General features: G+C 41.0%; 5 protein-coding genes across 8 annotated transcripts; 3 read left to right on the plus strand and 2 right to left on the minus strand.

The window, feature by feature from the left end:
* Positions 1–332: 332 nt before the first annotated feature.
* Positions 333–17299, minus strand: LOC144521176 (protein bicaudal D homolog 2). Its single transcript, XM_078255564.1, has 10 exons — positions 17110–17299; positions 14928–15260; positions 11734–11946; positions 11376–11528; positions 8679–9182; positions 6949–7824; positions 5391–5570; positions 4016–4167; positions 1663–2023; positions 333–521 (listed from the first exon to the last, which is right to left on the minus strand). The coding sequence occupies exons 2-10, from the start codon at positions 15177–15179 to the stop codon at positions 516–518; spliced, it is 2697 nt and encodes an 898-aa protein (XP_078111690.1). The 5' UTR covers positions 15180–15260; positions 17110–17299; the 3' UTR covers positions 333–515.
* A 218-nt stretch (positions 17300–17517) lies between these two features.
* On the plus strand, positions 17518–21241 carry apex2 (APEX nuclease (apurinic/apyrimidinic endonuclease) 2). Its single transcript, XM_078255565.1, has 6 exons — positions 17518–17715; positions 17814–17897; positions 18145–18325; positions 18624–18767; positions 19298–19367; positions 19931–21241. The coding sequence occupies exons 1-6, from the start codon at positions 17601–17603 to the stop codon at positions 21065–21067; spliced, it is 1731 nt and encodes a 576-aa protein (XP_078111691.1). The 5' UTR covers positions 17518–17600; the 3' UTR covers positions 21068–21241.
* Positions 21242–22603: 1362 nt separating this feature from the next.
* Positions 22604–33478, plus strand: LOC144521180 (sodium-coupled neutral amino acid transporter 3-like). Of its 2 annotated transcripts, none has more exons than XM_078255572.1 (16): positions 22604–22753; positions 26502–26613; positions 26789–26873; positions 27013–27128; positions 28363–28436; positions 28540–28632; positions 28724–28805; positions 28905–28987; positions 29152–29210; positions 29314–29451; positions 29644–29723; positions 29847–29947; positions 30111–30235; positions 31710–31854; positions 31961–32064; positions 32176–33478. In XM_078255572.1, exons 2-16 carry the CDS (start codon positions 26573–26575, stop codon positions 32278–32280), a joined length of 1431 nt encoding a protein of 476 aa, XP_078111698.1. In that variant the 5' UTR covers positions 22604–22753; positions 26502–26572; the 3' UTR covers positions 32281–33478. The 2 variants fall into 2 exon arrangements, with proteins under 2 accessions (XP_078111698.1, XP_078111697.1); XM_078255571.1 differs by lacking the exon at positions 22604–22753 and adding an exon at positions 24364–24533.
* A 190-nt stretch (positions 33479–33668) lies between these two features.
* wasb (WASP actin nucleation promoting factor b) lies at positions 33669–41831 on the plus strand. 2 transcript variants are annotated; one of them, XM_078255568.1, is made up of 11 exons: positions 33669–33934; positions 34742–34882; positions 36050–36136; positions 38865–38961; positions 39400–39429; positions 39531–39566; positions 39671–39869; positions 39970–40145; positions 40700–41280; positions 41445–41556; positions 41650–41831. In XM_078255568.1, the coding sequence occupies exons 1-11, from the start codon at positions 33833–33835 to the stop codon at positions 41706–41708; spliced, it is 1620 nt and encodes a 539-aa protein (XP_078111694.1). In that variant the 5' UTR covers positions 33669–33832; the 3' UTR covers positions 41709–41831. The 2 variants fall into 2 exon arrangements, with proteins under 2 accessions (XP_078111694.1, XP_078111696.1); XM_078255570.1 differs by lacking the exon at positions 33669–33934 and adding an exon at positions 34471–34573.
* LOC144521178 (semaphorin-3F-like) lies at positions 41296–53957 on the minus strand. 2 transcript variants are annotated; one of them, XM_078255567.1, is made up of 18 exons: positions 53488–53957; positions 51457–51593; positions 48202–48362; positions 48046–48108; positions 47816–47935; positions 47517–47610; positions 47281–47400; positions 47015–47160; positions 46545–46659; positions 46378–46447; positions 46060–46204; positions 45734–45956; positions 45557–45645; positions 45417–45458; positions 45171–45328; positions 44340–44407; positions 44103–44230; positions 41296–43568 (listed from the first exon to the last, which is right to left on the minus strand). In XM_078255567.1, exons 2-18 carry the CDS (start codon positions 51566–51568, stop codon positions 43185–43187), a joined length of 2238 nt encoding a protein of 745 aa, XP_078111693.1. In that variant the 5' UTR covers positions 51569–51593; positions 53488–53957; the 3' UTR covers positions 41296–43184. The 2 variants fall into 2 exon arrangements, with proteins under 2 accessions (XP_078111693.1, XP_078111692.1); XM_078255566.1 differs by having other exon boundaries at positions 41296–43598.
* Between the last annotated feature and the right edge of the window lie 4157 nt (positions 53958–58114).

Genomic DNA, 58114 nt, shown 5'->3' on the forward strand with positions numbered 1-58114 from the left:
GGAGAGTTATCACAGATGATCTAATGGCTTACAGACACTTAAAGACGCCAGACAGGCCTGACTAGGATGCCAGACTACAGGAAAGAGTGTAAAGACAGATCGTAGCCTTGAATGAAAGTCTGAGGACTGTAAATACGGGACATGAAAAGTCTCTCATTCTGGAATAAATACTGGCAATGGTTCACCACAACACACAGCAGCCTTGCACATGACCAGATGGAAGCTGGATCCACTTGGGACAAGATAGTCAATGACTTCACAGAGCAATGAGCAGCACATTAGTCCCTTCATCCTTCTCCGGGCTGCATGCAGGAGGGCAGGATGAGAGATTCTTTATTTTTTTTTATTTTTTTTAACTTAAAAATCCATGGTTCTGGTGGTTACACTGGGGAATGTTGCATCATATCTGGGATGGACAGGATGTCTTGAGTCAGGAAAGGAGGAGGGAGCCGGGAGTCAACATGAAGACAGGTCCTTATGGAGAAGATGGGGTTTGGAGTAATGGAAGGAGCGTTTCAGCGCTACAGAGACAGGGTGAGACAGAGACAAAAAAACATATTTAGTTGAAATAAAAAAAAAATTGAGTGAAAAAGGTGAGGGTAATTAATAAGGATAAATGGATCATTACAACACATATAGGATCAGCAAACTAGGGTATCCTAACAGCTACATGAGATGCACAAAACCAACTCATTCTTAACCCCAATATGCATTGGTTCTAAACTAAATCTGTGCAAAACACACAAATATTAAATATAGATTATTTCATAATTTCTAGCATAACATATGGCTTATTTATTTAATTGTTATAACATAATGTATAGCTATAGATAACATAGTTTAGTATAGAGCATAAATCTGGTGGCTAGCTACTTTATTTCAGTGCCTGCGAGATGATTTAGAGTGTGAGCTCCGGGGCCTGGCAGGTGTGCCCTGGGCTTTATTACCAGAGCTCCTACTGACATTAATGAGCGATTCCTCACTGGTTCTACTTGTGGAGGTGGATAATCTACGCCTAGACTCTCTACAGATCCCAGTCATCTTGGCCTTACCACGTTGACTGTGAACTAGGTGGGATGTGGTTGACAGGGCGCCTGAAAATGTAGCGTTCGACGGAGAGGAGACTGAGTCTGACTGAAATGTGTTACGGCATGCAGCTGCTGCTTGTACAGAATTAGACCTGTAACTCGACTGTTTTCTTCTAACCGAAGTATCCAAGTTTGGTTTTAGATTAGGCTTTTGTTTACTTTCACCCCATGCTTCAGATGTGTTAGGATACACACACAAAGCCTTAGAAGAAGAGGTTAGATCATCAATGGATGAAGAAAACAGAGAAGACTTTCGCCTGGTGGATGAGGCAGTTACAACGCAAGTTGTAATGAAGGTGTCCTGACGTACAGGGACTGAAGCTCTCCGACCTGACCTACCTTTTCTTGAATCACTGACTTGTGTATGTGCTTTCTTTAACATTATCTCGCTGTTCACAGAACTGGTGGAGCCTTTACGCGTCAGGGAGTAGCCAGGACTCAGCTCTGTGTTAAAAATATCACTGACACTATGACTTCTAATGAAGGTGGCGTCCCGTGGGAGACCCTTGCCTCTGCAAGACAAGCGGTTTGTTTGGATGGGGTTGTCAGGACAAAGAGAGAGAGAGGTTCTTACAGGGCTCGTGTGGAGACTTCGTGTTAAACCTCGCAGGTGGTGCGTGGCCATGGCAGAAACGCTGCCGCCGAGAACAGGGCTAGCTCGTGGACTGCTTCTCAGCGGGGGGCGTGCAGGACTGTTTCGGGGGCTCCGTGGAGCCCGGCCTGACTTGGTGGCCAGCTCTTTGGCCCTGGAGCGGCGGGGGCTGCTGTTCAAGCTGTGGGAAGACAGAGGGGCCTCCAGGTCCTCCAAACGCTGAGTAAGAGCCAGTTTCTGCTGTATGGCCATACGCAGCAGAGAATTCAGTGTCTTCTTCTCATCCTCGGCTGCTGCCAGCTGCCTCTGCATCTCATCCAACTGGGTGACATACTGATCACACCTGAGAGATTGTACACAGTGAAAAGATGCAACATGCACAAGCAGTCAAAAACAGATTAATGCACAAAGCCAGAGACGCACAACACGCATGCTAAACACGACTTATAGTGCACTAACACTAGGACTGCAACTTAAGATTATTTTCATTATTGATTAATCTAGCCGCTTTTTTGATTCAAGATAAACATCAAATGATCACAAGTTACTGAAGCACAAAGTGATGTCTTCACAATTGTTTTGTTTTTTGTACACACACACACAATTATTGAGTTTACATCTATTTAAAACAAAGAAAATCTGTGTCTTAGTCTTACTTGCGTATGAGCAATTCATTAATTTGATGTTGATCACCGCCTACTACTAATAATTAATAATAACTAAAATAAGGGGTGCATGCGAAGATGACAACAATAAGAATCTAATTTGACTGAAATAGGAGTTTGAATACTCCAGCTAGCCACATGATGGCACCAAAAAACTTATTATAAATAAGGAAATCTTTTAAGCTGTAATCTTTAGCCTGTTGCAACAGGTCCTTGACCACTAACTGTTCTCCAATCCTTCTTAAGGATAATCAAATGCCAGCTCATAAATGTCTGGAGAGGGCCAAGAAAGGTAATGCATGTTTAAGAAGCTTCTCTGGCAATTAACCCTCTGGGGTTTAAGCCATTTTTTCTAAGCCAATATTTGGGTCGCCTGGTTTCCTCCTGTAATAATGCTTGTATAGCCTCAACCCTGTAATGCACAATCAAGTTCTAGACATCATTTTCAGGACAACCTGGGCTGTCAGGATATGTATGCTGCAGAGATGTCACATGAATGTATAAATTGTTATAGGACTATAAAGACAAAAGAAAAAACAAAACGGAAATTGAATCTCACAGAAATGTATTGAAATCCCACAGTAATAAATAATCGGACAGCCTCTGATTGGTCGACACACTCACTCCACTGCATTCTGGGAGTCAAAATGGCGAAGAACAACAAAATTGATCAGTTTTCATGCCAAAAAATGGATAAATAACCGTTACGTTTATGATTTTTATAATTCTGAAAGGCCTACGATCATATGGGATCACTCTTTGGAACTGGGAAGCTTTCAGCTTGAAGGGCAGAAGAAAAAAACCTGCCATGAAGCAATGCAGAGATATCCAATTTTGCCTAGTATGATGTATCATTTCATTATTGTGGATATATTGTACAAATGCTGTAAAAAAAACACTATAGTTCCAGTTGAATTACAAAGCTTCTGAAAGTCCTACAATTGCAAGAGAGACCTCGTTAAAATGCCGCAGATCTTAGCTTCCTGATGCAAAAACAAGTAAGTCTCTACATTGCATTGATCTGGAGATATTGAATATGATATAAAAAGGTATAATTTGATGTTGTATACAAAATTGTCGTGCTCCATAGGGTTTATAACAAATAATGAAAAAAATGTCTGCTGTCCATTACAAAACCAGAAAATGCCAAGACAAAAACAACATTAGTTCAATCTTTCAACCCAATACAAAAACACTGCAAACAATTATCCATGCCAACGGATTTTCGAAAGAGGTTAGTGATTAATAAGTGTTGTGGTCTTTAAGTTTAACGCTTAACAGCATCTTTCCACCCTATCTAACGTGCCACCGACATTAGGCTTCTCCTTCCCTATAGTGACCTGGCGTGATGGGACAAATCTGCCCGTGTCTCCTCCCCCATCGGCACAGGTCAGAGCATGCGGTTCATAATCTTCACGTGAACCAGTGGATTGTCCACAGGCGTAATAAGCACGGTAAGCTTATTACATGAGTGGTAGCAGAGGCTGTACCACATCAAGAGCACCATTTCTAAGCACGAAAAACACTAGCTAATGTTTCAGCTAAAATACATTTGAAAGCAATCACAAATCTACTTTGTCACGGGACAAAATAAATAATGTTTTTTATATCCTAACACTGCTGAATAGAATTAATAATTTCTTTTCTCGTACATAAAAAGGAAAACTTACCGACTGGCAAACATGACTCGCAACGAAGAGAAGGTGGCGGCGTCCTCCTTCAAGGCTTTGAGCTCGTTCCGCAGTTTCATCATGGTCTCCGACACCATGCTCTTCTCCGTCTCGTACTTGGTTTTCAAATTGGACAGGGCCAACTCCGCAGTCTGCATTGGCAAAAAGACGATCGCGCCATTATATGCTAGTGTAGCACCATCATTCTCCTTTCAAGTGGGTGTTCAAATGGATATGATCGTGCATAATTTATATGGAATATTATGCACGATATTGGGGTGGGTGTGTGTGTGTGTGTGTGTGTGTGTAATAGAGTGAGAGAGTGACGGTGATTACCGGTAGCTTCAGACTGAGTAGCGACTCTAGAGTCATAATGAGAGAAACAAAGTGTCTCCCCTGTTCTGACCACGGTGGGAAATCTGGAGCAGGAAAAGTTAACCCTCTCCTTGATTTGATGTTGTTTATGGAGAAGGAGAACCAGGAAATGAATCGGGGGAAATGCAACGCTAGCAAGCCACGGCCGAGCGAGAGTTACATTTTGAAATGCGTGAAAAAGCCTTGAAAACAACAAACAACGTTTACAAGCAAACACACTTACAAAAAACAATGCCCATAACAGGTTTGAATATTAAGGGGTGCCTAATATTCATTCGAATATCAATATTTCTTTTAAATATTTGAATTACATTTGAATAGCGAAGTTCGGAGTCAAAGCCCTACACATTACATACTGACTCTGCTATTCTCTTAATACGGTGTAGGTCACGTACGTAGGCTCTGCGCCTACGTACTACTATAAATCAGCCTTAAGGGGATATGACAGAAGCAGGTCATGCAGTGCTTGAGCCACAGGAAAGGGGAGGGGGAAGAGAGTTCAACCACTGAGTAGTGCAACATCACACTGTACTCAAGGTACAGACCCACGTGAGCCCAACAAAATGTCTAGACAAGACACTGACGATACAGGTCAACCATACTGCTTATGTCAAGATAATGTAGTGAAGACCTGTTCTCCTTGGTTGGGTCCTTATACAGAATAGGTAAAAATATTGGCAACAGAAGAAAGACTACATTTCACGATAATCTATCTGTACCAAGAGGGCTGTTCTCACAATGTTTTGTACACGCAAGGAAACTGATGTGGGTTTTTTTTATTTATTATTTATTTATGTTTAATTACAGGCAACAGAAAATCCACTTATTAGTCTTGGACATTAGAGGATTACATTTTAGAGAAAGTCCCTGAAAGGTCAGGCTGATTAAGAGCAATGCCCGAAAGTGAAATACTAGCCTTACCATACTAAAACTGTTTTAAAACGGTCCAAAGAGATCAGAAGGGAACGTTGTAGCGTAGTCAGTGCTTGCTGGGACATACCTGTTTGTTAGCCTTGAGGACAGTCCTGAGGGTAGCAATCTGTTCTCTCTTGGTGCTGAGAAGGGACTTGAGTTTTAGTACTTCTTCCATGAGGCTTTCAGCATCCCGCTCCGACTCTCCGCTGCTGCTGAACCCTGAGTAAGGCATCGCGCCCCTCTGACGACAGAGGTCCACTGCCACCTGATAGAATAAAGACAGTTGTTTGTAAAAGCAAGTTAAATGGGTTTGTTTCACTGGCAAAATAAACCATTTGTCAAACTCTTACCATGGGTTTGTCTTATAGTATTGGAGTGTTTTAATATACAGTATAATCCAAATATAACATTATCAACAATGACCAAAACCAAACGTTTTTTTAAATGTATAAAATGAATTTCAGATTTCCTAACAACACAGGGTTTTCCCTGCCATTATATGGCTTAGTCTTTGCGTTTTTTTGCACAGTGCTTAAACATAAAAACAACTTGAAGAGCATCTGGACGGGGGGGTTAAAAAACAAATGTTTAAAAATAAAAAAGGTAAAGAGCAACTATGTGTTTCACTAGGTCAAAACACAAGTTCCCAGTGTTACACACACATACATACGCACGCACGCGCTGATCAAGTCGCAAACCAGGCCTTGGATTTGAACTGACATGAGAGCTTCTCAACTACATGTAACAGTCTGAGCCAGCGTCCAAAATTAACTTTTTTACTCACCGGCAAAGTTGGTCGGTAGATCCACTGGCCAAGCATATTTTTTACCAGCCAAAATATTAAATTGCAGTTTTTTCCTAACTTAGGTCAGCCGACAGTCAGTTAAACCAATATTAATTAAAAAATGTGCATGATACAAATGTAAATAGGCTATACAATCTATTTCTTAACTGCTAATTAACTTGCTAGTCCTAACTTTGAACCAGCAAGTTGCGTTTTAAGCTCCTCTTTTTTTTCTGCTTGTGTCAGAGCCTCCTGGATGGGTGATCTGATACTCCATTTCCTGCTTGTCAGTCAATGGTTAAAGGATCGGTTAACATTTAATTTCATTGTACTTTCTTTTGGAAGGCTGGCTGCCAAAAATCGGCACTTACTAGCTAATTATTTCGCCTGACGTAAACGCTACCTTTCAGTAAAGAGAAGTGACGTGGTAGCTGGCATCTGGTGTGTGTGTGTGTGCGCGTATGTGTCTGCCCGCCCCCGCGAAGCTCAGACATGCAGACAGCAGAGGAACAAAAGAAAGTAGCTGCAGCTTCCCCAAAATGAAGACCGAAAAACGGAACTATTTTTGATGTGGCGGATAGCCCTCTGAGATTTACTTGCCATACGGAAAATGTACCCGCATTTGGCGAGTGTTAATTTCGAACCCTGGTCTGAGCTGAGCTTTAAGTTCAGCAAGAAATTTGTGAGGGAGGAAAGGCTTGCACCCAGAACAAAAGCCTGGCTTTTAGTGATCGAGCAACAATGAAGGAGTTAGAGAATGTGCGCTGGCTATAACTTTCAGTTCACAAACAATCAAATAGTAGAGTAGCACTCTAAAAATTGTCTGACATACTGTATGTGATAAGCAGTGCTGTCTTACCCGGAGGTGTTTAATCTGGCAACGGATGACCGCTACCAAGTTGCGGACATTTGAAGGGTCCCTGAAATCCAGGGTGGGGGATCCAGGGCAATTGGGAGAGTCTCCGCTGGCTCCTGCACTGTCCACCTCCCCCATGAACTGCAATGCTGAAGCTTTGGAGCTAAACATGTCATTAGCTCGCGGCTTCTTCTGGGAGTTGTGCTGGGGGTGGACGTAGTGTGACCTTCGTGCACTACTTCCTCCAATACTTGCCCTGGCACCATCCCGGTAGTAGTCCAGGGTGACTCGTTTGGGTGTCAGGTTGTTGCACACACAGATGTGGTGATAGAGGTTGGACAGCTCCTCAGAGAAAGCCAGCAGCTCTTCCTGGGCGACGCTCAAGTGCCCTTCGGAATCAATGGCCACTTTCCGCGTAGCTCCAATCTCCTTCTCCAGCTCACCGATGCGCTCCTGGTCCTGCTTGCTGGACTTGATGCATTGACGGATCTTGTCAGCTAGCTCCTGGGCCTCTGCCCTCCAACGATCCTTCTCCTGCTTGTATCTGTGCTCCAGGGTGTTATAACGAGTTCCCGCCTGAGACAGTTCATCCCGCAGCTTCAGAAGCTCTTCGCTGGCCGAACGCATGCGTGCCTCCAGCACCTCTTTGCTCTTGGTGTCTACCTCATAGTCGAAGGCTGCATTGGTGCCGTCTCCATTCTCATCATCTCCCCTGCCGTCTGCCTCCTGGTTGTGCTGCTGGCTGCTGTGCACAGCTTCCAGCTGTTGAGTGAGAGAGCCAACCTTGTCTGCTTGCTGACTGAGTGCCTGTTTGGACATTACCAGCTGCATTTGCAGTTCCTCCACCTTGCTTACCAGACTGGACTTCTCTCGGTCTGCCTGGATACACACACACACACACACACACACACACACACACACACACGAAAACCTTGAGACGTATGAACATACGGTATACGTCGTAAATTTGCTAAAATGCCTTAAAGCTGCTCAAATTGAATAATGATCCATTTATGTTGTAAGCCAGTCAAATACTAATTGTTAATCATTTTTCATAAAACAAAAGGACAGTTTTCTGTAACACAAATTTCTTCCCCCACCACCTTTAATCTTAATACATTTTTTATGTAAGACACTGGCCGACCCCATTCAGCTCCACACCCAACATCTGGTGGGTAGGAGCTTGCTAACCCAACCCCCAATTTAAGTGCATCATTAATAATATATTTTCCTCACAGGGATGACAGATCAAGACATTCCTAATTTTCTCAAGTACCCTTTATATGCGAGGCACAAATGTATCAGGTGGGCGTTGGTGCAGGTGTTTTTTGTTTTAATATAGTCTCACTCCTTCACCAACAACCAGGGGATGTGGTTTGAGGCAGGAAGCAACCGATATCCCCGTCAACAGCTTAGACATACAAACCAACCTGTATGACATCCTCACTACTCAGCCTGATAAGAACAGATACTTTCATTGCAACATAAATGCAATTCCGTTAATCACAGAGGAATTTAAATTTACACTGTGTTCCGTGCATGGTGTTAGTGGTAGTGTACAGGCTATTATTAAGTTCTCACAAAATGGCATTCCTTATCTTGCCATTGTATTTCCTCTTGATTTATACAACATGTAAATACTGCCCCTTTATCTTTTTGTGGCAATAATTGACATCATAATTTAACCATATTAATACCTTTAAGAGAGGGACACATATTGTCCTGTTGCCTACCTGTAGGAGTTGCTGTTTTAGTTTCTGACTGTCTGAAAAGTGTAGCTCACTCAGCAGGTCTGACACCAGCCCAGACGCTGGAGCACGCAGGAATACGTCACTGTTGCGCGGAGTGGAGTAGCGATGGATGAGGCCATTACTTTTGGAGCCTCCCAAGTGAGGAGGGTGAGCAGAACTGGGAGCAGAACCAGGACCATTATTAATGCCGCTGTCCTGATCCTCTCCCTCTCCCTCTCCCCCCTGGCCCTCCTCCTGGCTGTCATCCAGCTGATCCAAGTGGAGCTCCAAGTTCCCTACAGAATCAAAGGGGTTAAGGGTCAGGGCAGAGAGCTCTCGCCGTAGACAGTTCTTCTGCTCCCTCTCCTCCTTCAGGGCTTCCAGGGCCTCATCCAGCTGCCTCTCTGCTATCTCCCTCAGCCTTTCTGCCTCCTCCATCTGAGCTCGCAGCTCCTCCTGCACCTCGTTCTTTTGGGTCAGCTCCAGCTTTATTGATTCAAATTCAACCTGAAATGTGATAAGGGGCACAACCAGAGGTCTTTTTATGTTGTTTTATGCAACACATATGGGTGCACACATTTTAGCCCAAACACGCAAACATACCTATCACTGCATTCAGAAGAATACGGTTATAGTCACACACCCAGATGGTCTAGGGATGATAACCACCAATTCCAGTTTCTCTTGAAAATGGATATGTACAGTTCCTTCCACTGGTGTAGTTTAAATCCTATATATTTTCTTTATGTAATATTTCCATCCAGTATACACACAGTATGCATACAATAATACATGTATGTATATATATATATATATATATATATATATATATATATACATATATATATATATATATATATATATATGTATATATATATATGTATATATATATATATATATATATTTATATTATTATTATTTTTTAAACTAACATGTAATATTTAAAACTGCTGCTGAATGAAAGAGTACTTAAGATAATTTAGGTATTTCATGTAAAACAACAAAAAGGGATTTCTGACAGTATTTTACAGACTGCAGAGGCAAGACTAGATGTTATCTAAAAGTCCACTAAAGGATCACGGACAGACTAACGAGTCTCGGCTACATTTAGAACTAGTCATGGACAGTTTGCCCTGGCAGAGCAGCAGTATACACAGAATCTACATCTGCATACGGAATCACTTGTCTCACACCCTCAGGAATCCAAACAATAACAGAAACATAACTACATAATGTAAAAACAAACAAGAATAGTGAACATACTTTTCAACATTTGTGCTGAGCATTGTATGCACAAAGAGTAAGACTTGAGATGTTAACGACAGAAAGCAGGAATAAAAAGTTTGCTTACATTTAGAAAATGTTGTATTTTTTTATGTTGCAATGATACAAAATTACAGTAAACACATATCCTACAAAAACAAAAGGATTACATTGAAAGCTTTCAGTATGCTATTGTCTTGAATTATACAAATCATACATGAGTTTAACAGTATGTGTATATTTACTTTTTTTTTTGGCTGAAACGTTGTGTTGTTAAATTGACTTGACCAATCACCCAGCCAATTAGAATTTCAGGCTAGGTTTTTTTCAAATTAGTCGACCCTTCATCTGTTATTTTGAGATAAGACCATCATCATTTAAATTGAATTACTGTAGATCTGAATACTTGCTTTACACGTCTACCTTAAAACATCACTCAACAACAAAAATGTTGAACCTGCTCTGTGGGTGCGGTGTTTCTGATAGCTTTAAGTTGTACCTGTACTCTGTTAGGTGCTGTTCTGCTGCATGGGTAAACTAACATAACATGCATGTGACTTGTATTCAGTAGATCACAACATTGTGTTAACTTCAGAGAATTTTCCAACTAAATGCTGCCCGCTCGAAATAATCTCACCCATTAACAAGCATTCAAAGCTTATCTGGTCTGTCAGTTGCTGGCTGACACAAATTCTGACATGAGTAATACATTTCCAGAACACATCATTTCTCAAAGCATTTAAAGTCATCCAGGGCATGAAATATATTTGGAAATTGAGTGTCCCACAATTACTTGTAAATCGGGAAATTGCTGAACTGGAACCTGGTTGCCATAGTGATACTTACAACTATAACTATCTCTTTATTTCCTGCTGCATATTGCCAGTGAATTGTTTCACTGGACATGATGACTGGCTCTCAGGAGAGGCAGCCAAACTGGGAATTCACTGACAAAATGAGCAGATAATCAAGAGCGGAACTGTTGTCCTTAGCTGTGGGAGCTACTTCTTCCCCCCCCGCCCCGGAATAACAGTATTAATCACCCAGCAACCGGCCTGTCCAGTCTCTTCAACCTTGGCCAATTTGTATCCCAGTTGTAAAGTTGTGTCAACAAACCTGTGACGGAGATTAGAAGTTCGTTTCATGCAAAGCTGTTTTGCTCTCATGCAGGTAACGACTTTACGATAGTGTGTTAACAGCCACCTACATGTACTCCATAAATACAAATAGTCTATTGTATAGTATAGTATGTTAAAACAAATTTAGTTTAAAAAAAAAATGTAGGAAAGTAAATAGGGAAAAAAACAATAAAGTGGCACAATGGTCATAAAAACTTCTTTTTTTTCACTCAATTTCATATTTTACAGACACGCTCAATATAACCATTCTGGATATTTACCGTTTTTAATCTTTATGTGTGAGCGAGTGATAACTGACCTGGTTTTCCTTGAGCACAGACACCTGTTTTTGCAGAGATATGTTCTCATCTTCTAGCTCGCCATTGTCCTGCAACTGGCGCAGCTCACGTATTTTATATTCCTTCATCTCCTCCCTCTGATGGCCCTTTTCGGCCTCCAGACACTCACACTCCTATAGAACACAATCCACTGTTAAATCAGTTCAAAGCACAACATTTAAACTGCTCAATTACCAATTTCATGTCATGCACAGTTCATTTTACTTTGGGAATGTGGCTCAGTGGATCAGGGTTCGAGCGCATGTATCATGACAAGACAGGAACTGGTAGTATACAGTATAACACCAGTATGCAGGTGCACTGAGTGAGCCACCATACCTTCTTTAGCTGGGTGGTGACCCCCCCCAGTCTATCGATCTCTGCATGGGCATTGCTCAGAGCAAGGCGTGCTTGCTTGAGCTCTGCCTGGACTTCCTCCAACCGGGTTGCCATGGCAGCCTCCTTAGTAGCAGTCTCCTGCAGCAGGTTCTCCTCCCGGCACTCTCCATCAGCAGCTGCACGCTTCTGGCTGCTCACAGAATCTGCAAATGCCTTTCCACAAACAAAAATGGTTAAGGAAAGGGCAAAACCAGCAGTATTTAGAAGGCTAAATGCATGCATATTACACATAGGAACAATATTTGCAGTGCTGAAAGACAAATTAATTCATGCTGTGCTATAGCAAATCAAGAAATGTAAACATCCTTAACAAAAGGTTAGAGAAATAGGACTTCACTGACAACTATCACGTTATGGTAAACCTGATTAGTGAGGAAATGGCTGTTATGGTTTGGTAACAAGACACCTTAGCAGCAGCTTTAACACTGTTTCACACTGTATTTGTATCTAGCCAATGTGATAGAATGTGCCGAAAGCATTAGTTAGCACTGTAATAGTTGGCAGGCATTTCTTCACAGCTTGCCATAATCAGTAGCCTTGACATATTATGCATCACTGACTGCAGATGAAAGAACTATCAAATAAGGTATTAAATGAAATGAACATGCTACTAAACACGCTCAACTGATCATGATGATGTGGTTATGTAATGATGCTAATTCACAACACATGAGTCCGCTCTGCTTTGCTAAAACCCTGCCAAAACCTAGGTAGGTAAACAGCCAAGACATGAGCTTTATGCAGATTATAAAATAGCTGAAATTCTGTACCACTACGTCCCTTAAAACGTAAAGAGCTTTGCTTGATTTGTGGTTATAAAACATCAGGATGGACCAGTTTTATTGTTATTCTGACACACATTTATTACTAAATTTCCAACTGCGTGTAAACTTCTCAATTTAAAAAGGTGGACGAAACAATTGCAGAAACAATAATTTGCCCACATGGCAGAATTACATTTTGTGGGATTACCTTATAAAAAAAAACTGTTTTAAAAAGCCTGTTTCAGCAATACTAAATACATTTATGGCCGATCTGGTGCATTTGTGACAAAGTTAAAAATCAGGAAACAATAATATAACCCTCACACATCAGTCATTTGCATGTCAACTAGAGCTGTCAATTTTTCTCTATAATACCGTTTAAATTTCATTTTCTTTTTTATATTCTAATAATATTTGAATATTTAATGCTCAAATGCAGCCTGTTAAATAATATGGACTACACTACTCAGGCTTATGCATTGTCAATGCCACTATAAGCATTTGGTTGTTGTTCCACGTTCTGTCCACTAGAGAGACTCCTAACATTACCCTGGCCTTGAAGGGGACCTACGTCATGGCGCATTGCATGCAACTTTGTTTACATTAATTTTTCACCATGAGCACACAGTGACAAACACAAATCAACAGAGAACTCTGTTGAACTCTGTTATCTAACATGTGCAGTGAAGCGGTTCTGTTGTAAAGGCTAACGGTGCTCGGTTAGCATAACAACATCATGTCAGAAAGCAGAAGAAACACACGATGCTAACGGCATTAATAACTAAGCCAAATGGTGCTGTCACTACTATTTTAGTGATTTATAAGCAACCTGTTTCTTGCAGATTGTCAAGTTACTGAGAATACAACTAGCTTGTAGAAGGTAATATATGAAGTCAAAGCTAACCGACAGCGGTAGGGCAGCTACCATAAACTTTTTCTGTCTCAATTAAGCTCCCAGCTAAGCTAACGTTACTATAACTCGCGACGCGGTTAGGAAACAAGAAGAATTTAACTAATGTTAACATAATCACTTTGGCTCGGTGGATGTCAATTTTAAAGTCATGTTAAAACTATTTCCCGTCCTTCCGATTTCCAGCCGCAGCCTGTCACTCTCCCCTGTACGTAACATCACTCTGTACCTAACGTTAGCTTAGCTAGACTTTTTGTTCATAAGACGTGACATGAATGACACATGTGGGTAGGCCAAGGCAAGAAGAGGGAGATTAGCTATAACGTTTGCCAACATATTTATAAAAAAGTCACATTCGAATAGTAATTTCAGCATTCGAATAGTATTGATTTTTTTTTTTTTACTTTTCAAATGATATTCGACTTTCGGTATTCGTTCCAACAGCCCTAATGTCAACACAACCACGGGCATAAGAATCTCATAAATATTTCCACAAAATGCAACTTTGAAAGAGAGAAATTAAGTACAACTGTACAAACTATACTTCACTTGTATAAACACAGATGAGGTTTTCAATATTACTGTGCAATGGTCAATTATTTAAAAAGAAAGTGACATAATTAAAAAAAAAATACTGGGAAGCACAATGATAAGCACATGTGGCAATTTCAATACATCTGTGAAAGTCATGTAAATCTGAGCTTTGACATATTGGTCAATCTTATTACCTTGAATATCTGGCACTAACCTAATTCAATCCTTAATGCTATGCAGTTAAGTATCAAAATTAGTTTAAGATGAAGAGAGAAAATGTAATACTTTAAAAGCACCGGATATGCTATGACTATGGCTGTTGAATTTCCAGTCCAGTGTTCTCACTCCGATGCCATCAGCATCAGATGACATACGAGAGCAAAACTGACTCTGCATCCAATCACAAGCCTCTTTATTGAAAGTATAACATGAGGTCACAGCTGTAAACAGAACTGTCATTGTGGTAGGAGAAAGACAGAGTTACCAAAATGCAATGAAGGGATGAGCAATCAAATTCATGTCATAGGTCGCTGGTTCGTATAAAAAGACAACAACGGTATCTTTATAGGACTACTAGGCACACTGCAAGCAGCTCCTTGGCTGTTAAATTTAAATGGGCAGATTAAATAGATAGCATTTCAATTTTGACTGCATTTACATTTTGCCAACATTGTCAGTGACAGTAGATAATTCTACAAACAATTTTTGTACAAACAGCACATTATCAAACTTATTAATTTAAACAAAAAAATTTTTACAAAGGCAAATAAATATAGGTTACTTTTAGTGTGCAAAAGCAATGTGTAGAGAAAGAGAGGTCATAAAGCAGTAGTTTGTTATTGGTGCCATGTGGAATGCTGGGGGTATGAGAACTTCACAAGCCTGATGTTGTCTAAATATAACTAGAAGGCCTTGGGTGTTCCTACCTCTTTGAGCTGCTGTAGCTCCCCTTTGAGGGTTTCATGCTCCTCTTCCAGCTGCCTGTATTTAATCTTGAGAGCACTACTTTCCTCCAGCACCACCAGGCCATAGCGGGCTGCCTGTAGCTTCTCCTCTGTGGCCTCCTGGAGCTCCAGAGTCAGCCGTACCACCTCAGTCTTCAAGTCTCTGCTCCCCATCTCGGCCTCCTCTTCGCTCTCTAGTGCTGCGCCGGCTGAGTCTGCATCTGCCTCCAGCATCCTTGCTTGACCTCCCACTTGTCTGTCAATGTTCTACTGGGACACCTGCCTCCTTCACCCGCCCACTCTCATCACTCCACACTACAAAGGAGAAAACACAAAGATGGTTATTATGTAAACTTCTTACAACAATGGCCAGGGTGGGAAAGAGGTTTTGTATAAGTCATATTGTGCCACCAATTGAGCTAATGCATAGGGCAAGATTAACTTGGGGATTGGTTGAATGGGAAACCCCACTCTTTTCATCTCAAAAAGCCAAATGACCACTAGAAAGAACTAAGTCATAAATGACCTACTGTTGCAGTTTGTATGTAGTTAGTTACCAACTATAACTAATAGAAGTGTAAAGATTCACCGAAACAAATTGGTATCCGGTTGTATTATCACACATACGGCTAGGGCTGGAAGATTAATCGAAAATGTATCGACATCGGAATTCTGAAGCTGTTATCGATGCATTTTTCCCATGATGATAATTTCGATAATTTATTCTTTTGATTTTAGGTCATATCGTGCAGCCCTAGATACGGCTACATCGACACACGGACCCCTGCATCGGTCTAAATGGACCAAGAGTCGGCCGATGGCCTGGTTCTAACGTTACGAATCGGTTGACTGAAGTTATGCTGTCAATTCAACAAAGCTGTGGCGGTGTGCGCAATGCTGTTGAAAGAGACGGGTGTGTGTTTATGTGTAACTAAGACAAAAGCTTCACCATTTGTGTGATGGCAGGGATCAACCAATCAGTGCCTTTGTTTGGGTTTGCAGAAAAAAATGTGCCAACTAGACTGCTAGGTTGTTGGTTTTTTTGAGTTAGCGGTGAAAGTGGCTAAGAGGAATACATCGTGGATATTGTAAATTGTACTAGTTGGAAGTCTGTGAGTCAGTCATATATATATATATATATATATATATATATATATATATATATATATATATGGGTGCATAAATCATATTAATGAAATTAAAAATGATTAAAAAATATATTGAATCATATCTCACCAAATAGTTTCAAATTAAAATGTATCGTCCCTGAACCATAGCCCATGTATCTAGATACCTATCAAATCGTCCTATAAGAGAGAGATGCACAGCCCTAGTAACTAATCATTTGGACCTACAATCAGCATATTAAAAGCCGATGTCAAAGTTAAAAGCCGTGTACAATTACACTGGGATGCAACATCTTTGGCCTTCAACATCAGCAACATTACATATCTTCAGTATCTGCTGATAGCTTAGCTAATGTTAGCTTCACAGTCATGACAGCTGGTTGAAGTGTCGTATCCTTTAGTGTCCTCCGCAAAGTAACGTTAGCCGTAGAAAGAGAATGGATTAAGGTTTCTTTGACCACCCGTATTGACTGGGTGGGGCGGACTTCCCCCACTGCCTCATGTCCTCTTCTTTGACCGAAGATGGAAACACCAGCCGCGTTGTCCGGTGCCAAGTGATGCATCCAATAAGCATCTGTTTCTCCTAGCCCTCAAACTAGTTATTTGTCGCATCAACTGAGAGTAAATTAAATGAGGTAAATATGTTGGTATTCTTCATGCTCCATCTAATTCCAAAGTAAGCTGGTATCCTAAATGATGAATAATATTTATGACAGTGATACGAAATCTAAGACGACACCAGACTGGGAACAGGATACGGCCAGACAGCTAACGTTAACGTTAGCAAGAGTGACGTTAGTTTCCAACAGCAAACGACACCACAATGCAACAAATAATGTCGAGTTGAAGAATTTAGCTAGTATTAACTTATTGGCTTTGTAATTAACGTTACTTAAATTTAAAATAGGCGTAACGGAATAGACATTACATTGCCCGGTTCACGGGGTTGTTCTCCGGTGGTAACGTCAGTCGGATCCTGTCAGACAAGCTAATTAGCTAACGCTAGATAGCGACTATTAGCCAAACTAGCTACTCACCCTCTGGTTTTATTTCAAAGATGGGGCTTGCAAGTTGCAAGCAAACGTCCCCTGTGTACTTAATCCGGGAACTGTCAGCAGCAACGGTTGCTAATCACAATAGTAGCCAGAGGTACCAGCCCAGGTTACTGAACAGCCGCTTCCCTTCCTCCCACCCGGCTCTCTGGTTTCACGGTGGTGTCAAAAGCGCGCCGAAAACGTGAAAGCACGCAGTTGCCCCCTAGCTAGGCAACTGCGCAATGCAATTACACCAAAATGTCTTTATTTTTAGAGTTTGTGTGGATAGTTATCCATATATCGAAATATAACATCATAGCAAAAAATACAACTATTTTATGTTATGAGCAAACACGAAAAAAAGGAAAAACAATGAAAGATTAGTGGTGAAATACACTTCCGCTCGTACTTTTCTTTGCTTCCTTTTTACTTCCGGATGTTCACATTCTGGCTGCAGTCAAACAACGTTAGTTTACCCTCCATGGTTTTACACAATGAAGATCGTTACCTGGAACATAAATGGCATAAGGACTTTCAGAGGCGCCATTAAAAATGCCCTTGATTCACTGGACGCAGATATTATCTGTGTTCAAGAGACAAAAGTGACAAGTAAGTGGTTTTCGCAAAACATGGCGGCGGCTGTCATTTAACACTCCCAAGTCTGTGTATTAGAAATACAAGTTAAACCCCAAATGTGTCCCCCACAGGAGACTTGCTTGATGAAAGAACTGCCATTGTTGACGGCTACAACTCCTATTTCAGCTTCTGTCGAGGACGCAGCGGCTATTCAGGTTCATTACAATGTCATAATTCATTTTGTGTCTTTGAATCATAACAGTAGCCTACTGTTTTCTCTTCCCAATTATATTTAGTTTGCCAAGACAATAAGACACAATTCCCATAATTAACTAAATCGAATGGGCACTTAGTTATTATAGTAACAGAAGATTCCTGCCCATTGTTACACACGCTTTAGTTGCTGCTGACACACTACACCTCACAAACTAACAATTCACCTCCCATTCCTGACATGCACAGGGGTTGCCACTTACTGTAAAGACAGTGCCACTCCATTTGCTGCTGAGGAGGGTCTCACGGGTCTGCTGACCAACCATGAAGGGGCTGTTGGGTGCTATGGTGACCAGACAGAGTTCTGTAGCGAGGAGCTGCAGCTTTTGGACAACGAAGGACGAGCTGTTATCACACAGCACAGAATCATGTAAGAGAAAAACATTCTACTTTGCTAGATGCATGTTATATGTAGGCTACTGTATTGGGTATTTCTCTCTGTTCATATACTCACTTAGAAATAGCAACTATAAATGCAATAAATACCCCTTGCAATCTTTACTAGCAGCCAGATTTTGATCAATTTGGAGTTTCCTCTTACAATAATAATTGTTGATCAAAACGTAACTGTTGATACCACAAGGGAGATTCCAATGTGTGTGTACTTTTATTTTGTAAAGTAGCTGTAGATTACTGTGCCTCTTTTTGACTCTGTATTCCCCCCACAGGTGTCAGGACAAAGAGCAAACTGTTACTGTAATCAATGTATACTGTCCACGGGCTGACCCTGAAAAGTCGGAGCGAAAGCAGTTCAAACTGCAGTTCTACAAGTTGCTTCAGAGTCGGGCTGAAGCTATACTGAAAGATGGGAGGTGAGAGTTTCCACAGACTATAAATAAAGTGTGTTGTTACAATAAGGGCACAGGTGCATCCTGCCTTTTCCACAGACATTTTAACTGTGTTTTAAAGATGAACTGGAATTTCAGTAAAGGTGATATAACAGATGTATTTTATTTCTTCTCATTATTAATAGTAATTACATTTTTTAGTGCAGTTCATTTTTATTTGTCATGACCAACACGTTATCAACGTTGATTCTTTCAGTTCAGTTCATCTTTAATTTCTAACAATGCAGCCTTTTACCAGTTTACGGCTGTTGCAAATTTGAGCTCAAGCAACGGCACACATGCTGTCTGTGCACTTTGATATACATATGTTTCATGTCATGAGTCAGTAAAACCTTAAAGCAGTTAACAATGTGGTAAAAGAAGCATTACATAGTTAATGCTTGCATTTACAGTGTTGTTTTGGACAGTGTGTATCATGAGAGTTTTTGCTTACTCTGTTATCCCCTCTCCTCTTTAAATTCAGAGTTAATGTTCTTTTCTCTTCTATTTTTCAGCCATGTGATTGTTTTAGGAGATGTAAATACATCTCACCGGCAAATAGACCACTGTGACCCCAGTGATATTGTAAGTAAGTTTAGAATACTGTCATACGAATGTTTTTGAATTTGTCTCTTTTGCTTATTCGATATCTTGAGAGTTAAATGAAAAGATTGATTCCACTCTCTTGTCTGTATGGGAAATAGGAAGTTAAAGCCAGCAGCTGGTTAGTTTAGCTCAGCATTAAAGACTGGAAACGGGGGGAAACGGTAAGCATGGCTCTGTTCAAAAGGTATACGAATATTTTTATCTTATATTATTTCTTATAATATTTCATCTGTGTAATCGTATCAAAAACAGAAGTGAAAAAACAAGTTTCAGTGGAAACAACCCAGCTGTTTCCCCCTGCTTCCGATCGCTAAGCTAAGCTAACAGTCTCCTGGCTGTAGCTTCATAATTAACAGAGCAGTATCAATCTCAGCAAGGAAGCAAACTAGTGTGCTTTTTTAATCAATTACCCTTTAATATGAGGGAATAATATAATATTGCATAAAACTGGCAGTGTTACGTTTCTGCCAAATGTGCACAGTGCACTGCATGCGTATTCATAATAATGAAACTCCACCTGCTTTGTTTTTCTCATTACTTAGGATGATTTTGGTGAAAACCCCGGGAGGAAATGGCTGAATGGCTTTTTGCACAGTGGCAGGCGAGAGGCAGAGGAAATGAATGAGCAGGAACCTGGTGAAGAATCTGAGGTATCCTCAACAGATCCCATCCACAGTGGAAAATTTGTGGATACCTTCCGCTATTTCCACCCAACTCGCACCAGCGCCTTCACATGCTGGTCCACTCTCACTGGAGCGCGGCAGACCAACTATGGCACACGCATTGACTACATATTCGCTGATTGCCAGCTAGCCAAGGAGCAGTTTGTGGCAGCAGACATCAGGCCAGAGGTGGAGGGGTCGGACCACTGCCCTGTGTGGGGGCAACTGAGCTGCTCTCTCCTGCCCAGCTCCAAGCCTCCCCCCCTCTGTACACGCTACCTGCCAGAGTTCGCTGGCAAGCAGCAGAAACTCTCCCGCTTCCTTGTTAAGGTGGACCAAAAATCTATTCAGCAGAGGGATGCATTACCTGGATCTCAAGAAGAGGAGGAAAGGAGGGAGAATTTAAACCCTTCCAGAGCTGGGATTGTCTTTGGTAAAAAACGGTTATTAACATCAGACTGTGTTGTCCCAAGGGGGAAAAAGACTAAGACAGTCAAGACCTCTTCAAAGCCGCAGGGCAGCCTCCTTTCCTTTTTCAAACCCAAACTCACAAATGTCGTTCCCTCTCCTGAAGCCTCTGTCAGGCAGTGTGAAAAAACCCTCAGCGTGGATATAGTTACCTCATCACAGAACTCTCAAAAAGCGCCCACAACTAGCGAGATCAGAAGCAGTGTACCTTTAGATACTCAGCCGGTCTATGGTTCACAACAGCAGTGCAGCAGCACCACAGAGGAAAGTGACAAACCTACACACACAACACATTTAACCATACAGCCCTCTGTGGGATGCTCAGATACCAAGAAAGGGGCATCGTTAGTGTTTTGGAAGTCATTGCTTCATGGACCTCCCCCACCCCCCCCCTGTAAGGTCCACGGGGAACCCTGTGTGCTTCGTACTGTGAAAAAGGAGGGTCCAAACATGGGCAAACAGTTCTTTGTGTGTGGCCGTCCTCAGGGACATGCCTCCAACCCCGAAGCTCGGTGTAATTTCTTTGCGTGGGTCGACAAGGGGAAGTGACGTGTTCACTGTCTGGACCACAAGTTGTTTTTTCCTGACTTTTCATTAAAACCTCTAGTTCAAACAAGTATTGTAAGACTACTACAGAGATCAGATCATTTCACAGATTTTAATTGTTGACTATGTGTTTTTTTTCTCTAACATTTAATATTAAAAGACAGTAGTTTTCTAATACTTTGAGTTTGGTTTTATTTGTTCTTGGATCTGAAATGATTAGGCAATCAATAGATTAGTTGATTGACAGAAATTCATCATCTTTGTGCGAGCAAAAATGCTTAATATCAGGTTCCATCTCCTCAAATGTGAGGATTTTCAACATGTCTTTGTTTTATATCATTGTAAATTGAATACCTTAGAGTTTTGGAATGTTGGTTGCACAAAACAAGCAATTTGAAAACGTCACTTTGGGAACTGTGGAATTGTATTGTGCATTTCCCACCATCCCCTGACATTTTCAGACTAAAAATCAGTTAATTGAAGATGACTCAATTATGAAAATAATACTTAGTTGCAGTCCTAGTTGTTCTCATGATATAAAACTGATATATAAAGTTGGCCTGTGTAGTAGGAATGGATGAGTTCAATTCTGATGGTCTATTTTGATAGCATTGAATATTGAATCATCACATCTGGATGCCGTTGTGAGTCATTGTATTTGTATAATTTACTGATCAGGGATTTTCTCCTGTTACCTCAGTGTTTCTGCCCACTAGATGGCGGTGGTAGTGAGCTGATGACAAAGCTGAAGCTCGGAGAAGAAATGAAAAGTAACTTTCCACAGCACAACCACATTACCACTTCCACTGTAATGTAGGCCAGTAAGCAGTTTTGAAATTAGAATTTAGTTTTTATTGGCAGCTTTTAGACATTTATATTTCATCAGAAACACTCCTTGAGTATTCCAAGATGCTCCTGGGGTAAATCACTAGGATAAATGCTTACAGTGTCCAAATAAACTTAGCAAGGAAATTTGTGTTTGTTAGATTATTTCTCTGTGGTAACAATGCTTTTGAGAAGGAGGTGCCAGGCTGTTGTGGCTGTGTATGGTTCTTCCACACGCTACCGAGGCTCCTGTTTGTGAAATGAATGAATTGCCAATATGTCTTGTTTCTTCAAACTTCAATCATCCAATCCACCAAACACCAAACGAGTCAATGGCAGAATAAGCTGTTTGGCATCGGCAGAGAAGATTTGGCAAATTTTTCAATGTGGCAACCCACATACTGAACACTGCTGCTCATCCCACAAATACATGTTCCTTACAAATGGAGCACCATTTGAAAGGGAACTAAACAGGCTTTCCAACGGTATAAGATGTATTGCCAAAAAGTACTGTTACCACAGATAACCTACCAAACACAAATGTCCTTACTTTTTGTGCTAAGTTTATATACAGTTCGTTTACGGTATTTCATAAAGTGACAGAGAACAACATGTGGCCTGATCAGTCTACAGGAACAGGGAAGGGCTTATCTTGTGACAGTCCTGTGGGGCAGGAAACTTCTTGGCGCGCGAAGTTACTACCTCCCTCCTTTCCCCCATTTTTTTCTCTCCTCTTACAGCTGCAGGGAGCTTTACGGCTCTATGAGAAGCAGATTTTGGACGTGAACCAACCAACAATTTTTTAATTTTTACCCTGTTACTTCTGTCTAGACTGAAGACATCCATCAGACTGTTACTAGAGAGGTGGGTACCAGAGGAAGGCCTGCAGGCCAGCACTCCACAGCTGCTCCAGCATTTGGGCCACGACACAATTTCCCATTCATACATGCAGGGAGATACTTCAATTCCTATCACTAAATCCACTGATTAAGTGCTGTATATTGAAAGTAGAAGTACAGATACAATTCTTCTCAGCTGTTTTCTGCTTTAACCTTTCAGTTGAGGATATAATGCTGACCATTTTTTTGACATGCTGGCAGTTCTGTTCAGCACAGAGGTGAGATTTTAAATGACTTACTGAAATGGGAGATTGTCTTGGCTGCAAATACTGGCCTCACTGTTTGGTACAAAAATAACATTTGAAGTGGTTTTATCAAGTCAAAATGTCTCCTGATTAGCTAAAGTTTACACCCACACAAATATTTAATTGTATATGTTAGTTGCTTTGTCCTGGATTTTCCCAAATCACTTGTTTAACTGAGGGTCATTTAAGGTGACGAAGGTAGCCATGCTCTGTTTCTTTATATAAATTCAGCCAATCTGTACAGACCATGATCTTAATACTGTATATTGCTTACAAACTGCACCGAATGGCCTGAACATGACACAATTATTGAAATAGTTTAGTGGTGTTGTGTTTGTCTTTGACTTCATGTCCAGATTTCTGAATTCTAAACTAAAAATTCTTTAAGAGGAATATAAAAACAATTCTGACATCTGTGTACACTGCCACTAGATGAGAACAGAAAAACACATTTTCCAGTAAAGGATTTGTGTCATGCCGAGATAAAGAAAACGTGGGTGTGTCTTGGGCGTTAAACTTTATCAGCCAACTGAAATGTCGTCCCCAAGAAGTGGATGACAATTTAATTCTAACGAGTAAGAGGTTGAGCACGTGTTATTGCTTTATTCAGGAAGTATGCTCTGCTGCACACCGTCTCCTTATATAGATAGATAGATACATTTTTATTGATCCCAAAAAAATGGGAAATTCCAGTGTTATATGATGTAGATGTGTGGAGATGTCTTATAACACTTCAGTTTGCTGAGATGCTGAAACTACGGAAGAACATATAAAGAATCTTTTTATGTGTTGTTTATTTCCACTGGTGCCTGTCGGTTCAGGCCCTACGGTTTGTTTTGGATCAAGCGTATGCTAACTTGTAAGCATGCACAATGTTTCCACTCTTAAGCACTATCACATGTGGGCAATCTTAAAAAAGCACTTATCTCCTAAGCTAATTACCATCACTGTGACTTCCAGCAGGATGCAAACTGTCAGTGAATATCCGCCCATGCTCTGACAAAGCCCCTCTCAGGTGACATCCATTTTTGCCCTCCTTTCCACTTGCATAGTCTGTAATGACATGGTGAATTGTCCCCAGTATCAACACCAGAAGCCCTGTTGATTGGATGGGTTCCTGGGATTACCTGTGGCGTTGAACTGCAGACTGTCTTTGAAAACTAACAGGCAATTCATTTACTTTGTTTAAACACTAGTGTGGACACCTTTTCAAAGTAGACACCTGTTGAGAGAACCCTCACCGTCCCATTGCAACTGGCTCTACCTGTGACGGGTTTAACAAAGGGTTAAGTATGGGTGTTCCCATTTCCCGCTCACTCCTCCCAGCCTCTAATCCATCTCACTCTCTCCTCTCTTTACTACCAAGGAGCTTTGGAGAGACTCATAAGAACCAAGCTATACACAAAACATTGGAAGAGTCTCAAAATTGAGTGAACTTGCACATGGATTTATTGGGTCAATAATCAGAAAAGAAAACTGGCCTTGTTCTTGACGACCAGGGTAAGTTAATAGAAAATGTGTTTTCAGATGTTGAGGAAGAAGGGGAAGGGCTAACTGTCAATAGTGAGCTGGTCTTGCGTCAGAAAAGAGCCATGTGGTATGAACTGCTGGATAGTAAGGCTGCAGTAATATCTACTGCGTTTAACTTAAATGTAATTGTCAAGATTAACATATAGATTATTTGTCATATTAAGATATATTTTCTAATTGTAAAGGGCATGTGGATAGGTTGTTTAGGGAAAAATGTTGTATAGATGAATGGTAAGGGCAGGAGCACTTTTTAGTTTTTATTACTTTTTTCCACTATGTAAGGCTGCCATTGTGGCCAATGAAATGTCTGACTTGGAACAAGTTTGTAGTTATAAAGGTTCGTCTAGTTTCTAAATGCAGAGCATGGTAAAACCTGCAGAAGCAGAGTTGAGGTTTCTGGCCAAACTTCAAATACTTCCAAGGTGTATGGAGAGGGGAGATAAGTCTAAAGAGACCAAAACTCCGGCAACATTTGTAGTAGGCCTATATATAACAACTTTATTGTTAGATTGACGCGTTTCAGCAATGACCCTGATGAAGGCCACAAGCCGAGGTCTTATAATAAAGTTGTTACTTGCTACAAGTGTTGCTTGAGTTTTGCACAATTGTAAACTCTGCCCTTCACACTGTGAGAGAGTGGTAAATAATCTATTAAAAGTGGGTTTTTGTGAAAGTTAAGGACAAAATATTTTGGTCTATACTTTGTTGGTTGTCTGTTTTGGCCGGTAGCCATGGGAAAGTAGCTAAAAGAAAGTTACTCAAACCAAACTTGATCTGAGGCCAGTATGAAGGGAAAAGGCTACTCTGTATTTAGGCTAAATAGCACGGTTTAAACAGGAACCCTTTGTTTATCTCTGTGGCCCACTGCTATCAACCACCAAGCTGTATGGATTATTGGACATCCAGAGGCTTGTTCATTGATGAGCGTAGGAATATAACAAATTTGGGGTTTGTGTGGAAACTCTTAAGGAATGGCACAATGTAGTGGGAGTGTGTCCTTAGGGGTCAGATGTGAAAATCCTGAGGGCTCTGACCCACAGAGAAGTGAAGTATCCCATGACCCCGTGGCAGCAGCACAGACCTACGCTCATTCCCAGTGCCCCTCCATGCCAGCTTTGTGTGGCCCACAACAAATTAGACATTTGTTATTGAAAGCCTTTCATGTCACACAAGCTTTAAATGGACTTACAGCCCAAGTGTCTCTTTTTGCTGGGATTTTATTTTCTGAACAATCACAGTAATATTGGAGTTTTTTTATCATCATATCTGAAATAGGGAGCTAAACTCCAAAAAATAAAGCAGTGTCAAAGGATTTTTGTATTCCCCAAAAGAAAAAAAGCAACAGTCTTGTTGTCCTTGGCAAGCAGAAACAAATTTCAGTGGTGTGTGTCTCAAGACTTTATAAATAGGTCTGCCCTTTTGAAGCCACATAGCATTTTCTGTTTGTATTACATTCACCATATTCAGTGTTTGTCGAGTGATGTGGCTTTCTTCTGTTCCAAGTACAAACAACCAGTATGTTTACATTTAAAAGGCTGAGGTTATATTAAGGACATTTGCCAGTCTGCCTCTGTAATATGACTTTATTGTATTGTAGACCAGAGTCCAGAGACCAACAATTCCCATCTATCTCATAAAAGTATATATACTGTATACTGTAAATACATCGCAATTCTCCCTCAGCTTTTTGGAAGATTCTGAAATCTTGTCTTAACTTGGTAAAGTGATGCATACATACACAATGAAAGGTAAAGACACATGCTGAAGTCAAGACTGCTTGCAGTTTTCTTCACGTCATTAAAAGTTGGTGTTTGAATGTTACGCATGTTATGTAAAAACAATCCAAGCTGACGTTAAATCTTTGTGCAAAAAATAATGGCCAAATTTGTAGGTGATTACCATACATTGAACAATGGATTTCTCTTTACCTCCATCCAGGTGACAGTTTGAAGAGGATTCTTTTAGTCCAGCCAAAGTAGATCTCTCAAGTCACAACCCCAGGAACCAGAATGGAGCTTCAGAAGATGAATGGACACAACAGGGAAGATGGGTAAGACTCACAAATGAACAGTAATTACTGGTACAGGAACAACATATCACAGCAAAAGGTGTTAGAAGTTCAAAGGAATTAAAATGTTTTAAATGTGTCTTTAAATGTGGTGTCATTGAAAAAGCGACAGTATTTCTGTGGCTCCTTCAAACCAGTGATTTTGATTCCATTGTAGGTTTGATGGGCTGGATGCTTTGGCTGAACAAGAGGAGTTTCTCCCACATAAAACTGGCATCAAGAAAGAAAACCTCTTTACAGATGTGAGTGCTTTTTGTCATATGTTGAAAAACACAGAAGTCAGATTGATTTGATGTATCTAAATGAGAGACAGTAAATCGTATGCTGTTGATGTGATTTTTGTTTGTGAATTGATCTGTCTGTGTTGTCCTCCTCCTGCAGTTCGAGGGAAAGACTTCATTTGGTATGTCCATTTTTAACCTCAGTAACGCCATAATGGGCAGTGGAATTCTGGGCTTGGCTTTCGCGATGTCCAACACCGGAATCATTCTTTTTCTGTGAGTATGCAAGCCAAACCTCCCTACTTTGGCTAAACTTTGTGCCGTGCTGCATTTGTCAGTGTGTTTGTGTATGTGTCTACCCATGTAGGCGCATGCTATTTTCTCACAGCACAGTATTTTAATTTGTAATATTGTCCCATCTTGTCCAAAGAGGACAGTAGTATACTGATTTTAGCTTCCTGTAAATAAAATATATTTAGTATTACGGTCAAGTCAAATGTGCACACTCATTGAGGTTATAAGAACAGAGCAAGGCTGTTTGACATGTATGTGTGTTTGACTTGTAGACTGACACAGGAAGATTTTTTAAAGAATTTTAGGTAATTTTCTCCTCACTTTTTGAAAAGAGGCTATTTCTTAATGGCTTCTCTTAAAAACTAATATTTTTATATTGAGATAGCTTTAACATAGCACATTTTTGTATTTGTGCATGGTTGTTACTCATTTTATATATTTGACTATGTCCTCAGTCTTTTGCTTCCTAATGCTGTAAAGTCCTTTGGGCCTCTTGCTTGAAAAGTGCTCCATAAATAAATTATAAATAATCATTATTTTGGGTTAAAATTTAGGGTTAACACATTAGAATCAGGATTAAGTTCATGTTGGTGGACACGGATTGGATATAGTCAACAGAGGGTCCTTATAAGGCTAAAAGTAGGGCCACATGGGTGTGTGTGTATCATCTGTGTATTAGTGTTTGGGCATGAATGTGTGGTGGCAGGGGAGTGGGCTCTGTGCTTGTGTTTCTGTCCCTCTACCTGTGTGAGTTGTTGGTGTAATACTGTATACACAATGGCTCCCATACAAAGCCTGATCTGTCAGAATCTACATTAGAGCTCATACACACGCAGCTTCCCTAAATCAGATTTGAGTGGTTAAAAATAGCTCATAGTGATCACATCCAAGACACGCCTGCCTGGAAAAGTCCTGTGCTATGTGGCAGGGGGAGGTGGAGGATGGCTGGAGAGGCGGTCTCTCAAAGCCAAACTCACTTGTGTGCGTGGAAACAGACGAAAATCACAAGAATTGCTTGTTACAATGTAGTTTCTGAAGAACTTTATGAAAAATAGTTTTATTTCTCTCTTTCTTTCGGTCTTTATTTATTTTGATTATGAGCATAGCTTTAACTCTAATACGAATAATGTCCAGGTTTGTGAGGCCGTTGATACATACAAAAAGAAAGAAAAAAGTATTACATTTACCAACAGATCTTTGCTCTTGTGTGTTTCAGAATCCTCTTGTTGTCCATTGCCATTCTGTCTGCATATTCAATTCATCTCCTACTGAAAAGTGCTGGAGTTGTTGGTAAGCCAGACTCAACACACATAATATAGCATATGTAGTAGCGGCATAGTCAATCCTGCATTCATAAGTTATCACACTCATATATGTATATTGTTTTTTTCAGGCATCCGGGCTTATGAGCAGCTTGGGAATCGGGCTTTTGGTGCCCCAGGAAAAATGCTGGCCGCAATCATCATTACAATACACAACATTGGAGGTATTGTCATGCCATTGTCTTCCTTTGATGTTTATGTCTGATATCTGTAAATGAAAGCATAATCAGATTGACTGTTTTCATTTACTTTTAGCAATGTCCAGCTACCTCTTCATCGTCAAGTCTGAGCTCCCACTGGTTATTCAATCTTTCCTGGGTAAATATGAAAACACAGGGTGAGTGTCAAAGTGCTATTCTGACAACGATTCATGTGTAATTTCAGTTTTTTGTTTTGTGATGTGCTGATTTTATTTATTTTTACATCTGTCTCTTAGAGAGTGGTTCTTGAATGGAAACTACTTGATCATGATTGTTAGCGTTCTCATCATCCTTCCTCTATCAGTGATGAAACAACTTGGTATGTTTTCCATTCTTTTGTCACATTTTATTTCTTTCTTTTTTTAATTCCCCATACTCTCTCATGTCTCCACTACCTGTTTTTTTTGTTGTGCTTACATTCATATGCTGTACTTCCAGAATCCATAAATCATTCTGCAACATGTTATTATCATTGCAACACAGGTTACTTGGGCTATACAAGCGGGTTCTCCCTCTCCTGCATGGTGTTTTTTCTGATTTCGGTGAGTCTCAACTGTTGAGCCAACAAAGATATACAGACAATTACACCAGCTGTTACTCCGTTAAATATTTATCTTTGATTAACCAATGGGTGTGTCTCTCCAGGTTATCTACAAGAAATTCAACATCCCATGTCCACTGGTTGATGTAAATCATAACATGACTCATACTGCCCATTACAACACTGCCACTAATGGGACAGATGACTTCTGTAAGGCCAAACTATTTACCACAAACTCACAGGTAAAACATTTTCACATGAATCATCTGCTGTATATATTTTTTTTGGTCAACACGGCAGATTGACTGCAACATATTCTGCATGAGAGTGTGTTATGTCAACAGTGGTGTCTGGTATAAAACAAGCATTAGATTGTGTTCCTCAAGCCATATTTTGTGGGTTACTCACTGACCTTTGGCATGTTTGGCTTTTAGACAGCGTACACCATCCCAATTCTGGCCTTCGCTTTCGTCTGCCACCCAGAGGTGCTACCAATCTACACTGAGCTACGAGAGTAAGTCTGAATAACGTCATCCATTTCACCAAATCCAAATGGGGTTTCTTAATAGGCACACAGAGAGCTGTGCTGAAAAGGTTTGGTAAAATTAACGCATTTTTATGCTTGGCTTTACCCCAGTGCCACCAAGAAACGTATGCAGGCCGTTGCCAACATCTCCATCCTTGCCATGTTTGTCATGTACCTGCTAACGGCTCTTTTTGGTTACCTCACTTTTTATGGTAAGATACTCTTTACTCCTGAGATTCAAAGGTCACCCTTTTCTTAAGTTGTGAATGGAACAAAATTTCAAATGAATGAGCCACTTGTACCCATAGCATTTATCAGTGTTGTGAATTAGGGAATATACCATGTGAGATATGTAAATGGCTTCTCTGTGGGTAGGTGCTGTGGAGTCAGAGCTGTTACACACCTACAGTCAAGTGGACCCCCTGGATGTCCTGGTTCTCTGTGTGCGTCTAGCTGTGCTGGTGGCCGTCACTCTCACCGTCCCCGTGGTTCTTTTCCCGGTAAAACATCTATCAACAAGAATAATATTTGTTTTGATTTCCTGACACTTTCCACACATTCAAATTCATCACACTTTACATGATAAAAGTGGATTCAGATACAAATCAACAGTCACAAAAGGGGAGATTATAAGAATATAGAGCTAAAACAATTAGTTGAATAATTTATTTGTTAAAATGTATCATCGGTTAATTCATACATCAGTTCAAGAAAAATGGTTACAGCCTCTCAAATCTAAATATTTTCTCTAAAGAAAAGTTCTAAAAGATAAAATGTATTTTTTTTAAAGAGATAAACATACGTATATGTGTAAAATTCAATGCGTACCCCATTGTGGAAGATATCATCTTTGAAACAATTAAAATCAACATTACGAAAGATGACCACTAGTGGTAGAGACTTAAGAGTAGTGGGCCCAGAATAGAGCCATGTGGCACTCCACATGCTATGTTTATTCTTTTTTTGAGACAAAAGTCTTAATTGGTCAATAGGCTAGAGACTAATTTATAACATTTTACTTTTTCCTTCCATTAACCCTTCCTAACAATGTTGTCTAGGCAGATCCTGAACCTACAAACTGCAAATCATAAGTCCTTCAATACTGCCGATGTAGCCTCTACACCAAATAACTGATGCTGCCAAAGGATGCATGTTGGATATATCAAGCCACTGAAAGTGTCTTACTGTTTCAGTGCTGTGCCTGTCATGGGTGTAACTTCTGAAACCAGTTTGTTTTAATGTGTTGACTGTATGGAGCTTGTTCTTTTTTTTTTAAACATTCCCTCTTAAATGGGTTGAAAACATCCATATTACAAGGAATTATTAAGCAGCAAACACATGCTGTAGTCGTAAACCTTTAACCGTTAGATTAAAGAAATAGTTTGACATTTTGGGACATAAGCTTTTTCAGTTTCATACAGAGAGTTAGATGCGATTGTTAGCTTAGTTTAGCATAAAGAGGGGGGAAACAACTAGCCTGGCTCTGTACAAAAACTCCTCTAAGCTCACTAATTTATATGTTGTCTCTCACGATCTCATTTGTTTTAATTTCTATAATAAAATAAATTTCAAGCGTCGAGTTGTGGTTTTACAAGGGGGTTATTTACTTGGAGTCTCTACTGGTTGCCTGTGGTGAGTTTAAGAGGCACTGGTAGGCTTTGAACAGAACCAGGCTATCCATTTCCTGTCTTAATGCTAAGCCAACGAGCTGCTAGCTCCAGGTTCATATTGAACTGATGGATATGAGAGTAACTCTCAACAAGAGAGCAAATGAGCGTATTTCACATATAGGATGGAAAATACCTAAAAATGTCAGCTAGTTGGGATGGAATTGACGCCTATAGGAGCTTATCTTATATATAGCTTGTTACAACAGCATTTCCATAACACTAATGTTACCTGTGGTGATAAAACAAGACCATAGACCAACATTTCTCACTCTTTCCTTCGTTCCTTCCTTCCTTACCTCTGTAGATCCGCAGGGCCTTGCTCCAGATCTTGTTCCCTGCCAAGCCTTTCAACTGGTTGGTACACATCGCCATTGCATGTTGTCTAATTTTTGTGGTCAACCTCCTGGTTATCTTCGTGCCCTCCATCCGCGACATCTTTGGCCTCATCGGTATGTTTGCACAAGAAGACCTATATAATCTGTAAACTGTGTAATCACTTACTGTGTACAACATTAAATCAACTCACTTCCTCTTTCTGTTCTTCTTCATCTTCAGGAGCCACATCTGCCCCTAGCCTTATCTTCATCCTGCCTGGAACCTTCTACGTCCGTATTGTTCCTGAAGACAAGGAGCCTTTTCTGTCCAGACCCAAGATTCAGGTACAACTCAGTTCCTCCAGCTATCAAGGACACTTTGAATTTAACTTGGTCATTTAAATGTCTATGGCATTGTTGATACAGCTATCCTTTTATTTCCTTCCACTCCTGTAGGCTGCATGCTTTGCTGCACTGGGATTCATCTTCATGATCATGAGTTTGTCATTTATCATCATTGACTGGGTGACTGGCGAGTCTCGAAGTGGAGGCGGGCACTAGCAGTCGTGACTGAACAGAGATACTACCAACAGAAGGCCAACCAAAGCTCTCCCTGTCATTAAATTACCCCATAATCTGCAGAGTACTCATCTAAAGCCTAACAAGAAAGGTTGGCTGCACAAGACGAAGGATAAGTGAAGAACCTTTGCCTACAACAAAAAATAAAAAAGTGTTTGATATGATGGGGCAGACAAAAGGCCCTGTACTGAAGGAGATGCATGATAATACAAATACATTTGCTTTCTGACGGAATAAAATCTATGTCACGCCTCGCAGTAAGGATGTTGTTTGGAGGCGTGTGTAGAAATGCAAAAGACAGCAAAAGGTTTAATGGGAACAGCATGACTCAAACGGAAATCCCATTTTAGAGTATGGATGTGTACAGTTCCGTGGAATAGCTCAGTCACTGCCAAAATCCTTCCAGTCCACTTCCTTACCGTCTCAGATCTTATAGGACAGAAATTTGTATTGTAAGGCAGTTTGCGTACAAAAAACATCTCCGTTTTTTCCTCCATCAGTTGCAGACTGTGAAATCTACTAGTGCTGTATTGTCCAAATTTCCCTGAACTTCAGATAAATATGACCAGAGAGGATTAGTCTGCAGTTTCACACTAACCATTCCAATCTACCAAAGTACAAGTTTGATGACTTTTACATGAAGTTGTATTCATGTTTTTAAGGTGATATTTTTTTGTTAATCTATTTTGACACTTAACATGACTGTTGTAGAGGGGATCATCTTCAAAGCTGAGCCTGAGCTGAGGTGATCTTTTATAAATAATCCAACAGATATGGTGCAATTTGTGGTGTTCGGCTGCTATCCATGAAGGTCAAACAGACAATCACGTGTGAATCCATGGCCACAGAGAGGTGCTTTGTGTACACGTTTTAATGAATTCCTAAAAAAGCCCTTATTGCAAACCAAAGAATATATTGTGTCACATTGAAATTTTTATATGTTCAACAAAGGCCAATTAAAAGTGTTAACAATAAGTGTCTGTTGTAGCAGTCCTAGAAACTGTTCCTAATGGTTGAATAATGACCTAAAGGGTTTAAGTTAAAATTAAATGTTTTGTTTTTGTGTCTTTAAAATTGGACTAAAAAAACGTTTTCACTTTGTTATTCATCCTGTACATGTTTTAAATTAATTTGAATGTCTTTAATCTGTCAATAAAATATGTCTTTAATTTGTACCAAAGTTTCAAGTTGCTTTTTAATCCAAATAAATAAAAAAAAACGTTAGGTGCACAATTTGTGTGGCTGCAAAGTGAGCATACTCACAGCAGGAAAAGACCAACAGTGCACTCACTCCCTCCCTCTGAAAATGGAAGTTAGACATTCATTTGTGCTCTGTGTCTGAGAGAAAGAAGAAAAGTGGGGGTAGAGAAGTGTAGTTGTCTGTTTCCTGCTTTCAGTTGATGTGTGCGCAGAACAGAGAAGAGAAACTTCCTTGAATGGAGAGCTTAGCATTCTGACAGCATAGAAAGGACGCATTTCAACAAGTGCTGTACACATGACTTTAAGATAAACTGGGAGATTTATTACAAGGACCATGAGCCGTGGATCTAAAACTAAAACGGAGAGCGTTTGGAGCTCTCTGCTGAGCCCACAGGAGACTGAGAAGTTGGAGGAGCTGCTGGGAAGAAGGTGTATTGTAAGTTCTGAGCTGACGAGGGGGGGTGGGGATTGCCCACTGTGGGGGATGATAACCTGCTGTATTTATCCTGACTTGTATCTCTTCTAAAGAGGAGGTTGTTGTAGAAGTGAAAAGAGAAGGCGTCCAAGAGAATACAGGTTATTCTGGTTGCTACAGAAAAAAATCATCTCAGCCCTGATGACTTCAGTCTCTTGCCTGTGGTGGTTAAACAGCATATCCTGAATTTGAATGAGCACAGTCGATTGTTGACTGCTTAGCTAAGACAATGTTGTAGTTTGACTCGTTCTGAGATGCTTTTTCTTAGTTTATTTACTTACTTTTCTATATTCAGGTACATTTAAATTCCAGACTTTATTTTGACATGTACTTTCTTGGAAGGAATGTACTGTGCATTCATGCCAGTGCAGTATGAATTGCTGACATTAGGTCATCCAAAAAAGGAGGTAGCTGTAACAGGAAACGGTGGCTGAACCATTTCCTCCTCTTGTGTCAGAATTAGACTTGTTTTGTGTGTTTAGTTTGACAGTAAAGAGCAGAAGTTGCTTTGTTCCTGACGAGTAGGGGGTTAGCGGTATAAGCAGCGGGACAGGGACGGATGGCTGGGAGCTGAGAGGCTGAACAGCCTCAGGGACAAAGGTTGCCCTTCTCATGTGTCCTTTGTTATCTCAACAAATGAAAGCAGACGAGGAAGTAAATCCTCACCACAGAACTGCCAATTTGCATGTTGACTGCAATAAAATGCCCTCCGGTGTCCTATCAGCGCTAAACAGTTTTCCATGTTTTCTTGTCTGTGTGTGTGTTTAGTCCATGGCCACGGGGATAGCACAGCTGTTTATGGCTCTGCCTCACAGCCCCTCCACGTGGAGCTTGCAGCACACTGGAGTGGTGTGCTTCATCAAGGACAACCCTCAGCGCTCCTACTTCATACGCATGTTTGATTTGAAGGTAACCTGTCAGGACAATGCTGCCATTAGGCTAGGAACCAAGAGTAATTACAGCTGCATGCATAAGAATCAGAGGTGGAAAGTAACCAATTACAATTACTCACGTTACTGTAGTTAAGTGTTTGTTTTTTTTAAATCTGTAATTTTACTTTTCCTTAAGTGTGTTTTGTTTAAAGTATTGTGCTTTGCTACATTTTAAATCACATCTGTTACTGGCAAAGTATCTTTTAACAAACTGAAATCGAAAAGTGGCTTTGTGTCCTTCACAAAAGACTGCAATTTAATTAAATAAGTATAATAACATATGAATTAAGTATAAATATATAAATATATATATATATATATATATGTTAAAAAGTAACTAAGTAACTTTTACTCTGAGACTGAGTACATTTTAAATGAGCTACTTTTTACTTTTACTTGAGTAGATTTTTATACCGGTAACTTTACTTGTACTTAAATAAAAGTTCATCAGAGTAATAGGCTAGTAGCCTACTTTTAGTAGAATATTTTTGTACTCTTTCCACCTCTGATAAGAATATTCAGGCCCTCTTTTTTTACACTGATGACCAGGGTTCAAAATTAACTTTTTTCGTCCACCAGCCAAATGGCTAGTAGGGCTGGGCAATATATCGATATTATATCGATATCGTGATAGGAGACTAGATATCGTCTTAGATTTTGGATATCGTGGCATAAGGTGTTGTCTTTTTATGTTTTTAAAGGCTGCATTGTACATAAGTAATGTCCTTACCTGAATGTTCTAGCTGTTCTATTATTAGCCTCTTAGTTATTAAATACACAATGTTGATGATTATTTATCACAAATCTCTTTGTTAAAGCACCAAATGTCAACCCTACAATATCGCCGCAATATCGATATCGAGGTATTAGGACAAAAAAATCGTCATATTTGATTTTCTCCATATCGCCCAGCCCTAATGGCTAGTGAATGTTCAAATGTCACCAGCCACTTATTACATTACAATTGGGTTTTGTTTTGGCTGGTGAGTGAAGCAAATCTAACAGCCATTGCAGAATTTACCAGCATTTGGCTAGCAGATAGTAAGCTAATGTGCGTCTGAAACTATGGCACAAGATTAGTGACATCTTAACATGAGTGTTATTGAGTGAAAGACTGAAATATTTACCGTGTGTTTTTTCACAGACAGGGAGGCAGGTTTGGGAGCAGGAGCTCTACAACCAGATAGTTTACTCCTCGCCTCAGCCCTACTTCCATACCTTTGCTGCGGATGTAAGCATGGCCTCATATTTTTATTTTTTTATTTTTTTTTTAACTTTATTGAAGAATGTGGACATACAGTAGGAAGGAACGTCTTCTGTACATATTAACAGTCTATGTTCTAGACGAGCCAGGGGGTTACTAAAGGAAAACGAAACCAAAACAAAGCAAAACAATTCATACAAATATTTTGTAAAGCTTACAAAGGTCATATGATCTAACAGCTTTTTTGTTTGTATAGGTGGAAATGGAAAACATGTATTGTTTAATATTGGCAGTCAGCTCCAAAAAGCTTGGCTTCTTTTTCAAAAACTTTGACTTATGTAAATAAAATTTGGTTAAAATAATTATCAAATTTATCACATAATACTCAGAATAAAGCTTTCTATCATATTGAGTGAATCCAAACAATACATTTTCCCAAAGTAATGTGAATTGAGGGTAAATGTGAACAGCAATGAAATGTGATAATCTGCTCCAAAGTGTCTTGGTATATTGGCAAGACCAAAATAGATGTACCAGTGTTTCATTTAGTTCTCCACAAAAGGTACAGCTGATATCAATGTCTTTTTTCATTTTCTGCAGATAATGGTTAGTTGGGTAAAATCGGTGGAGCATTTTGAAAGAGATCTCTTTAACTTTGTTGATTAAGAAGAACTTGTGTGGCAATAGCCAAACCTTTTCCCAACAAATCTGAACATATGAAGACCAGTACGATAAAGCAGCAGGTGTACTCTTAACGTCTTGCTGAAAGAGTTGACGAGTTGCCTTATTCTTACTTTTAGCTTATAGTGAAAAACAAATATTACCAACAATTGTTTCTTTCACATTTAACAGTACAGGGTGATCGCCAACTCCATTAAAACCTTTAAAGAGTGCTGAAGGTATTGCATCAAAAACAATAGAGAACTCCTTCGGAGAGACAGGGATGCCGTAGTGATGAATAAACTCAACGTAATTATAAAGCTGACCATGCCGGTTGAGTAATTGGCTTAGAAGCAATATGTTGTTGTCAACCCACTGTTGAAAGAAAATGGATTTGTTTTTATACGAAATATATCTGTTGTTCCAAATATAAAACCTATGAGGAGAGAAATTATGCTTGTAGATCAAAGACCAAGCCAGCAGCATTTGTTTATGAAATGACAAAAGTTTAAGAGGAATTTTGTCAATATTATAGGTACATACCAATAAAAACTGGAGTCCACCAACTGAGGAAAAAACATAATGGGGAATAAAATTCCACAAGGAAGTTGGACATTTTAAGTAACGTTTAATCCAATTAATTTTGAAAGTGTTATTTAAGGTATTAAAGTCCAGGAAATTGAGGCCACCTTTACTGTACTCATTCATTAAAACAGACTTTCTCAGATAGTGAGTGCGGTTTTTCCACACAAAATCATATAGAACTTTGTCTATAGTTTTACACATTTGTTGATCTACATATAAAGACTATTAATCTTGATATTCCTTCAGCCTTCGAGAGGAGAATCCTGCCTTTTAATGATAAGTCACGTAAAAGCCAAAGGTTGAATTTCTTCCTTGTTTTTTCAACAATGGGAATGAAATTATTCTTGCATCTTTGCAGTTCATTTTTATCAATAACAAGCCCTAAATAATTAATACTATTCTTCACAGGAATATTAGAGATCATATCAATATCACAATCCTTAAGTGCTAGTAATTCACATTTTTTAAGATTTAAACGGAGACCAGAAGCTTTACTGAAAACTTCTATTATAGAAATTGCTGGAGGAACCTGGGAGCTGTCTTTTAAAAACAGTGTTGTGTCATCTGCCAGTTGACTTAAAATAATTGTCTTATCAGCGATGGAAATACCCTGCAATTGACTACATTTAATATGTGTTCACATAAAAGTTGGGCTGCAAGCAAAAAAAGGTAGGGAGATATAGGGCATCCCTGCCGAATTCCACGTTTGATTTCAAATCTGGGCGAGGATCCATTTTTAAGTTTAAGGGAGCAATTTGCATTATTGTAGAGAGTTTTGATCGCATTACAAAAGAAATCCCCAAAGCCAAACTTCTTAAGTGAATGATAGAGAAAATGATGCTCGACGGTATCAAAAGCCTTACACACGTACACAAAGCTGTCATCTGAAATTAAATATGAATAGTCAACTAGATCTAAGACTAGTCTAATGCTGTTGGAGATATGCCTATTGGGCATAAATCCTGATTGTGTTTCATCAATTATAGAGTTTAACACTTTTTTAATTCTTCTAGCAAAGATCAAGGCCAACATTTTATAATCATTATTTAAAAGACAAATTGGAAGCCAGTTATCAATATAAAGTAAATCCTTGCGTGGTTTAGGGATTAAAGTGATCAGACCTTGAGTCATACTCCAAGGTAAGGTATTGGTTGACATGCTTTCATTAAATACCTGCAATAAGAAGGGCACCATCTGCTGTGAAAACAATTTATAAAATTCTGACGATAAACCGTCGGTCCCTGGGGACTTGTTATCTTTTAAATGTTCCAAACACTCACTGACCTCTGCCAGGGTTAAAGGGAGAGCACAGAGATCTCTTTCCGAGTTGTTGAGTTGAGGGGTGTTATGTAAAGCATAGCCTCATTTGACCACTTCCGACAAGTACCTACACGTGGAGTCATGATGAGATGCACTGCAATATTTCCCGTTTAAACTAGAAGTAGGTCACACATCATACTGTTCTCACACGTTCATTGTGATTCCTTGTTCGTTCCTTTACTCGACCCAGGACTGCCAAGTCGGACTGAACTTTGCTGAGCAACAGGAAGCAGAAGCCTTCCAAAATGCTGTCGAAGAAAAAATCAACCAGAGAAACAACCGTACAGGTCAGTGACGTTTTTTTTGTGTGTGTTTTCTTTTAGCATCAAATTAATACAATCATTCATTGCCATTGTCGCAACTACAATACGTTTTATGGTACTGGACAATTATTTTGTTTGAAATATATAAACCTGGATTATTAATATTGTTAAACTACTTTTTTAAACAATTTTTTGCCAAAGTTGGACATATTTTATACAAGTAAGTCCTTATCAAGAAGTTGATAAACAGAAATTGTAGTAGACATTTTCTCAGATTATGCTTGGAAAAAGGCTGATGGATCGATAGGCCTATGATACATGATAATTGACAATTACTTATATTTATGTTTCAACAATAGGTTTATTGTTTTTAAGGGTATTCTAGCTGAATAAATATTGTATTGTGATTACGGTGTGGTAATGTGTCGCAAAATGGTTTCTCTCACCTGTTGTTATTGACAGATAGGAAACAGCGCCCCCCGCCGCCGAGTGGTAAGATAGCAACTCAACTTCATGACTGCAAAATTGCATTTTTATATATGTAGCAAACGATAAGAGTAAAAATATTTATTTCCTGTTTCCTGTCGCTGTAGACAGAGGTTCCCTGCCTCCAGCCCCACATGAGAAAGGTGCACAACATGTCTCTAGTGTAACTTTTACTACCACCAATGATGCATGAAATGAAATAATAATTACATACTATGCTGCGTGTCCTCTGTATCTCAACCAAAAGCTTCAACTGGCAGCCCTGGTTCTCTTCACATTGCCACAGTGGATATCCAAAACCCAGATATCCATGCTTCACGCTACCGCTCCATCCCTTCACCGGCTGCTTCCTCACTTCTGATCGGCAAAGGAAAGAAGGACAAGAAGAAAGGGAAAAAGGGCCCTAAACTCTCCAAAGCAGACATAGGGGCACCCAGTGGATTTAAGTGAGTGTTGACTTGATGTCAGTTTGGTTTATATATAGAGAGGATGTGGTTTTACAATATGTGTAAAACTTCTGTCTCCTTATTGTTTCCTTCCTGTCAGGCATGTTGGTCATGTGGGCTTTGATCTCAACAACCTGGACCCTGATCTGTGGAACCTGCTCTCCCAAGCCGGGATCAGTGAAGATGAGCTGAAGGATGAAAAGACCTCCCAGCTCATCTATAATGTCATCGAGCAGTCCGGAGGCATGGAGGCAGTCAAAAGGGAGGCGCACAGAGGTTAGCCTCGCGCTTCATCAGTATTAATCTCACTGCTCCCCACTGGCTAATGTGATTTCCTGAAGCAGACTGACTTGTGATACATGAATGAATGAAATCTTTATTTGTAACGATTAAAAGAAGGAGGGAAAAAAAAGAAAAGAAAAAAAATATATATATAATATATATATATATATATATATATATATATATATATATATATATATATATATATATATTTATTTATAAAATAAAATAATTGAATAACAAAAAAAAAATGAAAATGTTTAGGAAAAAACAAAACAAAACTAAATTTCAACATAGCACTAGACCCGTTCAAAAAGGGGTAGGTAGAAGCCCTAGGCTTATCACATTACCCTCAGTCTTTACCACAACTAAATAAAAAGTCATACATCAAGCAGACCATTAATAAAAAAAATAAATACTATTCCAATTTACGTACTACTTAATCTAGCTATTAAGATAAGAAAGAGAAAACAAGAATGAAAACAGCATGCAGCATTAACATCAGTGTGATCTTCACATTATGCTTATTTTCTTCCATTGCATCCTAGCTGGTGGAGCTCCACCCCCTCCACCTGGCAGACAAGTGCCTCTGCCCGCTCTGCCAGGCTCCAGTCCCTCTGCTCCAGCCCCTCCACCTCCGAGAGGCCGCTCTGGCCCCCTGCCTCCAATCCCAGGCCAGTCCCCGCGAGGAATCTCGTCCCCGCAATCGCCTTCTACACGCGGAGGTCCGCCACCCCCACCTCCCCCGGCAAGCAGAGGTGGTCCTCCCCCGCCCCCAGCACACTCTGCACCTTCTCACTTCCCCTCAGTGCCGTCCTCAAAGCCCTCTCCCGTCTCACCCTCCATCTCCTCCCACAACCTGCCTCCTCCCCTGCCGCCGTCCAGCCCACAGCGCTCCGTGGGTTTCCCGCCTCCGGTCCCATCTACACCCAGCAGAGGAGGAGGAGGAGGCCCTCCACCTCCCCCTCCTCCGCCCCCTCCACCTTCCCAAACCATGTCTTCAAATATCCCAGCTCCTCCTCGTGTTTCTGGTGGCCCATCCTCACCGCGTGCCCCTGCATCTGAAGGAATGGGAGAAAGCAGAGGAGCTCTGCTGGATCAGATCCGACTGGGGAAGAAGCTCAGAAATGTAAAGCAAACTTCCTTTTTCTCCGAAAAACATTTAATACATGCTATTTAAGTACACAAGTCTGGATTGACATGCTGTAATGCGTGATAAGTCCAATTTAGTTTTGGACATTTGTAGCCGATGTTCATGTTCAAACGCTGCCCTCTTGTCCTGGTGTGTTTTAGGTGATAGACAGTCCTGATGCAGCTCCACCCACACCACCAGAGTCAGGCGAGGGCATCGTGGGTGCCCTCATGATGGTCATGCAGAAAAGGAGTAAAGCCATCCATTCCTCTGGTAAATATTAGAACATTCATTACACCCTACATAACCGAAGAGTTGAACCAAAAAAGCCTCATACTGTATCTTTATATCTGTCCTCTCTCTCAGATGAAAGTGAAGATGAGGGTGGAGATGAAGACGACGATGACGATGAATGGGATGACTGATGACAGAAGTTCTTGTTTGCGTGGATTTACTTCAACTGTGATTTTGGTTATAAACCTATGAGTTGCAATACTGGTACATGTTTGATTTCAGGTTCAATAATTGATAATAAAACTGGAATATGACTTGAGGTGATTAACTGAATAACTACATAGAAAAGGACCTTAAAGTAAAAAAAAAAAAAGTTTAAGAGAATTCTGAAATGTTTATATATTATATGCTTGAACATTTCCAGTGTAGGATTCATCAGCATGGCAGCACATGGCACTGTGTCACTCACAATAACAGTGAATGGTGGCTCTGATTGGAAAACAAATCTGGTTCCTTACACTTCCACTATAAAGAGCCTTTTTTTAAATCTGTAAATACAGCATACGACATAACACCAACTATCAGTACTAAATCTGGGCCAGTTCCATTCCCAGTTTTATAATAACATACTGTACATAAAAAAAAAAGATTATGTTCCTGTTATATTTTCTCATACATCTGTGCAAAGATCCCAAATTCCCTCGAATACCACCACCGACAAAGTGCATAACTGGAAGAACACTGTATGCTATGCATATCTTCAACACTTACATACTGTAGGTCACTAGAGCACAGGACAGTAAGGGAGTCATTATATTACAATATCCAATGGAATTAGCTTAACAGAAAACATTACACCGTACAAACATCATTACACACCGAGTAAAATGTACAACTTGCAACAAACAACATATGATGCATGCAACATATGCATTTATATCATTAGCTTCATACAATACAAGAGTAATCCAATGACCATATATATTATATTCACAATCAATATATTACATTTCTGTTTCAAGATACTTGACAGTAACATACCTGTGGTTCTGCATGTTGAAGCCTGTTAACTACACGCTGCATATACTTCCACATCAGTTTAACAGTTTCCTAAACGACAAACTTGTGTTAAATATATGATCCATGATGAGCAGTCTTGTTTACAAAACTCTTTGTTGCATTCAAGGACAATCGTAAATAAATCCGTGGCCAAAAATCTGTGCTCTCACTGGTTGTGCTGTTGGAAAATGAAATCTAAAAGACACATAATAAGCAAACATGGATGTTGTGAAAAATTACATCTTTTTTTTTTAGTTTCTTGCACTACAAACGTTGACCTTCCAGAGTGATTCTCAAGTCACAGATGCTGGGGTTTCCCGCAAGGACCTGAACATACCAACGTATCCCTATGATAGGTGATCAGTCTTGAACAAGTTGATTTAAACTGTACGGTATTCTTTGAGAAGTGGTGACAGATAATGTGAAATACACACAATTTGTATTCTCGAGACTGACACTTGCAAAACCACAAATATAGTACTTTAACAACAGCATGACAGCATCACCTGCCTAATGAAGGGAGGTGACACACAAAGATGCATGTCAAACATAAAAGTCCACCCTAAAAGTCCACACAGGCCAGTGTTGGACAGCGTCTGTCCTGTCCTCTAGCCGAGGCCTTGGTCCTGGCCCTCTGTGTGCCTGCGGCTGGTGCGCTTGCGCTGCTGCTGCTGTTGCTGTTTGGGACTGAGTTGTTCCCAGTATGATTGGCAGTACTGGTTAATCAGTCTAATCTCAGGTGGGAAGGGTGTGGAGACGAGAGATGACTGCGTGTAAGGTCCAGCTTGGTGGGTTTTGGGATCTTCATCCTCATCTTGAGCCGTGAGCGCTAAAACGATGTCTCGATCCAGGATGCGCAGCGCCACGCGAGCCACTGTGTGCTTAAAGTTGTTCTCAGTGGCGAGGCAGTGGTAGAGCCCCGCGTCTGATTGGTTGAGAGACTTCAGGAGGATACCATGATTGGTCTTCAGAATCCCTCCCACACGGTTGAGCTGCAGAAAAGGGAATGAAACAGCAGGAGTCTAAGAGAGGAAACAACACATTATAATTTGTATACAGATTTGGGCAAGTGGTTGATGCTCATATAAAACAATTTTTTTTTGGGAAATACGTTTATTCGCTTTCTTGCTGATAATTAAATGAGAAAATTGAAAACTCTCATATCTGTCCTGTAAATGTGAAGCTAAAGCCAGTAGCTAGTTAGCTTAGCATCATAATTAGAATCAGGGGGACACAGCCAGCCTGGCTCTGTCAGAAGGAAACAAATTCACCTCCCAGCACGTCGAAATCTCAATTATTATCATGGTACATCTCGTTTGTTTAATCCATACAAAAACCAAAGTGTAATAACAATATGTTGGGGTTTTACAGGGGATATCTGACGATTTTATATTTATATTTGCTGGACAGGCAAGAGTGATATCGATATTCTCATCTAACCTTCTGCAAGAAACCAATAGTCATATTTCCCAAAATGTCAAAGTGTTCCTTTAACATTTCCTAAAAATGTAACTGTTCTTCCTCACCACTTTCCTCTTTCCTTCCCGCTGGAAAAGCCACTTGACGGTGGCCTGAGGAGAGCGAGGCTGACACTCCAAGAAGGTACTGCTGCCCTCCACCCCGAACTGCACGGTTTCTCTCAGACGTTTCTCCACTGCGCAGATAGACAGAGAAGAAATGGTGACAACTGCTCAAAACAAAAACAAAAAACTAAAAAATGTCAAGGGTGCATGATCTTTAAACACACAAAAATGATGCTACACCTTTGGCATTGAAACCCCTGCACTGCCTCAGTGGGTCACCGTGTTTAACATCCTGTCTTCTGCTCCTCCTGAGACAAAGATCAGAGTTAAGGTGACACACACACACACACACACATCACTTTATTATTTAGAAATAAAGCATTTAACTTCATGTCCTACGGTCCTGTGATAAGGTCCAGGAATTTTGAACCGGGATACATGATAACCTATGTCGGATTGCAGGGAGCCAGGTTCCATTCAGCCCAAGACTATTTGTTCTGGGAGATGGGTCAGTCCTAAGCGGGATGGATAAGCACATAAGAAGCTGGGTCCAGACTAGTTTGATGATAGCCAGACAGATTATTTTAAGAGGACGGAAGAATGAAGGGGTGCCGTCAATCCAGGAGTGGGCTTGTGACATGGCTAGGGTGGCGGCGTCATGTCAAAAAATGGCATATAAACGGTTTGCCAGATTGGATGTCTAAACTAGAAAATGGGGGAAGTACCTGAGCTTTCTGGGGGGCTCCAAAGAAGCTTTGTGCTGGGGAGAGACGTGTATGATGGGTTTATGGTGTTGTCATTTCTACATATGTTTATGGTTTATTGTCTATTTTGTTCCTATTTTAACGAATGGATATTCTTTATTTATTATTGAATATTATAGTTACTGTTTCATCTTTTCTTGATTTTTGTCTGGGTGGATGGTGATGACAAAAGGTGTGTGTGGGGGGGGGGGGGGTTCATGTTGCAAATTGTACATTTTGTATGTTGTAAAAAGAAAAAAGAAATTGTTAATCACAAAAAAATAAATAAATTGAAATAGAGCATGTAGAGATATGAGACGGCCCTGACCTCTTGGTGGACGGGGTGAAGGCAGAGCAGCTCTCTCCATCCCAGGCACAGTAGGGGTCTCGAGCCAGACAGCAGTCAGAGCAGGCCCTGCCGTACACGCCGCAGCGGTGCAGCGACACCTGGGTCAGCCCTGCGTCTGATGACACGTACAGCTGTTGCTGTGGTGACACAAGAAAAATGCATTTAACTCTCGCCCTGAAATGTGAATCACCAAGTCAGATTTGTCTTTAAGAAGAATTTGCTTACTCTTTTAGAGGATATCTTCATTGTTTTGACTGCAGCTCTGGACTGTCAATAATAAATAAGAAAAAGATAAATCAGTAAAACCTCTTAATCCTTTAGATTAGAGCATTTTTGTCTTTTCAGGAGCACGTGTTTAGACATACCCGGAAAACCTCCACTTCCTCTAGTGTCAGTTCCTCCATGCTTGTCGGGTCCTTCGGCAAAACGATGACCTTTTGGACAGTGCCTCGATCTAGAAGTGAGAGAAATTAAATTTACAACCTACATTTTCTTGCCAAACTAATCCTCCAGCGGGACAAGTGCCATCAGCCCTGTCTCACCTGTCCCCAGGAAGAGCACCTCGTAGCGTCCATCCACAGCATCTACCTGATCCACCACCATGGCAGTGAATCGGTAGTCCACGCCGGTTCTCACCACCAGGGGGCGGCGGTGGATTGGGTAAACTGGATGGATCATGAGGGGATGAGCTCGGATGAAATTCACGGCCTCATCTGAAAAGTTCTTGGAGGAGCGGATACCAGGAGTGAAGGTTCCTCCTGGACACTGGATGGGAAGAAAGAATAATTTGGTAACTTTTGATGCAGATTTTAGGTGTCTGTGGTTTATTTGACTGCGTCGGTTTGGAGATAACGTGACTGAAACATACTGTTCCAGGCCGTGGGTAGGGAATCTTGCCAGTGTACTCTGTCCATTGGTAGTTATGGCCATGTTTGTGGGCAAACGGTCCATTGAAGACATTGCGGATATCAGCCATTGAGTACACGCAGACGGCTGAGCCCTTGAACACAGAGCTTGAGCAGAAACAGACAATTAAGATAAGAGGGAGAGGTAGGAGACAGCCTGCACCCTCTCCCTGAAATCAAAGCATGAATCGACCACAAAAATGTGTGGAGAAAAAGAAAACATGTACAATGAAATTGGGTGAGGTGTGAATTCATCAAACAAGCCTCTGAAAACAACTCACCCCGCTGTAGTGAAGAGAGCGTACACCATGGGGTTTCGGTCATCCTGTGTGGGCTGAATGAACACATCCCCTGGAGGAAGATACAAAATCAATAACACAACATTAAAAGCAGTTGCAATTAAAATGCCCTCAGTTTGAACGTAGTGCCTTTTTTATTGTGGCCTCACGTAGTTCATCGAAACGTGTCTCCACTCCATCTTCTCCTATCACTGAACAGATAAGGCGGGCCTTCAGGAATGTTGTCCAGCGGTTTACCAGGGACTTCTGGCCTCCTTCATCATTCTAGACAGGAAAGAAAATCACGGCTCAAAAAGCACAATGCGTTTCATATTACAAGGTAAGCGGCGTGTACTTTCACTACATATCCACTGTTAGAAAAGTCTGTAGAAATATGGGCTAATATACTGTGTGAATATGAACACATTTTCTGCAATGATTTTTCACAGGTGTTTTTCCATATTTTAATTTTTGGATTAACAGAAATGTAACGGTACAGAGGGTATACTGTAAATCTACAGAATTAACAGAAATGTCCGTAAACGGAACGGAAAAAGGTATTGGTAATTTTCTGCCATACCATTATCCGTTTTTCTACTGATGTTTGTCTTACAGTGTATAACCATGCGGTTTGGCTCACCAGACACACTCTTCCAACCCTGGCTAAAACACTGGGGCTAGCCCCGCCGCTCGAGTCTAGACTCTTCTCACGAAAAAAGAAGTAAAGCTTGTCGTCGTTCCTTTCTGCACTGTCAGGGATCTGCTGGATCTGAACAAACACAGGCTCTGGAGGATAAAAACAGATAAGCGGAGAGAGGATTGAGGCAAGTGGTTGTCAAATAAAATGAGAGGAACCATAACCTGTAATCAGCAACAATTTACCTCCTCACACCCACACTTACTCACCGTTGAGCCATCTGGAGTCATACTGCTCTGTCCTGATTGCTGTTCTCCCTCCCATGGTCCTGAACAGAGTAGCATCTGTACTCATGAAGTCAATATGGACCCCTGCATATAGGTTACCATCTGCAGATGGGAAACAATTAGATAATAGAAGAGTGAGATTTTTTTTGATTCAGTAGCACAAGGAAATTATACGATTATGTGGGGGGTTTTTTTTATATAAATGAAGCATGTCTTACTGATCAGAACTGCAATGCTCTCCTGTTTGGGATCATAGGAACACTTTCCCTTCCCTGAATCTGCATACCCAGGGACCAGCCTAAACAGGTAGTCCTGCAGAGGCAGATTAGACAGGGAGAGTATGCATAAAAATAGACAGCTGAAACGTCACATGGGAGCACGGGGAAAATCACAAACAAATCAGTGTCCCAGTTTGTGGTCCTGAAATATTTAACAGGACAACGCTTTCCAGGCCTACAGCTGAGGGATTTTTCGCTGTAAATCCCACTTGGAGAACTGTAAATGTCTTTGTGTTCACCTCTGCCCTCCAGCCTCTGTTGATGAATGTGCAGATAGGCTGGTATGCCCCCGTTCCACAGGTGTAGAGGTGGGTGCGGTTCCACGGCTCTATCAACCGCACAAAGTTGGCACATTCACCCTGGACAAAGAGGAGGAAGACAAATGGAATTTCAAACATCATCGTCGTCATTGTCCCGACTTGATGGTCTCAGATTTTTGAAAGAACAGGATGTAAATACGTGATCCCACCTGTCTTCCCTTTCCTGTCATTTGACATTCTCCCTTTCTCTTAGCAGATGCTGGCCAGTGAATCTGTGTTATTGAAAAACAGGATCAGTGCATGTAGAGACTTAATGCCATATAGCAACCTGGATTTAAGAAAAATGAAAAGCTGTTTGTACGCACTATGAGTGGCTCCTTGTTGACATTGTGCATGTCCAGAGCCACCAGGTACTCCCGGCTGCCCAGGTACAGACGGCCCTGATCCTGATCCATCAGGAGGATGCGGTAGTCGCTGGTGTTGAAGGAGAAACTGAAGGGCCGCGCTGCCCTCGTGTCCATCAGTTCTGTGTGAAAAGGGTTGCTTTATTAAAAAAAAAAAAAAAAACACCTCCTCACTATTTGGAAAACCAACAGCAGGGGGAGCAAAGGTTACCTCTCAAAATCTAGTCACATTATTACTTTTATGCCTTTAACATGTTTCATTACCGACTTGGATGAACTTACGGTCCCCTGAGCAACACCCCTCTCACTTCTTTTCTGGAAAATGTGTGTCACTGATTAAATATAACTCAACTTGAAGCATTTTAAGAAACATATTCGCTTTTAAGATCTCAATATTTTATGTGTCCTGACTGGCTGATTGAGTTTAAGGCGCCACATGCCCTGTGGAGTTAGGCGAAAAAGCAGGTCCCTGAGGAAACACGGTCAGTGGAACTCGGAGCTAATTCTTAAGATCAGGATTGTGTTCAGCAGAGCATAACCTGTTAAGACACGCCAGTGGAAAATGTTGCTCCGTTTTTTTGTTCTCCTGAAAGCTTTGATTGAAAAATGTTCATCTGCTGCAAGACAAACGGACTGCATGCTGCACTCTCTACCTCTGAATGAGATTCCTTTCCCTTTCCTTCATCCAACAATTCATTATAAACACATAAAAAGCAACACACACACACACACGCACACACACACACACACACACACACACACACACACACAACCACAACCACACACACACACACACACACATCTGTGGCATGTGTAAGATATTGACCACCACCATATGTGCACACACTGGGACACAGCGGAGGCATGTTAAAGACAGCAGGCTTATGTATTGACAAATGTTACAGAGACCCTCAGAAGCCAGCTTACAGGGATTCAGGAGGAAGCACAAACTTTATTTACATCAAAGCGCCTGCCATCTTCGAGGTCAATGTTAACAGGATGCAGTCAAGGTGCCTAAACTAAAATAAGCCACGCAGCAATCGGATCTCCGGAGTACACGAGATGGAGTCTTGGATGTGGGGATGGGGTCCAGTTCTGTTCCTGAGAGGTAAACACAGGATAAAAAGCCTTTGGCCTGGCTCCACTGGACCATAGTGGATTCACTGAACAGGCTAAATGTAGAAACACCACACCCCTATACATGTCTCCATTCTCCAAAAATAGCAAACAATGTACTGCCATCATCTGGTAAACATTCAGCAAACACTTATCCCCTGACAACATTCTGACGCTGATAGGGAAACACGGGGAAGGACACACAATTCAAGTATGGAGCTACTATAAGCCACTGTAAGCTCTCATGTTACAACTTGACAACATATTGTCACTAAGGCACTAATGACCACTGCCGTTTAGTCCCGGGCAAATCTCAAGTATGAACAAACTGGTGACAGCACTGAGAAGGCATGAGATTGTAAAACACAGCTTCAATTACACCGCACATTTTGCTCTCTAGCAGTGCTGACTAAGTCTATCAAACAAGACTCGGTCAGTCTCTTTGAAGTGCGTGTGACTGAAACAACTTCCCAGCGACAGAGGAAACAATATGAGATCTATATCCTCTGCAGGCCTCCTGGACCCCAGAGTGTCACTCAGGCCGGCTCATTCGTTCCCAAGAGTCACATGTCCTCCAGCAGCCCCGAAGCCTCCTCCATGGGCGCCTCGGGGAACAAAGAGACACGGTGTCACAAACAATGAACAATAAATCCTTGGAATGGCAGAAAACAGTTGGGGAGTAAATCCAACTTTTTTTCTTTTTGTTTGGTATTAGGGGGAGGGGTGATTGAGGTATGTGACTGTGGCAGCTTTATCTTCAAAATCTCCCCAACAATCCAATAATTCAGCACCTCTCCGCAGCTCTAAACAAGCCCCCCGTACATGAATTTGTAATGGAGAGCTCTGTACAGATGTGAATTCCTTGTATCTTACAACGGGGGAGTGATCAAGCTCAAGACCAAACTTATGTAATTGGTCAGACTAGTCCTTTGTGTACCCTGCTTCAAAACACAAAAACACACTGGTGTGTGTATAAGCTGTTTGCGTGAAGGGGATTAGTGTTAAAGGTCATATAAAAATGCACTGCAATCACTCTCTCAAGCCTCAAATGGAACCGTCGCCACATAAGACAGCCACGGACAGCATGTAGACAGCTGTTTTCAGTCGTACAAAATGAGATGAATTCCACACAGCACTGCATGTAGACTCCAACTCCCAGTTATCAACCACAGATCTCACGATTAGCTAACACCTGATCTGCGTCAGATGTCTCACGTTGACATCGTACAAAATCATAAATGTTTCTCACTGAATCACTGCAGTTGAACAAGACATTGTTCAACAACACATTGAAGCTGCCAAGACTTGACCAGCTGAGAGAAGAACATTTTGACTCACCCTCCACATGAAAAGCACTAAAGAATGCTCTAAATCGGATTCAAACCTCTAATTCTTACTTACAGGTACTCGAGGTATGATGTGTGTGTGTGTGTGTGTGTGTGTGTGTGTGTGTGTGTGTGTGTGTGTGTGTGTGTGTGTGTGCACCTGAAGTCGCAACATGATAGGGATGCAAAGATAACTGTAATCATCCAGCATTGTTTTGATCAAAGGTGTCATCCACATATTTGTAACATGAATCTCTGCTGTTAGAGTTAATGAGGACAAGGAAACCTCACGGGAAAAACCCAAACACCTATTTAAAAAAAAAGGCTTTAAAACCACCATCCTCCCCCATGTTAAACTCACACCTTGAGGCCAAAACATTAAAGCTCTAAAATATCATTTTGCTCCTGTGATCAAATTCCGGGTGTTTCCTTCTTGTGTCATCACGCCAGACATCAAAAACAAAGAAGAAATGACAGGTCAGACTGCAGTTTGTGTGGGTTTTAGGGTGTGGGGAGAAACTTTTGTCACAGGGCACTACCAGTAACCAGCCACACGCAATATCCACCTTTTGTTTTCAGCGTTGCACTGTTTGACATGTGGCAGGAAATACGTTCTTTACATATGTATAAAGAGGAAACATAACTGCCGGTGTGGATGTGCTCATGAGTTTGTGTGTGCTCGAGTGACTTAGTGGGAGAAACCACACAAATAAAAGAAACTATTAAGACAATCCCTGCTGCCAGAAGAAGTTTTAGTTAATCCGTATGAGCTCACCTTTGAAGGAGAGGCGAACCCGCGGAGAAGACTGCTGCAGGCCTGAGACTCTGTAAACACATAAGGCCAACAGGAGGAGTTGGGCTCCAGATGCTGTCATGGTAACGGTCATGCAGGTAGCCCACAGAGATCTAAATCTGGACGAAAAAAGAAAGAGGAATGAACTATTATTATAGCATGCCCCATGCAGGCAAGAGACTATCTGTCTCTCTCTCTCTCTCTCTCTCTCTCTCTCTCTCTCTCTCTCTGATGTCTATGATCTTAATGATCAGAAGTTTGGCCTGCAGCCTTCTAAGGCGAGACGTATATTTTGGCAGGAGAAAACAATGTCCAAATCTTCACACCTGCTCTGGAAAATCTGACAGCCCTATTATTTATTTAAAGTGTAAATGTAGTGATGTATGTGTTAAGACTGTATAATAGTATTTGCGAGCACAGTCTCCTGGAAGAAAAAAAAATCTCAAAAAGGAGATGGATGTCTTCTTGTCTTCATCTTTTCCATTTTCTTAAACATGTTTAATTTTCTCTAAAATATATTTCATCCACGTTTTTCCTAGAAAACTGAATAAAACAAGACTCTGATGCCCATCAGTGATTCCCTCTGCCTTTGTCTCAGTCTTTCAACAAAGCACGTTGACGTACTTTCCAGAAGTTGACGAGTGAAATACATGACAGTTCAAAGAAACAGGTAGTCCTCGCTGAAACAATTTCTGACAGTTTAGGGGTGTTGAAACGTAGTCTAACTGTTAAACCTTAACTCAAGCATTCATTATGCATCTGCACTTTGCTGGAGAGGATCCCCTATAAATTATGAATACTAAAAGCTGAGTCCACAACGTCCATTAAATTGTCTCCCTGAAGGTGTGTTTTGCTCAAACTATAAGCCATCCCACGGGTTTTTCTTTTTCTCATGGCATCCATGTAGCCAAGGCCCCCAGTGACACACGTACAAGCCTCGAAATGAGGGCTTTTAGGGAGAGTTGACAAAGTAGAGAGATTTCACAAAACACATTTTGTTTCACAATACAGCATCAATTAATGCGTGGCACATTGTATAAAAAAATAGGAACAGTCTTTTGAAACTGAAATGACTGGCATGCCAAACATTTAGAAATGAAAAGCAGAAACCAGTGGAAACGCCTTGCAGCCAGGCTTCCTGGCATAATCACACAGTTGCCATATATCTGCTCACCAGGGAAGCTTGATCTCTATTCTTCCTACCAAACACAGTATATTCAGTGTTAATAATACATATGCACCATGAGGTGGGTAATCAAAAATGATGTGGACACACATTTCTTATGTCATGAAGACTCACAGGATGGCCCATTAAAACAGCACTGGATCACTTAGACCAATATAAATAAATAAATTAATAAACATTGTCACCAAAAATGTTATTAGTCAACTAATCATAATAAAATGAGCAAGGACCACATGGACACCACAGATTTTTCAAGTCCCTATTTGAATACATATAGGCTTTTTTTATGGATTGGCAACAGGGCAAAATGGGTGATTATCAAAATACATGACCCACCCATAATATTCCATCTACTATCATTTAAATGATGATAGAAATGAATATAAGGATAAGTATCATTCCCATTAAAATACCGTTAAAATATATATATTTTTAAATCACAAATCAGGATGTAAAACTATAAAAAAAAAAAATTGAAAAATATAAAGTGCCTGTGGGGCTCCATGTTCTATGATGGTCTGATTGTAGGCTACTTCGAGGTATTTGTATGAATGGCAGTATTTCTACTGTGTTTTTTGGTTGGGAAGGAACGACAGTACAGAGTTCAGCTGTGATAACATATGGTTTCCCTTTAAAAAAAATATTATAATTATAGGATTTTAATAACCTAGTTCTCTTTTCCGCGGAGGAGTGCGCACTTACCTGTGAACTCAACATCCAGAAATAGGAACCGACCAAATGTGAGTACTTCACAGTCATCTACCATTCGCTACAGAGTAACCGCACATGAGTTCAAAGTTAAACCAGAGACAAGTTAAATGTCCTACCTTATGCTTGCTGACTTTCTCGATACCCTCGACGAGATCTGAGATCCAAAAAGTTGCGGGATGTTACCGCTGCATTCCCCGCGTTTTGTGCCTCGAAGCTGGGTTGGAAAATCTCCTCTCAGCAGCGCTGCGCAGGCATAAAACAATCCGATAGGTTTTCAAATTCCCCTTGGGAAAGAGAGGAAAAAAAGCTTCCTAATAAGTCGCTGTTAACCGACGGCGTTTCTTCCATTCAACATTACAAACAAAAAAAAGACAGCTGATCCCTGAATGCTTGTTCCACTCTTTCCGAAAAAGTTTAAGCCTGGATGGCAACAACCATCACCGTGATGTGAGCAAGAGCTTGGTCCATTGATCCTTTAAAGGGAGTTGTTTGAGTGTGAATCAAGGGACCAGGTGCAGGTGTTGGGAGAGTGTGTGTGCCCTGCTGTCCTCTCCCTTCTGTTCTGCCCCCACCCAGCCTTCCCTCTCCTGTTGGCCCACAGCAGCATTGGACCAAACCTCTTGGTACACCATATGGGTATGATTAACCCTGTCACTGCTGGTGAGTTTAGCAAACTGCTCTACACTCTACTGTAAATTGCCATTCATCTATGCCAGCTCAATAGTGTTCTCTCTCTCTCTCTCTCTCTCTCTTTGGCAGAGTTTTTATTTAAGTGGAATAATTCAGTTAAATGGTGATGGGCATACAGTCACTGCTTTATACAAGTGTTTTTCTCATGCACCAGGAGGGCCGCAGACCTATTCTTATACATGATTCAGGGGCTAAAATCCACTATTAAACAGGAGCCGGCTCTGCCACCCGGGACAATGTCACCGTTACTCTCCAGCTCTACATGAGAGCCAGGTCAGCCGAAAAAAGATTCCTTGGATTCCTCTCTGGCTTTCTCTAGAGCTCATGACAACAGTGACAAAGCAACCAGAAGGGGGGGTGGGGTAGGCGGGTGGGGTCTGGACTGGACGTAAAGGACATCCATCCCGTTAACAGACCCTTGGGCTTGAAATTAAAACAGCTTTCAGAGCGCCTCTCATCATTACTGGCTTTGTGGTGAGCTCTGACGCAGTATGGCGCACTAAAAGACACAAAAGCAGAGGGTGAATGTATTCTGAGCTACGGCCCTGCAAGACAGTGGAATAGAATAAACACATGAGGCAATGTGGTGTGTCAGTTTGTAAAAGATCACAGTTCCTGGCAAGCCTCAAAAAGCTTTAATTCCAACTTTAAAAAAATAAAATAAATCTTTAATGCACATTCTCGGCGTTGATTCGTTGTCACACAGGCAGAGTGTGTAAGCAGTGACCTTATCTCAAGTTGGGTATCAGCCATATGTGATCTACAGGCAGTGGTGTGTCAAGATGTGTCCAGGAGGGAGTCTTTTTTTTCTTCCTGGCCCACAGGAGGCATCCCTCTGTTTCCAGCTGAGGAAATGAGTCACTAGTGTGTGCCAAGTTCAGGTTTCCGTGTGCTCTCAACTTTGGCCATGGGCACCGGGCCACTGACCAGCTCCCACTGCTTCATAAGCACCTCCTAACATCATCCATATCTCCTACTGTACCATCCTGTCTTATCTGACCAGCATGCACCCACTACTGTCTCAACTTGCTGAAGAGATAACAACAGCTCTTCACTCACCAGTGACATGGGTATTTTTGCTCTGTGAATGTTAGGACAAGGAGCAGGAAATAGTGGCCGAACAGGCAGGTTGTTGCCTCCAACATGATGGATGGATTTTGTATCATGGAGACAGTGTGGATTAGAAAACAAAACCTGAGTCTGTTTTTTTCTGGTTCACAAAAAGCTCTGTCAGGAAGATCTTCAGGTAATGTGGAGGTAGACCTTTATCCCTGTAGGCCAACCAAAGGCTCCAGATAAATCCTCGGCCCTCAGACACATCAATCATGACAATTCTTCTATTGTCCCCTGGAGGAAAAACAACCCATTACCTGTTACCCATTATCTGACCTACTGATGGTCTTTCCTACAAGTACGGTATATTGATGAATCCTGAAGTGTTTGAACATGCCTGCTACAGAGAGGCACGGCCAGGGCGTTGCCAATGCATGCTGGGATAGACTACCGTGACCCTGAGAGGAAATTATAGGGTAGAGAAAATAAAGGTACAGCTTTACAGGATTATTTTCTCCATTTCCAACCACAACACGTCTCACATGGCTTTTTCTAGTCTTCTAATTATTATCTTACAGGTCAGTAAAAAATGTAAACATGAAAATGCAAGATGAAGGGAACAGGTGCTGTGTGACATCAATGAACTTTACACATCAATGGTTATCAAAGGAGAGAAACTTTGGAAAACCTTTTTGACATAAAGGGTGCATACGTGGCGTACATTCCAGTTGCAGCCTGCTCGCCTCGCACTGTATTGAAAGTGAGGTGAGTTTTTTTTAAATTTTTTTTTACAAGAGAACACTGTACAGGCATACTGTAGCTGCAGCTACCCTGAGATGGAGCACCGTCTGCAGTCGTCCAACGTGCCACGTGTCCACCGGGCCAGCCAGCCAGCCAGCAGCCATCTGCCTTGAAGACAAGACTGGCACTCTCACTCGCTATAAAATGCAGCTGGGAGAATCAACAGCTGTTGAAGAAGAGCTCTTTCCAAATAACAAGGGGTGAGCGTTAGGGAGGGAGGGAGGGAGGGTTACTGTACATGAAAAGGAGGATAGTGAGGATGTGAGGCGGATGAGTGAAAGCACAGTGTCTTTAAAAGGTAAATCTGTCAGCACTCATGCAAAAGCCTTTGGTAACTGCTAGTTAACGGTTTAGTGTCACAATGCAAAAACAGTCCAACATGTTTTTGTGTTTTGAGTGTTTGACTTCAGCTCCATCTTAAACTCCATGACATACATTGTTTGGGCTCAGAGAATCAGTGAAAAAAATCTTTCATGCTGAAAAAAAGTGAGATTAGAGTGCATGTGTCTCTCTCTTTGGCGGACAAATTTGCACGCCAACATACATGTGTATACAGTGTGTGCATGCAGACATGGGATGCACGCACGCACACACACACACACACACACACACACACACACACACACACACACTTGTTTTGCTGCATCAATTAAAATAAAAACGATTTCTCTTATCTCTCTCCACACACCCTTCCCCCCCCCCCCCTTTGCACACATCCTGGAGACACTGGCCTCCAGGTGAATTTCAATGTCAAAGACATGAAGGTAACGCGAGCGCCGCAATCTGTTCATTCTGTCAAGTGGTTGTGTGTAGGTGTGCGTGTACTGTATGTGCAATGTGATTGGTGGTGGGGGCAGGCCTATTCATCTGTCTGGTGTGATCGTGGCTCTCTGTAACTGGGCCTAGGCGTGAGTATGCACTCTGTGATCTCCCAGATAAGAGTCATCCATCTGCCGTGTGTATCTGTCAGGGCCCAGGCAGCTCTGCTTATCGCTGCACTCATCCATTTCCCTCAATCATACTCACTCTATTCTCTTTTCTCATTCCTCTCTGTTTTTCCCCCTCAATGCACAGTTCAAATGCTGTGCTTCATCTTGATTAGCTGACAAGGCAGACAGTCCCGCGTACGTGCACCGCAGTGTTGAAAACCTGCAAATATGTATGTGACGTGCAGCTTCGGCAAATATGCATGCATGCAGGGAGGTGCATAAAAGAATGCAAGCCATGTGCAGAAACACACACACAGGTCAGTATTCAGGGGCCCTACCTCAACCTATCAGATGACCCACTATAGATGTGCCTCTGAGAGCAGCACAAGCTCTTTCCTTGTACATTTTACAGTATAAGTAAAATATCCTTCCCAACATCAATCACACAGGTGAAGAATGAGCTGTGGTTATCTTTTTGTTTTTCAGTCTGCAGCGACCTAGGAACTACTTTGTGAAACGTGAGAGCATGAAGCAGCATGACAAGATGATTTGTGTACAGTAGCAACACCAGCTCAGCCCAGGGGAGTGTAGTTTACACTAGGGAATCCATTTAGGCTTTTGCCACCCCATACATAACAAAGGCTTCACAGACAACCCTCAGAACCACAAAGCATCCTGAGGATGGCTTTGTTGTCCCAGCAATCTGTACTTAGTTTGTCACAATCAATATTGTAGGAACCAACCCCATTATTAATTCATAGTCATACAAAACATGTTTTGCTCCGCGGTGGGCTGAATCAAGCTGCTTCAAAGAGGAGACAAACACTGTGTTTCACATGGGATCATTACATGGGGTATAACGGGTTTCCATCATCAGTATTAATAGTATATGCCCATCCGAGACTGCATACCCCGGGTGCTGCTGGGCCTACAGCAGGACAGGTTTTTGCTAGTGGAATATTTATAGCTGTGCATTAAAAGTGGAATCAAGGGTTTAAGTGTACCATTGCAACACCGCTGCTGTTCTTTTGTCTGGGCCTGTCCAAAAATGTCTTGCCCAGGGCTATTTGCAGTGCTACATTTGCAATGTCAGATATCAAACACTGCTGTCATATCAAAGCCGGAATACATTAAAGGACAGCTGTATCTCAGTGGGTTTTCTTTTATTCTTCTCTTCAAGAACATGTTGCAGCCAAGTATATATCAAAGAAGTGACGTATATGTAACTAAATCCCACATGTATGCTTTGTTATTAGGAGTTCCTAGGATT

The sequence above is a fragment of the Sander vitreus genome, chromosome 7 (assembly GCF_031162955.1).
Source record: "Sander vitreus isolate 19-12246 chromosome 7, sanVit1, whole genome shotgun sequence".
In the NCBI taxonomy this organism is placed as follows: domain Eukaryota; kingdom Metazoa; phylum Chordata; class Actinopteri; order Perciformes; family Percidae; genus Sander; species Sander vitreus.

Bases quoted from the DNA above. Each gene is read 5' to 3' on its own strand.
- apex2 (XM_078255565.1), top strand. From the start codon at position 17,601: ATGAAGATCGTTACCTGGAACATAAATGGCATAAGGACTTTCAGAGGC. The intron at 17,716-17,813 runs GTAAGTGGTTTT...TGTCCCCCACAG, and splicing joins TCAAGAGACAAAAGTGACAA to GAGACTTGCTTGATGAAAGA. The intron at 18,326-18,623 runs GTAAGAGAAAAA...TTCCCCCCACAG, and splicing joins ATCACACAGCACAGAATCAT to GTGTCAGGACAAAGAGCAAA.
- wasb (XM_078255568.1), top strand. From the start codon at position 33,833: ATGAGCCGTGGATCTAAAACTAAAACGGAGAGCGTTTGGAGCTCTCTG. The intron at 38,962-39,399 runs GTCAGTGACGTT...TGTTATTGACAG, and splicing joins CCAGAGAAACAACCGTACAG to ATAGGAAACAGCGCCCCCCG. The intron at 41,281-41,444 runs GTAAAGCAAACT...GGTGTGTTTTAG, and splicing joins TGGGGAAGAAGCTCAGAAAT to GTGATAGACAGTCCTGATGC.
- LOC144521176 (XM_078255564.1), bottom strand. From the start codon at position 15,179: ATGCTGGAGGCAGATGCAGACTCAGCCGGCGCAGCACTAGAGAGCGAA. The intron at 9,183-11,375 runs GTCAGTTATCAC...ATCACATTTCAG, and splicing joins CTGTGCTCAAGGAAAACCAG to GTTGAATTTGAATCAATAAA. The intron at 5,571-6,948 runs GTAAGACAGCAC...TTATTCTATCAG, and splicing joins GCCAGATTAAACACCTCCGG to GTGGCAGTGGACCTCTGTCG.
- LOC144521178 (XM_078255566.1), bottom strand. From the start codon at position 51,568: ATGACCGTTACCATGACAGCATCTGGAGCCCAACTCCTCCTGTTGGCC. The intron at 47,611-47,815 runs GTGAACACAAAG...CTGCCTCTGCAG, and splicing joins ACAGAGGCTGGAGGGCAGAG to GACTACCTGTTTAGGCTGGT. The intron at 43,599-44,102 runs GTGAGGAAGAAC...TTCCTCTCTTAG, and splicing joins GGGAAGGAAAGAGGAAAGTG to ACTCCTGCTGTTTCATTCCC.
- LOC144521180 (XM_078255572.1), top strand. From the start codon at position 26,573: ATGGAGCTTCAGAAGATGAATGGACACAACAGGGAAGATGG. The intron at 29,211-29,313 runs GTGAGTCTCAAC...GTGTCTCTCCAG, and splicing joins TGGTGTTTTTTCTGATTTCG to GTTATCTACAAGAAATTCAA. The intron at 29,724-29,846 runs GTAAGTCTGAAT...GCTTTACCCCAG, and splicing joins ATCTACACTGAGCTACGAGA to TGCCACCAAGAAACGTATGC.